We start from the raw sequence: 72,089 nt of genomic DNA, 5'->3' as shown, positions 1-72,089 counted from the left end.
CTCAGTTTAAAACCATTCCCCCTTGTCCTATCACTATCCACCCTCGTAAACAGCCATTCCCCCTCCTGTTTATACGCTCTCTTCAAGTAATGGAAGGCCATAGTGAGGTCTCCCTGGAGCCTTCTCTTCTCCAAGCTAAACAAGTCCAGTTCCTTCAATCTTTCTTCAAAAGAGAGGTGCTCCAGCCCTTTGACCATCTCAGTGACCCTCCTCTGGACCTGTTTCAAAAGCTCTGTGTCTTTCTCGTGCTGGGGGCTAATCCTCTGGGGCAGGTAATATAAGGGAGCAACACAGCTCCTGCCTCATTGGAGAGGCTTGTTTTTCTTCTTAACAACAACAACAAAAAAAACAACAAATAAACCAAGATCAATCTGATTTTAGTGTTTTAGGCAAGATAAAATAGTAGTCCCCTACATTTTTTAAGTCAGTCTTTGGAAACCTGTTGATCTTGACCATCCTATAGATTTTGTAGTATCTTGTGCTTGGCAAGTCAAGAACAGAAAGGGAGAGTTACTCTTCACACAATTCCTGTTAAATCAGAATGATAATATGTATTGAATGACATTGCTTAAATCAATGCAAATTGATTGAGGACCTCAGAGCATCTGGAAGATAACAGCAGAAGAGAGACAAATTTCCTAAAGGGATATTCATGGCCACTTTTATAGTTGCCACACGAATTCTTCCCCAGAGGAAAAACTCACAGGTCATTGGAGGAGGTGACATGCTTTGCCTTGAAATTGAGAACCTGTGTAAGATAAGTAATGGTGCTTCCTTAGTGCTGATATACCTCTTATTTCTTTTAACTTCTGTAACCGCTGATAAATTATGTTGGCCATTGGATTATGGTCAGCAGGGAGTCTTGAAGAAAAAGATTTGGGTTGCCTTATTGAGGAAGCAGGGAGAAGGAGGAAGAGGAAGACGGAGGGGGATTTCAATGGAGAAAACAAACATCACCAAGACATGAGTCTGTTGATTTTCAGCAGGATTGTATGCAAAACCAGGGAACCTGAAGAGCCAAGCTGCCTTCACTGAATTTCTGTCTATCTCCTCCATTCTGCTCATAGTCAGAGGCAGCTCACATAGCTGTCTTTGTGATAAAGCTTACAAGCAAATTGGACAGGGTGTCAGGCTGGCTATGAAATATGACAAATTAACAGCCAAGGCTGCTACTGCCCTTGTTACAGACACTTCATTTAGAAGTTATCATGTTTCTGGATGCTTTGTGTAATTTGTGATGATACTGATTGTGATAAATTGCAATATTCAGGTAAAAATTTCACTACTCATTCCTGAAGCAGAATATTAAGGGAGGAAACGGTTGTCAATACTGCACCACTTAACTTCAGGCCCCAAATGAGAAAAGATCTCACAATAACAATAAAATTCTCAGTCACTGAGCAATGTAATTAAATTAAGCTAATTACATTACAATTAGCAAATCTTTAATTTATTTTTAATGCGCTGATTAAACATTATGTGGTAACCATAAAGCTTTCTGAACAGTAATCCTGTTGGATAAGCATTGACACCAACCTGGGGTCATTGCTTGATGCTGGAGTATTTCCTGAAGTAATTAATAATTGCTCTTTATATCCAGCCTGAAAAGAGTTTCCATACAAATATTTCTGGCACAGACTTTATTCCCTTCTTTCCCTTTGCCTTGGTGGCTGATAATGAAAAAATGAGTGCTCAGTTTCTACCATGTATTGTTTGCATGTTTATTGGATTGTTTGTTTGTTTTAAAGCTGGCAATTATCTCGGAGGACCTATACAACCCCTTTTCAAGTGATTCCCTACTGGTTTATCAGAGGGTTCTTCTTTTTTTCTTTAGGAGTCCCTGTGAGAAGGGACTGGGGAACATGGCCTGTGGCAAGATCTGCATCCCAAATGAAGCTGCATCTCACACCAGATGAAAGAGAAAAAATCACACAAGTTAAATGTAACTGGAAGCAAATCATTTGCCTCAGTGTAAAGCTCCCGCCTGGTCTTACAGGCACTTAGACTATGCAGATCCTTCAGCCTTTGATATTAAAGCTTCCAAGGCATCTAACACTGTTTTGGAGTGTGTCTAACCAGTGCTCTTGCCTTGACCAAGCTATGCAAGGGCGTACTTATCTGACATGTAATCTGGATTAGAAACCATAGACTATGTGTTCATCTTATCTTCTTATCTACTTTCGGGGCTCAGCCACACAAGGACACTTCCAAATTACCTGCTGCTCTGCCAAATCCAACCCCACAAGAATGGCTGTGGTGACAATCGCCTTCTTATAAGGTTCTGCCCAAGAAACCAGCCCCTTGCTCTACTGCTTCATTCAAGTGGGGAGAGTTTGTTGTGCTTGCAGCCCATCGAGCTGGAAGAAGCAGCTCTCTGTCTTGGACTTGCCCTGGACCCTGGACTGGCTCAAGGGTCCCTGCTCCCACAGCCTCCTCTGTTTCCAAAGGCAAATGTACAAACCAGTGCCAGAGAAATCTATTGGGAGTCACCTCTTTGACCACCAGGCCTTAGAGTTAGGATTCTTCTTTTTCATTCAGTAAATATATAAATTTTTTTCCTGGAAAACAGGACTGTATTGTAAAGAGAAGTGAAGGACGATATTTCCAACTCATATGCCTTACAGAGAGAGTGACCAAGAGCCTTCTGCATGGAGTAGCAAATCTCCTCAGGCACAAATGGGGGGAGAGCACTTCGGGTGAGACTCCTCAGCTGTTATGAAAAATGAAGGATTTCAGAGATGTGTCTCCTTTTTCAAGGAACAAAACTGGGACCATGCTCAGTTCTGCCAGAAAGAAGCATGCAAAGTGAAAAAGCTCAGTGTAAAATATCTAAGCTCTGGAGAGAAGTGGAATTTTAAATGCACCCCTATGTTCCATCCTCAGGTTTTCCCCATATGCAGGCTCCAGATGGCCGTTTGCTCAGCACACTGGTTTTTGCAGCTCAGAGGTGTGTGGGGGTTAGGGATGAATGCCATGATCTTAAAAAGTATGGGCCCAGCTGTACATTTCCCTTGTCTGCTTGATGAGGTGAGGGAGAAGAACGCACAGTAATCAGAGCAGCCCCAAGCCCTACATGCCCTTCACAGATGATCCCTGCTGGTACCAGGCCCATGAGAAGACTGGGCTTTCGTCCCTGTGTCAGATTTGTTGATGTAAAGTGCCTACCCAGCTCCTGGGCCATGAGCTTTTATCTCCACAGGACTCTGCTTCTCCAAGTAGATGTATCTGCTTTCCTGCCGTTAGCTTGAGGCTCTCTCATATGGCAAGCTCCAAGGCACATACGTGCACCCGGCACAGCTTCTTTCTTGGATCTGGTCCTTACTGTTCAGGGACAACATGCCATTTGCTGATGCACCTCGAGCTCTGCAGGTGAATCAAGAGCATGGAGCTGGCCTCTGCTTTCGTTCAGCATCACAGAGAGACAGCCATTCCCTGCAGACATTGACGCTCTGCTGTGCTAAATGCACCAAAAAGAAATGGCTTGAGAGCAAAGAGAACTTAAAACTGTGCAGGTTTGGGGCTTTTTTCCCGTTTAAAATTTTGTAAAATTTCTCTGCCAGCACTGAATAATTATTTCAAAGGAAGAACTGAAAAATGTATTATTTTATATCTGGTAAGTAAGCAGAGAAATGGCTCCATGCTATGTATGGAGTGGCCTGAAGTCCTTGTTTTGCTTCTGTGGGACTTTGAGCAACTGCTGTGTTTATTTTTTCCTGATAATCTCTCTAATAGCATGGAAAAAGAAGGCACAGACTGTGCCTTTTTTCCTTTCTTTTTTGAGAATTGAAATAATTTGTGTTTCTCTTCTGTGGAATGAATTTCCAAACCGTAATACCGCACGTTGAGTGTATCTGGAAAGGATGCTGCCTTGTTCGATGAACTGAATTGTGCACACAGTTGGAGGCTTTGACAGTGCCAGCATCAGTGAATGCAAGTTGCATAAAAAAGAGGCAGCATCATTCATGACACTAATGAACAGTCCTTCCTCGTCTATCAGGGAAATCTTTCCCAGGGATAACGATTCTCCTAGCATTTTCTTAGCCATAAAAGAAGAGATTGTGTTGGGTCTTTGGCTCTGCCTGAGACTATCAGGAGGATTCTTAGGCTGAGAACAGAAATCAATGTTTCTGTGATACTGTATTGGCTAAATACTTAGACCAGAGAAAAAAGATTTTGTTCTGACTGCACACTGAACCTCTTGTTTTGCTTAGCTGTTACAAGATTGTGAAAATAGTGTGAAATTTAAGGGTGCATGTTTGATTCTGAGAAAGTCTGCCAGCGAGTCTTGGTCATTTATTGCAACATGATGTACCTGATTCACCCATATAATGCTACAGCTTTAAGTAACTGTAAGTTCATTGATTTCAGTGGAATCTTGAGAGTAGAAGGGAAAAAATGGTAATTCAACTTTAATGTATTTCCTCATTCTTCATCAGGTATTTATTAGCCTTTAAGATTCATCCACTTTAAATCTTTCTGAGTACTTGAAAAAAGTCTGCTGAGATATGATCAAAACCAATATGAATAGCAGAGGAGGCTCTGGGGATCTATTCTACAAAATGACAATTAGACAAGATCTAAACTAGGAGCTTGCTTCTAACATAGGCTGGGGATATGATTATTTCTTTGAAATAGTACTTTTACTGAAATAAAAGCCATATCATAGGTGCAGTTTTATCTAAAAGGTATATTTGGCCTTGTATAGTTTTTTAAGAACTATAGAGTAAATAGAGGCTGTACTGGCACATTAACTTATTTATCAACATATCACAGAACCATCATTAAGGTTGGAAAAGACATCTGAGAGCACAGAATTATAGAACCACCAATGTTGGAAAAGACCTCCAACATCATCCATTCCAACCGTCCACACATCACCAATATTTCCCACTACATCTTAAGTGTTTCTGAATACCTCCAGGGACAGTGACTCCACTATCTCCCTGGGCAGCCTGTTCCAGCACCTGACCACTCTTTCAGAGAAGTAGTATTTCCTAACATCCAACCTGAATCTCCCCTGGTGCAGCTTGAGGCTATTTCCTCTAGTCCTATCTCTAGTTGCATGGTAGAGGAGGCTGGTGCACACCTCACCACGGTCTCCCTTCAGGTAGTCGTAGAGAGCAATAAGGTTTCCCTTGAGCCTCCTCTTCTCCAGACTAAAAAATCCCAGCTCCCTCAGCTGCTCCCCATAAGACTTGTGCTCCAGACTCCTCACGGCTTTATTGCCCTTCTCTTAACGTGCTCCAGTGCTCTAGGAAATCCAGGAAAACTGTGACTCCACCACTGTAGACTAGACCTCAGTCTACAGTTCCAGATACTTTATTTCATCTTATATGCCCCTTAAATATCCTGCACATTGATTCCTGCCCTTTGTTTGCATTGCTGTCTAAATTCAAATGATACTTAATAGGCTTCTGCCTTATTCATTCTGTAATGCTCTAATTTCCAGGTATTTTGTGAATGGTTCCAGCGCTGTGAACTGAGATCCTGATCCATGCTCATTTGTAGGTGATCACTTGTGCAGTTTCAGTGGCTGATGTGTTTGACCTTAGTTTTAAATGCATATTAATAGCTTCTAGGGAAATAAACTCATGTAGATAGATTTGTCTGGAAAATTGTGTTCATGCTTGTGATAGTGACCAACATAATGGGATGAAGCAGAAAAAGAGAGCTTGAAGCTTGTTTTTAGGATAGAGAGGAAAAAACAACTTTTACCACTGATAGACCAGTGACAGAATATAGTTACCTATCATCTAGCTTTTTCCACTTCCTCAGGACAAGGCAGCATCTTCAACAGAGATAGATTTAAATTAAAAAAAAAAAATAAAAAGAGAAAGAGAGATCTTTGTGTTATGATAGAAGAATTTGATGTGTGTCATTTAAAGAATATTTTAGGACTGTATATGAGTAGGTTATAGGTCATTTTAAAGTAAATTTGTTACATACTGTGCATTAGTATCAGGTACAAAGCTTCTGTCACTGGAGGAAACCTCCTTAAATGACCAGAGCAAATCCCTCACACTAGCAAAGTATCTGTAATTCCTGATCTCCCACGCATGACTGATTTCCACAGGAATGAAGCTTTTGTGATCCATGCATTAGCAAAAATGTGCTACAGCTACAGTAATTAAACGGTTTAAACCTTCCATCCTATATAGATCCACTTTGATTTCTCTTTCTTACCCTTCTCATCAGTGGGCACCAGAAATTAACACTTTGGTAGGCCCAGGGAAAACAAGGTTGTGTTTTCCTAAACTTTCTGCTGTAAAATGAGCCCCGTTATTAAAAAACCCTGCTTACTGGCATTGAATTTCCATTAATACAGCAATGATATTTATTCTTTTAATAACTCTGAATTGCAAAGTGCAATGACAATTCATGCAGAGATATTATTTGGTGCTATTTTGATGGCAATTTTTTATTACAGAATTAGAGGGGTGCTGTGAGGAAAAACTATGCAGCATCTTCTGGTGGGTGGTGTACATTGCTAGACTAACAGGTCATTTCCAGTTTTGCCTTGAAGTGCTGAAGCAAAGACAGCTTCTACAACTGAAGAATATTGACTCATGACATGGGATATTTTTGTTGAAATCAGCCCTTGTGATTCTGTTTGCCTGATTTGTTGTGTCAAAAGCCAAAACAAAAATTAATGTTACCCCTCTACAGGTCTAACAGTTTTGCAGATCAGCTTCACGTCTAGAGGAGGAAATCAAGTGTGCAGCCTATAATGTGTTCATTTACAAAAGACAAAGAAGTTTCATCTTTCTCAGCCTCTCACAGGAATGTGAAAGCTTAAAAAAACACTTTTTCCCTTTGTTCCCAAACCCTGAGCTTTTCACCTGGGAAATCCTTCTAGGTCAAAGCTCCTCCTCTGAGACCATATGACCTTAAAAGGTGGGCTTGAACCTTTTTTTATGCAGCTGTTCTGCAATACAAATGAACCTCAAAGCCTCAGCAGCCAGACAAAGAAGAGGTCTTTAACCCACACAGGCTCTGTAAGGGAGGTCATTTATGCTTAAATGACCCCTAATGGGCAAGTGATGAGTACTGTTCAGCACCACAATATTAATGGGCAGGCAAGAACACAGAGCAAGGGGTAGGATGGATGTTTGCATGTTTCATACCTTACAAAGCAAAAAGGGGTGGGCAAGCTTACCTACTCCTTTCCCAAAGGACAGCCAATTGCCTCCACGTACTTCAAAATAAATGTTGCTTTTGTCAGTTTATTTCAATGAAACGAAAAGATCTGTAAAATCACATTTAATTAGATAAGTTCAGATTTATTAGGATTGTATAGACCAGCTGATATTAAGGTGAGGGGAAGTAGAAAATTTACTTTATTTCCAATGATCTGATGTCCATTTCCATGGAAACAGAAATGGAAGCAGGAACCAAACATAAGCAGTCACAGCCCTGGTTAATTGCCCATGGCTGCTTTCTGTTTCCACTTCTATAGTGCTGAACTCTACGTTTGCTACTGACCCCGTTGCTATCAAACAGTGCGTGCAAGAGGGGTCTGGTGAGGGGAGAGTGGGCATGAGATAGAGGGGGGAAGGATGTGAGATGCATTCGAAGGCTCTGAGGCTGACCAGTGAAGAAATCTCCTTGATGATTTGTTTCCCTTGACTGGAAAATCGAGGAGTAACATCAGCAAAACTAATTTTAATTAAGTTACTGCTATGAGCCTGGTGGTAAAACAACTCTTAATGATGATCAATGTAAATCTGGATTTGCTCCATGAAAGTCAGTGGCACTCTAGCAGGAATCAGGAGCAGACTTTGGCTGTTAATGAGAAGTACAAAAAATTATTAACATAATGTACATTTCTATAGTTGTTGGGGAGTAACAAAAGTAGTAAAGCAGACATATTTTAATGAATTAGAGAGCTTCAATAGGTCTACCTATCGGAACAGAGGTCTAGAGGTAGGCCACTGTGTTCAATAATAAAATAAAAATCAAATATGGAACACAAACCACAAACAAATGTATTTCCAGGCAGCGAAACTGTTGTATTTGTTCATTACAGTAATTGAGCACCTCTGTGTTCCCAGATTTGGCCTAAAACCAGCAGCAGAAAATGACATTAAAACAATAATTCCTATTTGGTTGCTTCTAAAACCAGATCCCCAGACAGGAAGCAATGATTCCCAAAGGTTCAACTTCATGGAAACCAAACCAGATCTCAGGCTTTTTGAGGTTTACCATCTCTTGCAATCATGCTGGCATCTGTCCCATAGCAGATTTCCTTCTGATATAGAATGGTTCGTTCTAACTTAACAAAAGCAGCAAAAGACTACTGTATGGAAGATCTTGAGAAGGCTTATATAAAGGAAGAGGTTTTGGTGTTGATTTTTTTTTTTCAGACGTTCCGTGGGCAAAATACTCAATCCAGAATTTTGTTTGAAAAAGAAAGAAAGAGAAAACAAAGGGGGAAAAAAAGATCAGTGCAATGGCATGGATGCTGCAGTGGATGGACCAAGGCAGGGTCAGAGTATAGGAGCTCCTTCCTTAGCCTTATGTCCCATCTCTATTCAGTGACAGTCTGTAAGCGCTCCATGCCCTCCGCATGAGCACTATTCATGCTGCTCTTCCTTCCTACTCTGCCTTTCAGAGATAATGCCATTTTCAACTTTGTGTTCATCTCTAACTTGTTTACTGGAGGGAGGCAATTCTTGGCTTACTCATCAAAATATCCTAACAGGAAACATAAAAAACAAAACAACTGACAAAGAAATGCATGTTTTTACAAACACTATTCCATCAGGATACACTACAATTTTGAAATGTATTTGCATTTTCTTCCCCCAGTCAATTTTCTCATATGATTTTCATACTGCCCAAGGTGCTGTGGAAAAGGAGAGGTGGTTTTCAAGTGGACAATTTGCTCATAGTTTTTGGAACAGCTTTGCAGATTATCTCATTTTATATTGCTTAGTAGATTGCATGAGAATTGTTTCTGGTACTCAGAGTCAAAGGATCAGGTATGAGTGGTGACGAAATCCTAACTGAAGCTGGAGGCTGGACAGGCCAAATGGCTGTCAAGGAAGGAGGTGGACACCAAGGGAACTTTAATGATGAGAAGCTCTGAAGCAGTCCTGTGATGCAGAAAATCTAACTTCTCTGAAGATATAGTGTCAGCCTCCATGCAGTTAGCACAAGACTTTCACATATGATTTAACTTTTTGGTGTGGTGAAGCCTTACAATCTGTGGCACATATGTGAAATTAAAGCTGGAGCAAAAAGGCCTGCTCCAAAACAGTGTAAATATTTTCAGATCACCCTGAGGAAAGTCTTACAGAAAGGAAGTTAAAAATACTGTTTTCACTATTATTCATCACTTCCAAAACATCCAATTTAAAATCATAGCTTAGTGAGCTTTGGCCAAAGCCTGTATTTATAGAAAAAAATATGTAGATCCTTTAGTGCATAACCCCCATTCTCCATTTTCTTGCATCTTCTATTACCATGCTGACTTTGTCATCCTGTTGCATAAATGTGAAATTCCGTCCGTGACATAGGATAAAGGAAAGTCAGGCTCAGTGTATAAATAACTTACTTCTACATGCTACCCTATGTAGCAGAGAGACATCAGTTGTATATGGTTCTCTGCAGATTTTCATTGCTTGCACACTATCAATGAACTTAAGCAGTGTGAGCAGAGATGGGCTCTGACATGTCACGGCAGTCACATTCCTACCTAGGCTGAGACAGAGATACAGGTTGTGATTTATGCAGCACATGCCCCCATGTCAGATGCATCCAACTCATTTTTGCCTATGGCTTTGCTCAACACACACTTTCACGGAGCAACAGTCCAAAGTAGAGGCATGTGATGCATTCAGTGTGGTCAGATATGCGTTGCACTTCAAGTGTCAAGCACCGTGGCTGCAGCCTTGGGGTTTCATTGTGCTGAGAAGAGATTTGGCTTCACTGCCTACGCAGTCCTTCCTCGTATGTTCAATGGACATTTTGTATGGTTATTGCAGGTAAGAGCCTGCTTAGTCACGCCCTCAGCTTCACTCTCACATGCTTGAACTTATGTCAACAAATACACAAAGTCCTCTGTTTTTCTACTTCAGCACAAATCCTGCAACCCAAGTAAGAAGTGGAGGAAAAAAGAAAAAAGTAGGACTACCAAACATTAGAGCATTCTGCAACGTTGTAGCTACGTTGCATGTGGTGCCTATCTGGAAAGCACAGTGTGGTACATAATCTGACTGGGTTTCTGCAAATAAGAATGGCACAAAAAAATACACACACAGAGGTTGTGCAGTCTAAACCCCGTAAGTGTTATGGGTGGGAATGTATAACCTAGAGCCTTACTTGACTTCATACATACGCACAAAATATTAAAGTCCTAAAATAGCTTGCCTCTTAGTAGCCAAGCAGTTGTTATTGAACTTTCGACAGTCATATTCAAAACGTATAGTAAGAGGCCATGTGGAATGAGCCTGTTTTTTCTTTCCTTCTTTCTTTCTTTTTTTTTTTTTTTCATAGTAGCTGCTTCTGCTTTATTCTATCATATTAAAGAACAGGAAGGCTTTCAGAGCAGGCAAGCTCCCAAAACAGGAGAGTGACTTGATTTCAAAGTGAAGAGCAGGTAACTGCCAGTACAGGAACCTGCAGGTTAATTGGGTATCCTGACCCAGACAAAACTCAAAAGAGAGAGCAGTTCAATTCTTTCATTTTGTACATGAAAAATCACTGTTTGTGTTGCATGGAGTTCACTTTAATCAGTCCTGTGAGCTCCTGTTGTATCATGAAGTGGATCACCCCTTCTCAGGAAGGAGGAGGAGAACTGTAGAGGAGACCCATGAGAATTAAAAGATGGTAACTTTTCAAAAAGTGAAGTTAGTGATTTTGAAAGGAACCAGATTAGCAGCACAGGAAATGGCCTCCTTTATTTAATCATACCTAAGTGCTTTGAGATAGATCCTTATTCCTTTTATCTTGATGAGCAGCACATTTATACAATGAGCATGGCACTTGCTGGGGGCAGCTGTGAAAGAGAGATAGGGGTCAAGCCTTCAGTACCACCAGTGAGACTCACCAGCAGCAGACAGCGGGTGAGTACTGTGGTGTTTCTTTGTCACAGTTTCCTCTAACTATCTGAAAATCAGCATAGGAAATAAAATGCAAAGGAAAAAAAAAATGATTTAAGTGGTGTATGGTAGCTGAGTTGTAGATGAAGACTTAAATGGGGACTTAGTGCTACCTACATGCTTTGAGGTGGGTGCTCACAGCCTTGCTTTGGACTAGACAGTATCAAAGGATTGTGAAAAAAAAATATGTATCCTACCCACCTGCTATCCCCATTGCCATCTTGTGCACAGTCTGCTAAGGCCAAGAGCCTACCTGATATTTGATTCTCAGCATCCTTTGGAGAGTATATTCCAGCCACATCCAGAGATGTGCCTGCAAATTTGTGGTCAGAGGAGGTGGTGGGGTCTCTAGCTGACACATTGGTAGGATCACCAGTAACAGCCTGTGGGAGCCCTTAATTTTGACAATATTTCTGGTAGTTAGATGGTACCGGGTCACTGAGTGAGGTTGTTAGAACCTGATCCTGTATCGAATTCCACTGTTAATTCACAGAGAACAGCTCAGAAGCAGTGCCAAAGTGACATCTGCCACTGTGCCACTGAGACTAAAGATGAAAGCCTGTAGGATGAGATGGAGAGAGAGAGAGACTTAGGCGGGTATAAGATGGCTGTGAATTACTTCCCTTCTTCATTCCCTTGAGCTGAATTCAGGGACAGTGTGCATTTCTTGCATTTCTTGGCTCCATTGAAGTGAAGAGGTTTTCCATTAATAGAATGCTTTGCTGTTATTTTTTTTCCCCACAAGTGACTTAGCATAAGAAAAGAGGGGGATAACACTGGAGGATAATAAGAGAGCTGGACTCCTAGGCATGCTTTACAGAGTAAGGTATGTAGGAATACATTTTTATGTAGAGGAAAAATATGATGTCAACCTTTTCTCTCCCAGGAGTGTTTAATGGTTCTTACCTGCACATTTTCTTCAAAGGATTTGCTTTTGGGAGAAGCTGCTCTGCATTAGGAAATACACGGGCTTGCTCCTTTCCACCTTTCCAATTTGCCCTGTTGGCATCCTTGTGAACTGCCTCCAGCTCCTGCTCCTGGGGCAGGTCAAAACATGCTGCCTCTCATTTATCCTCCCCTGGGAAGCTGGAGGAGCAGTTTTATGTGTGCTATTGCTCTTCAGGTCTGTATTAGAGTGGATCTCACTAAAGCTACATATATCCAAGTGGGATTTTTCCAAAAAAGCATCAGCTCTGTGCTGTTTGCTTCTCTTTCTAGCTATTCATGGTTAAAAATGTTAGGGATGTTTGTGGCTCTTTCTTGGTTTCTTCATCCTCAGTGGCTATTGGTGACAGGAAAACAGAACGTAGAGATTGTCTGTTCTACCGTTTGTACTGAACTTTTGTCAATTCTTGAGCAAGTGGCGAGAAAAAGAACGATGAGCAGAGTAGACTGAGGGCAGTTTGGATCAAACGGGATCAAGCAATTTCAAGCACAACATCCTGCCATTTGCCCCATGGTGAGCAAGAAGATCTTCATAAAAAGTCCAACAGTGGCTGTCAGCCATCTAAGAATGCATGGCATTCAGATCATATAAATATGCACATCTCATTACATGTCATTAGTTGTTGCTAATTCTTCCTCAGCCTATGGGGCTAATCACTAACTCCTGATCAGTAAAATCTTAGTTCCCAGTTGGCAAATTTCCTTTTATTACAAGTGCTCCTATTCCTGTGGGTATCAAAATGATTCCAACACCCCATAATTAGATCTCTTGTCAGCCTAATACATGTGAATTTGCCTTATGGATTTAGTCGGTAACCTCATTAGCTCTGAGTCAAGTTGGTCTCTTCTCAGATAAGACATTGGTAGACAGGCAAATCTTGGTGTTACATCTTGTTGCAGAACTGGCTTGGTGGCTTGAACACACTAATACATGAGAAAGCTTCCCAGATAAAGAATTTAATCGCAGCTGCCTCGCTAACACATTGGGAACTGATCTTTTTTACCACCTCTGTAGTCAAAGAATGTTGGCCCAGGAACTGTGTTACGAAATTACATACAGATGTCTTGGAGGTGGGAGATAAGGAAGTGGCCTGAGCAGCATTCTGGTCTGTACTTCAAACACCAAGAGGATGAATCTTCATGGGCACGGTGACGTATTTACACCAAGAAAGACTATCTCCATGAGAACTTTGCACTCCAATCCAGTTGACGTGTTCCTAAGGAATCCAAATGGTTGTCCATTTCCAAGAGCTTGGAGAAAATGCAACAGCTCCCCATTGAGGGAATCTATCAGTAGTAAATGCACACCTAGTGTATGGAGGCAACAGTGCAAAGATTCCAAAATAAATGTGCTCACCTCCAAGAATAAGAGTTCCTGCTCCAAGAAGGCACAGGTCCAGGACAGTAATTCTCCTGCTGAGCCCGATGTTATGCCTTTCCAGTAGCTCCTCTGATTCCCAGGATAATATGAAAGATCAAAAAGAGACAAAGGCATGATCATTCCCCAGCACTGTACTGGCCAAGATGGTTTTGGCTGACAGACTCAGTGCAGATGGTCATCAGACTCTGATCCAGCTCCTGGACTGTCTGGACCTGATCTCAGCCCTGCAGCCAGATACGCTGCTCAGACCCAGAGCCACTGCACCTGATGACACTGCTGTTGCTTGGCTGAGCAGCACCCAGAGACACAGTTCCCTACATCTGCATGCAGGGATCCTGACACATTGCAGAGAAACATAGGAGGAAATATATTTGTCAAAGTGGAGAAAGTTCTCTTTATAAGCAGTCCAATTTTTTCTTTTTTTTTTTTTTTTTTTTTTTTAAATCTGACCTTGCTATCAAAGGCATTTGTCTGTATTTAAAACAAGTTGCCTTTGTTCGTATTGGTTTGGACTGATTTGCACATGTTGCCTGCTTATTTAATTACTCTCGGTCTTTTCTAAGGCCCCTTGCCCAGCGGCCAGGGACAAAACTTTTGATTTGTATGTGGAATTAATGTTCCCAAGACTCCTAAAATATCTCTTGGAATACTTACTGGATATCTTGTATACTACTTCATTTTCAAGTCCATCTTTATAGCAGCTGTCACCTAAACCACTGGGGTGATCTCAACTCTCTCTTCTAAGCACTGTCATCTAAAACATTTCTGAAGCCAGGTTTGACACCACAAGAAAAGACCCTGCAAGATATGGTAGCAAGACGTGTACCTTTTCATATGGTTACAATTTAGTTGTTCTGGATTTCCACTTGTTTCAACTCCACAACCATGTCCCAAAATGCATGGTAAAAAAAAAACAAAAAAAAGGCAGCATCTCAGCAGTGTCAGCTGACTGGTGAAGTTCTTCCAAGACTTAATAACCTACTTTATTTAATTTAGGAATGAACTGAAATCCATGATTTGGTCAGAAACTACTGAGTGTTATTCCCAAAACTAGCTTTTCTGAGTTTAGTCTATATTCTTCACTGAAGCAGAATCGAGTTATTTTAGAGCTCTGCCCAACACCTAGGTGTCTCCTGGGTTATTCTAACACTTCAATGAAGGTGGCACACATTTATGAGCCTCTAAGACTTTGCCTGATTTCTGCAGTTTGTTTGCTAGAAACGCTCTCACAAATCTGAATTTAGCAGTTTGGATGTTTGGGTGGGGGATCAACTTTTTACTCGGGTAGATAGTGATAGGACAAGGGGGGATGGTTTTATGCTCAAGGGGGGAAGGTTTAGATTGGGTGTCAGGAGGAAATTCTTCACAGAGAGAGGGGTGAGGTGCTGGAACAGGCTGCCCAATGAGGTTGTGGATGCCCCAGCCCTGGAGGTGTTCAAGGCCAGGTTGGATGGGGCCCTGGGCAGCCTGGTCTTGTACCACACCTGGAGGTTGGTGGCCCTGCCTGCGGCAAGGGGGATGGAACTTGATGATCCTTGAGGTCCCTTCCAACCCGAGTCATTCTATGATTCTATGATATTGAAGAGAATGGTTGTGTTTTTCTGGCACTTATAGAAGATACGAAATAACTTCTGAAAACATAATTTTGTTATTTTTTAAATGAGCAATCTGCCCTCTTATAAAAAGGAGATGCAGACCTCAAGGTGTAAACTACACAGAAGTGTGAAATATGTAGAGGTTGTGAATCAGCTGTTTTGGCCCCAACTGCATCTTCAGAATGATACTCAGTTCTTACACTCGCATTTCACAGGAAAAACATCATTTCAATTCCTCCACTTTGGCTTATGCTTGTAGTTTTATTGCTCTTTAATCTGCAAAACTGGCTTGAGTGATGTCACCAAACAGGAGCCCAAGCTCCAGCTCATCCTTTTGTAAAAGCAGTTTCTGCTTCGGTTTAATTTATGGAATTATGCTGAATAGCTGGTTTGGTTTACCAGCTATGCTCTGTCAGCTATTAATAAAGGTGAATTTCATGAAAGGTATGTTTTTCTTTCTGGCAATGGGACTTACTTTGCTCCTTATAAATGAAATCCTCTTGTTCACTAGCAGGACTTCCATTCAATCATTTTCCCACTGAATGCTAAATATTGGAATAGATGAAATTCGGAAGATGAACTGGTGATTCCTTTTATGTATAATGAATGAGCCATTATTCAACCACCATAATTTGTCAACACTCCTGAACCGTGGGAGCAGTTACTTAAGCTGGGCTCACTGCAGTGTGTAAGATGGGAAGAAGTGCAAACCCGACTGTATGTGCTGGAGCTGCCTGCACCTCTGCTGTAAAACCCTCTCCAGAGCAAATATCCCATTCCAAATTGGAAACCTTACTGCATCCCACTGAGCTGAGATCTGCAGCCCCAGTTCTTGAGTAAAAATGGTAGAACTTCAATAAGAGGAAAACAAGGAAAACCAGGCAATGTTACTGAATGCTATGACATGCAAGTTCCAGAATTCCAGTTCCAGTTTGTTACAGCATAGAAAATCCTCTCTGTTAGCAACTCCATTTTCACTCCAGCATTATTCTGTTGCAGGGCCTATGGAGCAGATTGCTAACAAAAAGGTTGCTCAGAGGGTTTCTTTCAATAAACCCAAAGGTAACAAGTATCCACTGAGCAGATGTCATGAGACTGAGCTACTCTCTGGAAAACTGCCGAGATATTTAAAAATAATGCTTCTTATTAACCAAAGTACAATTCTAAAAGTCTTTTAAAATAAAACTTTCCAGATGCCACCTGCATCTGAGATGCTAATAGGATGAATGCCAGTAAGCCCACTAATGCTGGAAATGCTCTTAAGGAGCAGCTACCACTGATTGTACTGGCACAAACAAATCAAAAACTAGTTTATGTATTCCTGCAGCTGCACCTCCAGCCAAAGCAGAGGCAGGAGTTGGGACCAATGCACAGCTGGCTAACATTGCCTCACTCTTTTCAGATTTTTGGCACTTAAGTGTAATTAAGATTTACTGTTTGCTAACTTGCAGGCTAGAACAGGCACTGTGATATGGTAACTTTTTGTCTACTGGTGAAATGCTTGCTAGGAGGAATCATCAAACCATCCACGTAGAACATGACAGAAATTAAAAACAGTTTTTCTCATTTCAAGTGGCAGTTGGGGTCCCAGCAGGATCAGGAAGGACTGAGTACAACGGCATTAGGGAGTACACTGGTGAAACACACTGCATATGGCAGTATAGGGCAGAGATAGTTGAGTGCAAGGCAGCACAGGACATGGCAGGCATGCCAAATCTGGTTTGTATTGATCCATACTAGAACTTACCTATTACTGGCAGTGCAGCCCCCTTTATTTTTTGCCCTTGGATGCATCATAGAAGGATGCAGAAGTCAGTACAGAGCTCTCTTCTCTGCTAGTACGAGCGGGTAAAACAGGGGAAGTGACACACCGTGGCTTGCCATCCTAGAAAGGAGGTGAGAAAAGGATCAGTGACAACTGCAACGTGGATGCACAGATGGTAAGGTGAAGCAGAAGGACATAAGTTAGACCAACACTGGTCTAACTCATCCATGAGTAGAATCTTAGAATCATAGAGTATCTCAAGTTGGAAGGGACCCATAAGAATCATTGAGTCCAGCTCTTGGCTCCACATAGCGCTACTCAAACATCAGACCATCAGTCTGAGAACATTATCCAGACGCTTCTTGAGTAGGTTTAGTTAATTCAATTCCACTACATTGGCAAAACTACATACTAGCTGATGGCTGGACCTGAAATGTGTTGGGGCTAGAATCTGCACTGGGGATGGTGAATGTCTTCGGAATCTGTGTGGGGCTTTGATTAGTACAGGCAGCCAGACCTTGAAGCTTGATGTCTGGTTGCTGGGGAAGAGTCGTCTAATATGCAAAACCACATTCTCAGTCTTAGGACAATATTTTATGTTTCTATGTTCTTTAAGAATTTCCAAGCCATTTTTTAATATTAATAACACAACACAGCTGAAATTTAGCTTGACAGAAGGTTAAATGGAAGCATGGGAGATCCTGTATTAGATTCCTATTTTCTTTTTTCTTTTTCCTGTGTATCTTGAGCAGTTATTTTCATCTGTGCAAAGAAGAGACAATGTCAGCAGGTTGGGGTTTTGTACCACCTACAGGCTGGCCTGGAGAAGGAGATTTGGTGCAAGGAGTTGAAGCTGCTTTGTTGCAGGTATCACAGTGGCAATGCAGAAAAGCTGCAGGCAAAGCCTACCTTTCCTTGGCTCGTGCTGCCAAACCCTGTTACTGGGGCTAAGACTGCCTTGAACATTTTGTAGGCATTCACTTCCCTGCTTCTGCCAAGCCAGGAGGTTAGGTTTCTGCACCCCCTGTTTGTAACTAGGGATGTATTCCTTTAATCCTACTCATTCTTTCTTTCACCTCACATCTGTCTATAAACTGAGTCCAAAATGCTGAGAAGGGACACTGGACAGAAACAAAGAGAGCTGTGCAGATCCAGTCCATTTACCCAGTAGTTGCCAGAACTCCAAACAGAACTGGCTGTCACACATCCTGGCAATGAGGATGGAGCGAGGAACATGTCTACGTGTAACAACTTTCTGTAACTTCAGCAAATAAAGACGGGCTGACTAACACCAGGAGTCTCTCTTACAGCTCATTTGCTGTGAGTTAGTCCTGAGACACCCTCAGCAGATGAGAATGCACATCGAATGTTTTGATTTATGGAAGAACATTTTTCCTAATATTTTTTTAAGATTTTTTTTTTTCAACTATGTAATGTGACTCTGAGGATGACCATTCCTTATTTTTAAAGGAGACACTCTGTGTGTGTTTTTTAAGACCTTTTCTGAAGGAGGACAGAGGGTTGCATATTTTTTAACTCCAAAACCCAGATGTTCTTAAACAGAGAAAAATAGAATAACATACATTAATAGCTTGGAAAACAATGGCAATATTTAATTAACCTTTAGAAATGGCTAATCTGTGAATCTGCACGTGTCAGCTCATCTTTAGAACAGAGTGACTGTGTGTGCCTTTGCCAAAATCAACATGCTTGTTCGGTGGATTTCTTCCACTGGGGATTCACATGAAGAACAAAAAAAAAAAGGGGGGGGGGGGGAGAGAAAGAAAAACATAATAAATTTTTTTCAGTTGCTTGACTTGAAGCATTCATGTGATCCAGATGACCTCGTCAGAGTTGGTGCAGCCTGGTGTGCCACAGATCCAAGATCTCCATGTTGAAGGCTTGGCTCTTAGCCCTTGGTCATTGGACCAGGCAGTGTGCAGGTCTTGTGGGACCACTAAAAGCTTTGCTTAAGCACTGAGGCCGTTACCTCTTCATCACTGACTTTCTCTTTCTCTTCCCCTTTAGATCGGCTGCCATCAGAACTTACCTTCAGCAGATTCTTTACCTGCCAAATCCTCTCCTTTTTCAAACCTTTGGGTAGAAATACAGAACATGGGAGGGAAAAAAGGTCATTGAACGTCTTCCTCCTTCCAAAGCCCCCTGTTTCCTATTTGAAGAGTCCCCTGCTAAAATGGGGTGAGATTTATCCCTGCTCCAGCTGGCTGCAAGGCTGCAAGGTGCAAGCAGATCACAGAGTTTCTCAGCATGCAGAGAGGTATCTGCAGCATAAGGCTCATGGTGCATAAGGGAGGAGTGGCAAGTACACCAGAAGGTGAAGAGATGGCTGGAAGCAACACTAATGCCCCTCCATCTGGAAAGATGAGTGCTGTTTAGTACGTCTGGAAAGCATTATTTCTGCAAATAGCTCAACCTCTTTCAGCTCAGAGGCAGGGATCCCAGCCTGCTGCCAAGCTCAGATCTCCCTGATGGCAGTGTGGTAGGGGAGATGGTGAACAAGTGTACTAATGGCATAAAGCAGGAAAAAACAGCATCTAATACATCAGCTTAAGGTTCATCAGGCATCTGCCCTTCTCCCAGAAGGCTGCCTGTGACTTCAGATTGCATTAAGACACACTTGTGTTTTATATCACGGGATCAACCCATATGATAAAAGTTTAATTGGGTGGGTGTGAAGGGGAATTTAGAAGTCTCTCAACTGATTGTTCTCAGTGATTTAGCTGTGCAAGGGCGGTATGGGAAAGGATCAGCTGTAATCCAATAGTGCCCCTGAATTTCTGTTGAACGGCAGCTATGAAAGGATCCAGCTTTACGTGAAGCTCATCTGAAAGTGCTGGGAGGTGTGAGTTCATGTGGGTTCAGAATGGTGGCCTGACCCAAGTTTTTTAAAGCCTTGAGTCAAATTCAGAGACCAGAGAGGATCAGTCAGCAAGGCTCATCAGGCCTCTGCTGTAGCAAAAATAAAGTCAGTATATAGGGTTTTCTTCTAAGTGTTTTTGCATGGATAATGCAAGTTCCAATGAAATACTCTTCTGTGTTTTAAGCATATTAAGTAGCAGTCCAAAAATCTATCAAACTACACTCCTCACATGAATTTCAAGCAGGACAATTTCCAAACTCGTCATCAGCGTACAGCATGTTTTCTAATGATATGTATTCATGATCAATGTGGGATGCTGCATGTGGTAATGAACAAGTTGTAATGCAGCTGATGTGTAAGGGCCCTGTGTGCATTCTCATGGGTCACTGTTGACCAGCCATCTGATACATGCCAAGTTGGACTGAGGCACATGGTGCATAAAGCTCACCAACAATTTGTGGAAAAACACTGCTTCTGTTTATTTACAGCAGATTTGCACTCACAATTTGTATGTTTTTTTTCCCCTCCCCATGAAATTCAATATCTCATTTGAAACATAGTTTCTAAATGTGTTTTAAAACCATAACATAACTCTCCTGGACTGGACTCCAGACCTTGAAATACAGTTTTAGGAAAGAAGTCTATTCTGAGGCTTGAAAGTAAAGGCACAAACTCCACTTAGTAAACAGATCCAGGACATCTTTGCCTTGTTGTCATGGCTTTGTACACATTTTCACAGACCTGGGATATTTGCCTCAAAATTTTCTTTCAGGTGTTTCTTTCCATATTTGTCTTCCGTGCAGAAAGCAAGCTAAAACAGTTGTTGAAGTTGAAGGATTCCTCAGAACTCATCCATTTTAGCATGTGGAAAAGTTTGAAGGTCAGGGGCTGATTTTAAAAAAATTTTTAGAGGCTCCACAATGGATTTAAACATTGGTTGTGGTGATTGAAAACAACTATATACAAACTTGTGTATTCACTGATAGTACGCCACAGTTCTTAATGGAAAAACATCAAAATGCAAGGGAAGTATATAACAATACTGCCACCAAAAAAAAATCTCAGCAAGCCTATTTTTATTGCTTTAAAAAAGACATTTACTTATTTTCTGACATTCTTTAGGTCTTTTCCACAGTTTCCACCAACACTCTTTCAAAACTAGTTAAACTAGTTTTCTTTTTTTTTTTCTTCTTTTTTTCTTTTTTTTTTTTTCCCGTTAGGAAAAGGGTCAAGATATCCATAATGATTTTACTTCATTTTGATTTCTGTACAAAGTAAGAAGCCTGTGAGCATCCTGGTAAAATATGATAGAAAAATTTCAAACAATAAAGAAAAATGACTGACATATTTACTGACGAATTGTTTTGGGGTAAAAGGAGTTCTTTTCAAGTGAAAAGGCATGCCGTGCAAAAAATTCAATTAGTTCTAGTTTCAAGATCCCTATGGGCCTTATCCTGAATAGTTATTGAGACAAAGCTCCCATTGAAGTCACTGGGCATACTTCCTGATTAAAGCCTTCAGGACTAGGTCAACTGGGAGTTTTGCCTGAGTAAGCACTTCAGGATTCGAGTGTAAACACAGCCATTGGGGAATAAATGGGGTTAATACAGCAGCCGAATACATTCACTGCATTCGTAAGCTGTGCTTTAGAGAAGGGACGTGGATCCCTCTTCCCCCATGAGGACGGCAGACATTTTATTGTCCTTAAACCACTGCCCTTTCATTTGTGCCACCAAAGCTGTGGTGTCTGCTTGCCTCTCCCCTCGCCCCTATATCTTTCCCCTATGAGAATGAGCTCCCCCACCTCAGCAGAAAGGCCAAACCACTTTTTAAATCCAGTACCAAGGGAGGAATCCCCCTGCCCCCTCCCAGTCAACCCCATTCCCCATCCAGGCTGAGTTAGTCATGTCTGACTTCTTCTATTCACATTATGGCTACCCTTGTTGCTTTTTGGGTTTTGTTTTGCTTCCTTACTGTTGTTGTTTTTCAGCCAAAGCTGTCATTTATCATGAGAACAAGAGCAGCCATGTGTTGATTTTTCTGGATTCCTTTTGGACACTGTCCCAGTGCTAATGAAGGCCCTTCCAAAGTGCTAAAGAGCTGATGCCAAAATCAGTTACAGTGAAAACAATAGGGGGAGTGGGTGCACAGACAGCACATCTAGTGTGTGTGTGCGTGCATGCGTGTGTGAGAGGAGGGAGCACTTACAATTGTGATTTTGGTCCCCCTCCCTGAAGGATAATAAATTCTACTGAACGAAGGGGCTCAGATTCACATTTGCTCAGAGGCTGAGGCACATTAGAAATAAAAGCCAGCGGAAAAATAGATGGTAGATGTTCACACATTATGTCCTGTCTGCTCTGGATAATAACACAAAAATCAATGTTGTACGTAAGCTGTGACAATGATGATGGAGCTTCTCCAAGACTCACAGGACCTTGAAATTCAGGGCTTTCTCTCTGCTTAAGGCTCATTTAGCTGAAAACTTTTTGAAGTGCTCTTGAGTGTGCTTTTTTTTTTTTTTTTTTTTTTTTTTTGTTCTTAATAGACTTTTAGAAATGGAATTATTCTGCTTCTCAGGCTTTACAATCTGCTCTCCATACAATACACTAAGCCTGACAGTGCCAGGCAGCAGCCTTTGCACACTGCTCAGGTGCAGGACGGGGATGGAAGCGCACTTGTGGGAGCTCAAAGCTGAGTGAAACCCAGACAGAAACACGCAGAAGGTGCGCACATCTCCTCCTCCCACCCAAATCCGGGGAGTCCATAAACACCCACAGCGCAACCAGACGAGCGCTGGGACGCTCAGAATTTTCACCTCGGAGGAAGCGCGCAGTCGCTGCGCTTTTCTGTTGTTACTCATCCCGGAGGATTGATGCATTTTATGAATCAAAACACGGCTGTTCCGCGGCCCAGCTCTGGCCTTGTGCTCCACCTACCGGCTGCAGACCCCAGGCTGCCTCCGCGGGGCTCCTGCCGGGCCGTGCCGTGCCGGGCTGGGGTGGCAGCGGCAATGCGTGGCCGACGGAGCCGGGTGCACCGCTTGCACAACCCCTTCCTCCGTCTCCCCCCCGGTTGCCAGCAAGGCAGAGGGCCTATGGGGCAGATGCAAGTGATATGAGAAGGTCTTTCTTTGGTAATAGCCACTATCATAGAAATATACAGGGTTTCAATAGAATAACCTCTGTCATCTAGGCACATACGGCAAGTGATTTAAGCTACAAATCATTTACATGCACGATATAAATGCTTCAGTAAATAAAAATAATAACCTCTGACTAATTTACCATGTTTAAATTTAGATCTCCATTTAAAATGCATTGTACCTATGTACTTTGTTTCCATATTTCTTGTCTGCATAGATGTTACATTCTCCAAGACCTAGCAGACTCATGGATTCTCAGACCAGCGGGGCCCATTTTGCTCCTCTGCTCTGACCTTCTGCGCAGCACAGGGCATACAATTTCACACTGTGATTTCTTCATCTACGCAGGCAATTTGCAGCTGAGCTAAATCATAGCTTACAGAAAGAGTAGAAAAGCACACAGCCCTGTGTAGCACTCCAAAATGCCTATCCAGATTTGAAATTTTCTTCAAAAGCTGGCACCCAGTTAGAAGCCTCCCCTTCCTCCCCTCCGCAGTATCAGAGAGTTCCTTATTTCCCCTTGAATCCACTGTTTTATGTAATATCTATGTATGTGGATGCTTGCAGAGAGTTCTGGTTTATCAGCCTTCTCCTCTTAGTACACTCTCTTATTCAGGCATTTCAGCAGAGCAACAGATGGTCCTTGCAGGCCATTTGCTTTGATTGGAATTGTAGTGTCCTTCTTTGGGACACTTTCTTATAGCTAAAAATGAGCTTGACTTTCTTCACCCAGTAAGAACTTCAAAAGAGGGTCCATTTTCCTTGCTACAAAAGAAAACATATGTTTGTCAACAGTCGAAGGGTGAAATCTGTAAACTTTAAAAATTATCTTTTTGTTCTCCATATGGATTAGCATACACCTACAATCATAGAGAATGGAGCTTTTGAAGATCCAGTGCAATGAATTCCTTTCCTTTCCTTTCCTTTCCTTTCCTTTCCTTTCCTTTCCTTTCCTTTCCTTTCCTTTCCTTTCCTTTCCTTTCCTTTCCTTTCCTTTCCTTTCCTTTCCTTTCCTTTCCTTTCCTTTCCTTTCCTTTCCTTTCCTTTCCTTTCCTTTCCTTTCCTTTCCTTTCCTTTCCTTTCCTTTCCTTTCCTTTCCTTTCCTTTCCTTTCCTTTCCTTTCCTTTCCTTTCCTTTCCTTTCCTTTCCTTTCCTTTCCTTTCCTTTCCTTTCCTTTCCTTTCCTTTCCTTTCCTTTCCTTTCCTTTCCTTTCCTTTCCTTTTTTTTTTTTTTTTTGTCTCTGTACCTATGGATTCTGAAGTTAGAATGACAGAAGTAATAATTCATTTAAAGCTATTGTCTCTGCTAATTATTTATTGATGTCATTGGCACATGTGCTTAAGCCTTTCTAGAGTCCAGATTCAGTTGTATATTGTAGAGATGCACCTTAGGAGCGCAGGTATTACATGAGCCAAAAGTTTTGTATCTTGGCACAAAAAAAGGGTTGGAATAAAAAATGCCCTGTAGGAGACTTTGCTTTAATTATCTCTTGAGTTTTACAAACAGTTCCACGTTGTGGGTGAATACAAAATATTTTTGAGGGTTTAAATACAGCTTGTAATCATATATGAATTTTTTTGGACTAGCTCTTGTAGATGGAATAGTGCTCTATTTGTCTATAGAACACTGTTACTGCTCTGTAGTCCTAAAGACATGCAATATATTTTGCTTATCATCTTCCTCCAGTGACCTCAGTGCACAAAGGTGTTTTATAGTTTGTTTTCAAATTCACATTCTGGACACTCACAAACCTTTGGGAAATGTCTGTCAGGCACACTGATCCTTCATGATACTTGTGCATTTTTTCCCAGGTGAACCAACTAAAGTGAACTCTGTAGTATGGACATCACCCTGGGGCACCTTAAGTCATGATGTTCATGACTTGGATGCACATCAGTGCTTTAATCTTGATGTATGGGTGACATTCAGCACTTCAGGGCATTTTCTATGGGTATAGAAGATGTAAGTTTGAACCCTATGTGGATGTACAGGACTCTGAATCTCATCTTCTGGGTGAAGGCTGTAGCAAATAAAGCTCTCTTGTATGTGACTCCAGTGGCTGTTTCTACAGAGAAAACATTTTGTGTGGATTTCAGTGCTGCTTGTATCTGGGGCTCATTGCATGCTAGTCCCTCGGGGATTTTGAGAAAAGTACAGTGAACCTCCAGACTTCATCTGGGTAGAGGTATGGTGGGCCCCGCATGCTGAGGCAGTTCTGGCCATTTGTAGGGTCCCAGGCACCTCTGAGGTCAGGGACTTGGCTTTGATGATTGTCTGGTATCCACCGAAGCCAAAGCAGGGGCAAATAAGGACATGCATTCCCACTCAAGATGCTGACCTGAGGAGACTTCAAATGAGGACACTTATACCCAACCATGCTATCTACTGCTCTTTGGAGAAAAATGATTGACAGGCACATAGCTTCACTGGGAGTAAGCAGGTCCAGGTGACCAGCCACAGTTGAAGGCATGGAAGAGGAAATAGGGCAGGAAGGACACTGTCCTAAGTCAGACACCAGAAGTGATGGATGGCTTCAGACCCAAAGAACTATGCTAAGTCTCTCCATTCTCAGCTGAGACTGAGCAGAGATTTTACTCACTTTTTAAAGTGTCTCTGGTTTTTTCTTATGACTGGCTTTATGGTCTACAGCCTTGAATTGATCCAGTCTCTTGTCTGTAGTTTGTCTTTGTGTCACAGCTTGGTCATGTTTGTCTTGTGTGAGACACACCACTGTACAGAGCAAAGAGCCAGTGGTCTGAACATTTAGACCAGGACTGAAGGGTCATCATGTATGGTGTTGGGCACTGAGGAGACAAGAAATTTTTCTCTCCATTGACAAGAGAATGAGGTTTCTGCTTTCTCCTATAGGTTAATACCACTTCTTTTATTCCTCAGCAGATTATGTGCAGAACACAGCATATCCATTTCCATTGGTACAGTAAAATACACTGGGAGGTTTCAGAAGAAAAAGCCATAGCGGCAAGAGGGGAGGTTACAGGAAACTACGTTGATTTAGCCGGAGAAGAAAAGCAGATGCATTAGTTGACGTAGCTTGGATTGTGTAAGTAAACCCTGTAATTGTGAACTACAGTTACAAGTTTAACTTATAAAGTGAACCTTCACATTTTTATGTCCTATGAGGAATCCATAGCCCAAATTAGAGTACAGGTTCCTGTATCTAATGCAGAAAAATTAGATGCCTGACAATAGGAAATATAGCAAGCAGCATCCACAGCAGGAAGCTGTAGGGGTGAATTTATGTGAAATGCCAGAACATTACCTGGAAGTTTTCTGATTTCCCCGTGTGCTCAGAAGTGGTTTTTCTCTGGAGTTGATCACTTTTCTATAGAACAAAGTATAAGCTCCAGCCTGGTCCGGATTTAGAGCAGACAGGTCCGTGAACTTCATTTAGGAATCCTTGGGGAATCCTGAACAGCTAGGCATGCCTATGACTGAGTATCTTTGATGATGCTTGCTGACCTTGCAGTGATGCAGTTTGGTGTTACTCTGCATGGGGAGCAGCTCTGCTAAGAAAGACCTGCGGACTATGGCATACAGCAAGCTGAACAAGAGCCTGCCATATGCTTCAGCAAGAAAGAAAGAAAACAGTGTCCTGGGCTTTGTTAACAGCAACGTGGCTAGTATGTGGAAGGGAGTGGTTATAAGCCTTGCTCACTAATATTTGGGTGGCAACTAGAATACCATGTTCAGTTTCAGGAACCCACGTGGAAGATATTAAAATGGAATGAGTTGAAGCCCACCAAGATGGTTGGAGTTTCTACCTTGTGGGGTAAGACTGGGAGATGTGGGGTTTCTTCAAGGGAACATGTCTACTGCATCCCAGGTTTGGATACAGGAAGCAAAACAGTCTTTCCTAGCAGCCTGTCAGTACCTATCAGGATGTTACTAAGAAGACAAAGGCAGTCTCTTTAAAGAGGTCCTTTAAGAAGGTGAAAAGTGCAGGGCATTTTTTAAAGTAAGAGAGGCTCAGATGATAGTAAGGAAAACCTTTTCCCCTACAAGGACAGTCTAGCAGAGGAACAGGCCATCCAGTGGCTACATAGTCATATTTCCATCTTTATATATACATATTAGGCTACGTATACAATTTCCATCTTTGGAGATTTTCAAAACCAGACTGGACAAAGCCTTGACCAACCTATTCTTATTTGTAGTTGAGGTAAGTTTGAACTAGAGACTTCCTGAGTTCCCTTCCAATTAGAGTTATCCTCTGACTCTGTGAATGCACACCTCGAAGTTTTGTTTCTAGAAAAATAACACCTGTTTGGATACAAGGAGAAAACCCTGTTATTTCTATGCCTGAGACAGACTCTCTGTCTTGTGAAGGCCTATTGATTAGAGTTTTTCCTTGGGATGCGTTTGTATCTTCTCAGACTGTCAAGGGCATAAGCTCAAGTCTGTTACTCCTGAGTGCTGTAAATACTCATATGTATGCTCTGCTGTAATATAGTTACATATAATAAAGTTGTAAAATTGTAATATAGACCCATCCTCATGCATCCTTATAGTAGATCCTAGATTGCTGCTGACTGTGCTTGTGTACGTAGTGGTCACCTCTTGCTACCCCAAATTCATAACTGCATGTCATTTCCAGGATTAGCTCTTGTCCTTTTCTTTCAGGAACTGAACTGCAGCTCACTTACCTCTCATACTGGGGAGTGAAACAGTAAATCCAACCTAAGCATATATCAGAAGGACTGTATAGCAGCAAGCCAGGATAAGAACATGGCTCCTCTCTGAAAGTAAGTGAAATGCAAAGAGTATTGTCTTCAACAGAACTAGCTGCAATGGCAAAGAATCACAACTAAGGGTTTTGTCTGGGGAAATGGGAGATGAGAATTTAATTCTTCAAAACAGGCTGCAAAATGTTTATACTTTCCCGCATGACAATTAGAATACTCAATGTGAAGCCTATAGGTGTCAGGGAACCGTACCATTTTCTCCCATGAGCATGCTCTGGGACGTGCTGACTTTCTTGGTGAACGAGGACAAGGGGCTGCTACTGTGACTGTGCAGGTCTCTTGAAAGAAATGGCTGCACTTTAGATGAATTATCTGCAGGCGATGTAGGGTGGAAATTTTTAAGTGTGAAAGCTATATAGGCAGTGAATCACTGTGCGAGTTCATAGAATTATAAAGTAGCATAGGTTAGAAGGGATATTAAAAATCATCTAGTTCCAATCCACCTACCATTTCCACCCACTTAGATCAGGCTGCCCAGAGCCCATCCAACCTGGCATTGAACACCTCCAGGGATAGGGCATCCACAGCTTCTATGGGCAGTACGTGCCATTGTATAACCACTCTCTGAATAAAGTATTTCTTTCTAACATATAACATAAATTCCCCCTTCTTTTAGTTTAAAGCCACCTCCCCAGTTGTCCTGTCACTATCAGACCATGTAAAAAATTGGTCTCTCTCCTCTTTATAAACTCCCTTCAAGTACTGGAAGGCTTCGATGAGGTCTCCCCAGAGACCTCTTCTCCAAGCTAACCGAGCCCAGCTCTTTCAATTATTCCTCATAGGAAAGGTGCTCCAGCCCTTTGATCATCTCGTCCTCCTCTGGACGCTCTCCAACAGCTCCACATCTTTCTTGTGCCAAGGCCCCAGGCCTGGATGCAGTACTCCAGGTAGACTCTCATGAGGGCAGAGCAGGGAGGAACACTTCCCTCCCTCTCCCTGCTGACCATCTCTCTCTTGATGCAGCCCAGGATACAGTTGGTCTTCCAGACTGCAAGAACACACTGCTGGCTCATGTTCAGCTTTTCATCCACCAGAACCCCTAAGTCCTTCTCTGCAGAGCTGCTCTCTGTGAACTCTTCACTCAGACTGTATAAACACCTGGAATTACCCTTACCCAAGTGCAATACCTTGCACTTAGCCTTGTTGAACCTCATTAGATTACTGTGAGCCCGCTTTTTGAGTGTGTCTGAATCCCTCTGAATGGCATTCCTCCTTCTTTTATATCAGCTGTACCACTCAGCTTAGTGTCATCATCAAACTTGCTGAGGATACACTCAATCCCACTCTGTTATTTAAAAAGATATTGAAGAGCTTTCGTCCCAAAATAGATCCCTGGGGGACACCACTCTTCACTGGCTTCCACCTGGACATAGAACCACTGACCATAACCCTCTGGTTATGACCTTCCAACCAACTTTTTATAGTCCAGTCTTCAAATCCATACTTCTCAAATTTTGAGATAAGGATGTGGTGTGGTACCATGTCAAAGCCCCAGGTAGACAGTCCAGGTAGATGGCATCAATTGCCTTTCCTTTGTCCACTGAAGCCATCACTTAGCAGACTACATTGGTGCCAGGCACGGTTTGTTTACACACAGCTGTGCTGGCTGTTTTGGATCACCTCCTCATCTGGCATGTGCCTTAAAATATCTTACAGGAAGATTTGCCCTGTGGTCTTCCTAAACACAGAGGTGAGGCTCAAAGGCTTGTGGTCCCTTGGCTCTTCCTTTCTCCCTTTCTTATAAACGGGAGTGATGTTTCCCTTTCTCCACTCACAGAGGACTTCATCTGACAGCAATGACTTTTCAAATATGATGGAGAATGGCCCAGCAACCATGTCGGTCGAACCCTGGTATGCATGCCATCTGGTCCTACAGACTTGTACACATTTAGTCTCATGAGGCACTTCCTGACTTGCTCTGCTTTTATAGTTGCAGGGATTTTCTTCCCCCAGTCCTTGCCTAGAGATTCAGGGACATGATAGGCATAGGAATCCTGATTGCCAGTGAAGATCAAGGCAAAGAATCCACTGAGTAACTCAGCCTTTTCCATGTCTGTTGAGCCCACTTCTCTCTTCTCATTTATCAGAGGGGGTATGCTTTTCTTTGCCCATCTCTTCTGCCCAATGTACCTGTGGAACCCCTTCTTGTTAATTTTCACACCCCTCACTAAGTTCAGTTGCATACACGCCTTGGCTTTTCCGATCCTATCTCTTCATGATAGATCTGGATGGCATCCCTGTATTTTTACCAGACCACATGTCCCTGCTTCCACAGTTAGGTCATCGCGTCCTTTGAGTGAATCTGGGCTCATGATCTTTTTTTATTCAAAATGATTTGCCACTAGATGCAAATTGCTTCAAGTCAATACACTACATGGATGTAGCTACCTCATTTCCCTCCTTTCAATGTGCTTATACGTGCTGCTTGAATGATATGGGAGGAATTAAACATTTTTCCAGGCAAGAGGTAGAACAAAGAAGGTTGATGGGGAGGAAAGGATAGCAATATAATTTATAAAAAGCTCTTAGAAGCAACAGCTTTAGCTTTCTACTATCGTGGACTATGGCTGAAAATAGCAGGTAATGGGACCAGTGTCCCTTTAAGAATTCTTGAGGTTACTAATGGATATAGGTCATGGTGACAGCCTTAAATAAACCTTCAGTAATAAACAAATCATTCTGAGTTTTCATAAGATTACCATCACTCCAGGGCTGCTCTAGTAGGGCTAAGAATGCGTGAAGGAAATGAGCATGATAGATCATATACATCATACTGTCATACCCCAAGAAAAGGACAAAAAAAATCTTTCAAGGAGGCTCACACTGTATTCCTGATAAAAGCTGCTAAGAATGTGCATTAATATTAATCCTCCATTTTACAATAAGCTATTCATTGCCTCTACATAAAATGCAACACTGCATCAGAGGAGAATGAAAACAAAACTTTGAAAAAATAGCAGGCATCAGTAGCCTGTTCCCAGGACTTGGAAATAGAAAGAAAGATCTCCAAAATCATGTATCCAAAATCACTGTAAGAATAATATGGAGGTATATATTTAATAGATTTTTTTTTTCTACAGTTCACTCCTTACATATTATAATTTTACTTTGTTTTAGCTATTTACCTTTAATTTAAACAGAATTCATAAGTTGAATATTGGACTTCAGCTGAAACAAGATGTGATTAAAACAAAATTTTATTCTTTTCTAATAAAACCTGTTGTAGATTGAGTGTCACTTCATTACATTCTGGAATACAAGAGCCTCATGGAGTGTTTTTAAACTTCTGATGTCTGCTTATAAATACCTCTGCCCCAAAAAGGAGCATGAGAGTGTTCATTGCTGAAGGAAAAAATGAGTTGAGATATCTTTATGGATAATGACCTGCCAATGATTGTAAATACAAGGTGACATCTTTAAAGATAAGGACATTCACAGATCGATTAGACAAATCAGTTAAGCAAGGCCACACAGACCTATAGGTGTATTGGGATTAAAATATTCTACTGTATATAGCACATGATTGCAGATATTGTTATGTCTTCTTCTTCATGTGAATAAATAATAATAATCGTAATAAACATGCTCCTGCCAACAGCCTAAGCATCCCAGTAATGTGAATTGATTGTTAGCATTTTGCTTTAAAGATGGATTAATTAAGGCTGAATCATATGGCAATCCTTACAAAAGTACTGCACATATGACATTTAAATTAATACCAAATGAATTCATCACAAGTAGGGTAATTACCACGAATATGTGATGAATTAATAATGATAGATCATTTATGATTCATGCATATATATGTACTTATATATATGTACATACATGCACAGACATTCACACACACAGTGGATAGCAAATTTTCTGCTGCCACATAGAAGAGTGAGATCTGTGTTTTTTAGCTGTCTGGGACAGACTTTCTACTGCTGTTCAGTTTGCTTAGTGCTGTATTACACCTACCACTGGGCAAAATGGAGGCAGAGAAACAAGTTGAAATAACATCCAGGTGGGGGTGGTGAGCCACTGTTGTAAAGTTATGATCTTTCCTTGTTGTGTGAGGGAGGATACTGGTGCAGAAGCAGGGCCACAGCTTTCATGTAGTTTCAGAGTTGCCCTGGATGGACTCTACATGTTTTTTTGAAGGTGCAGATGAGATGTTGCTGGGCACACATGCTCAAGCAGCACGAGTCTGGTGTGACTGGTTGGTTGTTCCAGGAGGAGCCTTCTGTCAGTACTAAAATGCAGCAGTAGCCCCATGTTTTCCTCTTATCTATCCAACAGCCTTCACTACCTAGTGCGAGTGGGTTTTTGGTTTGAGAAATGCTAATAGGTAGCATGCATAGCCACAAAGACCTGAAGGTGTGAGTCTCTTCCCTGTCCTCCAAGTCACCAATACTTTACTTTCCCAACATTTGCATTTCTTTTCCCACCCTCTTCTGACCCACACCTCATCTACTCACTCTCCTTAGCCTTTTAAAATCTACTCTAGACTTTTCCTTTCTCAGCAGCTTCTGTCTACCTTTCACTTCAAACTGTAGAAGTGCCTCCTACTGCCGCTACTTGACTTCCATTGCATCTCCCATATATTACTCTGTCATAGGGTTGAAATAGGCACCTTTACCCACTAACAAGGTGTTTGTCAAGGCCATCATGACCTTTTCTTGGCTGCTGCCCAAAGCACCTTTCTATTTTCATCTTCTCCAGGCTGTCTGTGACTACTGAGTTACCAATGATAACTCAAATAATCAATTACTCATTGATTATTCTCTCCTCGAGTGCTTTCCCAATTCTCAGCCTTCCTTTTATGACCAGTCCTTCAGTATCCCCTGTTATTTTGGCTCTATGTTTAGCATGTTCTCTTTTCATTATATGGGACTTTGACAGTCCACTTCCCTGTCGATGTACATGGCTCACATGACCATCTCCTTGTCTGTACCTGCTGCCTAGTAGTTATGCCTCTTGTCTTCTTCCATTAACCTGACATTATGTTTTCATCGATTCAAACTCAGTTTTGTGTCATCTGGATCATATTTTTAACTTTTATTTTACTTTGTTCTCCATTACCGTGGCTCCTTGGAAAAGAACTTGTAAAATGCGCAATGGAACTCTTAGTAGATGGTCCTAATTGTGTCCATACTCTGGAGCCTAAATGTCCTTGTCTTACTGGGACTGAGAAGAAGCTAGAAAATGTCTGTGGCCGTCAGCATCTAACCCACATTTGAGGAGCAAGCCTGACACCAGAGTGAGCAATAAGGATTCCTCAGTCTAATAGCCTAACTCTAGAACTTGTTCCTTCTCTGCACAAGACTACTCTGCAGTTGTTATGTATCCTCTTATCCCTCTAAAGGAATATCTACCTTCATCTGGTTTGCACATTTCTTCAAGGGCACATGATAGATGCATGTTAAAAAAAAAACATATGTGCACACACTTAAGAGTCTAAAACTTGATCGATCTTGTCTAAATAATACAAAAGGTATGTGAGTCTAGGTAAAGCTAATGAAGCCATAGAGCCTTCAAGCATTTTGTCCATGCCCTACCTTGATTTTCTCCTCATTCTGGATACAGTCTTTGAGCTGTAGTCAGAGCTATTTAAGAAGTTTAAAAATATTTTTCTTTCAACACCAAATTATCTTCTAAAGAGAAAGTTTCATCCAGTTCAGTTTAGTATGGTTGGTCCTGTCAGAAAAGAGGGTCTTTCTATTACAAAAGAATTTATTTTTGTTCCCTTCTTTTACTTTAAAGCTTCTCTCTCTGCCATCTCAGTGAGTATCTTCAGTGTATGTATTCCAATACCTGATTCTTTTGTTTTGCTGCTAGCTCTTCTTTCCTTCCCACTTCACCTGTAGATTAGTTGGAGGAAAGTGCTTCTCCTTGCTTCTACTGACCCCACTGGCATTGTCTGTTTAGAGCACAGACATGAAGATCTCTATTATATCCAGTCTGGGAAAGACATACTTATGGCCTTGTGAGTGAATACACGGTGTGATTCAATGATACAATAGTTTTCATAGGAACAATTTCATCATATCGAACACAACTGTGAATTTACACTGGCAATCTTTGACCCACTTTTAATCTCCTCTTTCTGTGTTTCCCTTCTATCAATATACTCAGCTGATGCTCAGCAGAAAAGACAGTGCAGTAACCTCATTCTTTCTCCTCCTTTTTCTCTTCCATGTGCACTCCCAGTTGCTGTGATACCTTCGCACTGCACCGCCTAGGATCCTGCCATACCTTGAATCTGTGCTTGTCAATCGACTTCAATCCAAGCAAAAATGTTTGCCATCTGGCAAATTATCTTCCTCACTTACCACACCCATAGAAAACAAGAATGGGGCTCAAAAGGTCATTGGACCTATCACTTGCCCGAGGGCAGGATCAGCTGCATCTACAGCATTCCCAACAGATGTTTATCTTACTTGTTCTTAAAGCCTTCAAATGTGGAGGTTTTCCAAGCTCCTCATGCAGTGTTCAGTTCTCCTTGCAAATTCTTAATGATCCTAGGTATCCTGAGCTCTTCAATTACAACCTCTCACATTCCCCTATTAAATTCAACCTGCTTATCTGCTCCTTCAAAGGCTGTACACAGCTCTGGCTCCATCTGTCTCCAGTTCTTTATGAGAGTATCTTCACAGGATGTCTGGGTGCCTTTGCCCAGCTGTGTATCTCTCCTCACTAACATTCCACACCCACCCATCTCCCTGTCTCCATCTGTCTGGCATCCCTTTGCCCCCAAAATTATTTCATCGAGCTTTCATTTCCACTCCCAAGAATTTTCCCCTTAAATTCTTTTCTTTGTGAATAAGAGACTCCAGTTCATTCAGAATGTGCTTTTTTAAAGGACACCTTCCCCAACACACACACTCCTCCCAAGCCCAGAAGTTACCATTCAATCTGTCATCCTGCTCACCCGGCAAACTTTATGGTTTCATTTGCCTTCATCAGCCTGTAAACTCATTTTGGGTGGGGCTCTTTTCTGCCCTTTGTTCTCCTCTGTGTTGAATGTGCTGACAGAGCTGAACTCTCAATAATTAATAGCACAAACAAAGCTTAAGAAGGGACAGATCAAAGGATGAAGAAAGGGAAAGCAGAGGGAATGTAAGGTTTTGTTTAAAGCAGCAAGGAAGCTTCAGAATAAATGTAGCCCTCTGGGATATGTTGAACACCTGTCAAAGAGTGGTTTAGTATTAGGTTGTTGAATAATCTGAATGAAGACAGTCTCTGCTTCTCTAAAGTGTTCAGAAAAATTAACATTTTCACTGTTACAGGCAGACACTTCATGAAATTGATTTGAGGTGAGGAAGACAACCAACAAGTGAATGAAATTTGGAAAGTTGGCAAGAGGCAAAACAGCGCAATGAGTCCATCCCATGGATCCAGGAAGTTCAGGACCTCCAAAGAACTATGCTGGGAGTTTGCTTCACTTCCTCAGAGGTAGGAGACTTCAACCCCAGTGCCTCCAGGAAGTCTAGAGGCAGATTTCCATCCTGCTTTGTCAGCAGTTTGCTCCACAGTTCTGCCAATCTGTTGCTGACTGTTCTGTTGTTGGCAGAACAGATGTGTGCACTGTGGTGACAGAAGAACATGAGGACTATTCTTGCTGCCTTTCCCACCAAAATCATGGTTAATCCTAAGGAAATAAAGCACCTAAGTTCTGCCAGGAACTTCAGTGGCAGAAATATGCTAGTTGTCTGCCTCTGTGTAAATGGAAACCTGATAAAATAATGCTTGGTCATTATCCATTCTTTGTACACTCATCAGCATCAATGTAGGAAGTGCTGATGAGTTACAAACAGGGTGGTAAAGACTTCTGGTTTTAGCCTGTCTGATCATGAAGAACTGCATTATCTTGCAGTAACAATAATATCAATGGAATGTCTGTATTCTTCAAGAGGTCAAGGTAACTGTATTTTGTGCTGGCTCCAGAAAGTGGGCCTTAATGAAGGAGTACCTGGGACAAAATAGCTGCACTCATACAGTGGTTGGTGAGCATCAACTTGTTAAGGTGGTGAGATGTGCTGGTTGCAGACCCAGCTTCCTGGTCTGGAACCTGGACCTGTGATGTCTATAGTGTCGTTTAGACTATGACACACAGACCAAGAAGGGAAGGGGGCCTCCACTGGGAACAGGACAATTTAAATGTTTCTGGCTCCCAAGCTGGATGGAGGCAATTAGAGAGTGCACCTGTGACACAGGAACTGTGTCAAGGAAGCAAAGGGGGTTCCTTTGAAAGGTAAAAAGCAATTCGGGGAAGTGCCATGGTACACTTATCAATCTGTCTATTTGCTATTATGATGATGATGAGAATTTATTACAGGTTTTATTTAAACTTCCTGCCTCTTTATTTTTATAAAGAATCACATAATCAATATATTGTGTGACCAAGTGGGTTGTACAAACACAGACATCCCTGCCATTGCAATACAAAGATCACACATTAAGAAACACGAAAGGTTCAGTGGGCAAGGACAAACAACAGCAAACGCCAAAGAGACCACCAGGGTGCTGAGCTCTACCAGATTCAGCAAGGAGGATGTGAGCAAGGGCTCTCTTGTCATGTCTGCCTCCATCCCAGGAGGTCACTGACCAACATAGTTACTTGGCTGCAAAACGTGAAAGAAGCAATCCAGAGCAAAGGGACAGTTTTGCCCATGACTTTAGGGGAGATGATTTGGAAGACATTTTTTCAATAGGGTCTGCCTGTTTAGTTGAACTAAAATTACATTTTAGATATTGAATTTGCATTACACAAAACATTTTGACCTCAGTATTTTCTAGGAAGTGTCACCTATCTTCCCCCTAGTTTTCTTTGGTTGAAAGAGAGATTTCTTTGAGATTAAAATCAATTTGATAGTTAAAATGCATTAAGGGATGAGTTTTAGCTTAGATGATACACACGACTCAAACTTCTAAAAAGTTTTGTTTTGCTAGAAAATTGTCAACCTGGCTCAAACATATTTAAAACAATAACAGGTAACCCTCCAGCCAGAATGGAAAGACTTCATTTACATCTGCACTGCCAAGTGGATACATTAATACTAAATTTAATGTAAATCCTAGGTTTAATTTATATCACCATTTGAATAATCTAACCCATATCCAGGGCATCTAAGAACATCTAAGAAAAAGACTTTTGTGCCTGGGTAAAAGGAATTTAAAGAAATTCTGGCCTATGGACTAACTGCAGTGATGTTCCCACAAGGGTAGGGAGAAATGCACAGTAGAGAGGAATTGGAAAAGGCAGAGAGAGAGAGAGGGAGGGGGGAAGAGAAAGAGATGTGTGCATTAGGGAAATTGCCAATAGGGTGGTTGGAAAAAGATTAATTACAGCAGTAGCAGCATACTGAAGACAAAAGAACTGCCTGATGGCCATTTAAGATGGATTCATGAAAAAGAATGAGAACAAATATCAAATTCTGCTCTTCAACATGGCACTGGGAGTGTGTGTTACCCAGCTGGCATTAGTAGTGTTACTCCATGTTTGCACCACTTTTAGTGAGAGAAATTTACCTCCAGGTCTCTGACTTGTACCTAATATGTCACTTGCTTTCTGTCAGATAGCCAGGTGGGTCTGAAGGTCTCTCTGGAAAATGGAATGGCAGGAATTCTGCCAGACAATACCAGCTGAGGATCAACTTCCGAAAAGGAAGGGATTGTTTTAGTGACATTTGGCTCTGTACTTAACTTCAGCCTTTTAAAAGATGGGTGCCTCCCTGGTTCTGCTGGCTTTGTCCACATACACTCAACTGTATTTTCCCAGGCATGTGGAAATGTTTACTGTCTGGTGTAAATCTCAACACAACAAGTACCTGATCAGTGAGCCACATATCAAGTGAGTTTCATGAAGTTAAATGACAAGGAGCTCAGCATTCAAAGGATGGCTGCTCTTCTAATTAACGGTATCTGTGAAGTTGCAGTGCACCTTCAAATTACGTGTATGCCCATAGTTCACCAGAGCATCCATCCTTCCTTCACATGGCTGATTAATGATTCTTTTGCACATGCATTTGAAGCTTGAAGAGTTTCATTTCCTGATGATAATTTCCTTTATCTCTGTTGTCAGCGGGGGAGTGCCTCTTTGTCCAGGGCAGAACCTGGCAAGAGAGGAGGCAGGGCTGCGGGCCACTGCTTACACCTCCCACGTGTCTTTGGAAGTCCCAAGGGACACCCTACCTGGTACTGCAGCAGCCTGTGAAATTGGCTTTCAGCGAGGCGTGGTGCTCCTGCTGGGGACGTATGGGGGTGGAGATAGAGAAGGAAGGGGCAACAAAGACTGTCTCCACATTTTCATACACAGAGGGAGTTTTAGGATTATAACACCAACTTTTGGGGTCAAATGCTGTGTTTAAAATACTCTTGGCAAGCACTCACTACTCTGAATTTATAGCTCGAACCTTCCCATAGGGAATAGGGTATTTAAGCAGAAGGAAATTCCCCTGAATTCTGTCCCACTCTCAGAAACAATGTCTTTAGTTTACAGCTTGTAAAAACTGTGTTCAGTGTTCTTGGACCACTCAGCTCTCCCCGAGATTTACAATTCCTATTGGTAGCATACCTTTGTGCAAATAAGCACAAAACTTTTCTTGAAGTCCACCAGAAGACAAACCCCGTGCTCATGCAGTCCCTGGCACATCCACGAGCATCTGCAAGATTTCAGAGTGAATATCTAGTTCTGCCCAAAGGGGCTGATGGAAAGTCAGAGACTGAAAGATGAGATCTTTTCTCTTTTCTTCCTTAGGACACAAAGAGTTATTTATTTAAAAGACTGGCTTAGCATTATTGTAATTTTTGACACAATGGGTGCCTAGATGTTCCAGCCGGGACCAGGGACCTCTTGTTCTAGGCACTAATCTTGACACTGAGATCATTACTTAATACCTGGGGGGTATCTGTCTAATGTTTGTTTGTTGGTGTTTATTTTTTTTTCCCCTTTATTTTTTTCTCATAATATAAATTTACATTTCAGAGTCCATTCACATGTGCTAACCTAGTTATGAGCCGGTTTCAGTCTTCATGAACTTCCTGCCTACAGGCATTTTTTGTAAATTGCTGTAATATGATAACTGGAAATCCTTTTTACTATCTCGAAACAGGAAATAAACATCCTGTTGTGAGAAGAGAATTAGAATGATGCGTGATGCCTCTTCTGTAATTTACTCAACTTGGTAGAATATATTATGTAGGAAAGACTTTTAGGGCATTAAAGCAAAGATAACCAGCCATAAATCAACCTCTATGAGAGCATGCTCAATCCCTGTTGAATAGCACTTAGATCATTCTTGTTCAGCTTGAGCATTAGTAATCTTTTGCCTTTAAGACGGAAGAAAAATTATCGAGTTTAGAAATTATTTAGGAGTTCAGCAGATCTCCTGGGTTTGCATTTTGTTGATCTTCATGTGAATATTTGAATAATTCATATTTTTTGTCATGTTTAGGAGGTGTTTCCTTAAATGTCAGAAGTGTCTGCAGAATGTACGTGGGGCAGGCTTTTGTAAAGTGGAGATTGCCTTTCTATCGGCATGCAGAAAAGTCTTTGATATCTTGGTTCTTGAGGTATGTATTCTTCTTCTCTTCCTTGTTCTCCTTGACTGATGTAAATTGAGCTCCTCCCCTCAGTCTTTCTAAATCTGCATTTGTTTTTCTTTGTTGGAATTACTGATATGTAATATCTCTTTCTCAAGAGAACCTTTTCCTTCTTTTACTTTTCCTCTTGCTTTTCTTCTTGCATTCCTTTTCTTTCCTTTCATTTTCCCCTTTCCTTTTCCCCTGCTTTTTCCATTTTCATCTCCCATTAATTTGTTTTTAGTTGCATACGTTAATATAAGATATTGCTGGAAGTCTTATGAAGATTTTATTGTAGTTGTCAATAAGAATTTTAAAGAATTACTCCTCATTTTACACATCTCACTCATCAAGTTCATGATGAATTTCAATTGAAAAGAATAAAAAGCCAAGCATATAACAATAATTCCTAAAAAGTATCTTGATGATGATTTGTGACAGGAACATTTTGATATTTCTAAGTTACAAAGCACCAGAGAAATTACACTAATGGTAATGTTTGCATTTCTGCTGTCATTACTGAGATATCTTTGTATATCTCCTCCAAAACATTATGGTGAATAATCTTTGTATGATACTCGTTTTGGAGTGATGCTACATGATTATTTATGAATTTGGAGTTCTTTGCAATACTAATCATAATATTATGGGAGAAACTATTCCAGCTTTGGCATTCACTTATAAACATTGTTGAAATGTTTAAGTGCTTGCAACAGCTGTAGGATGGATTTTTTGGGCCCTTTCTTTCTATGCGCTTATCGTGTTTTTATGTTTGGGGTAGTTCAGTAGAAATGGCTCTAAGAACAGTAAAATAAGCACATGACAGTACACTTAAACAAGGTAATATTTGAACCTGAAAAGAGAATTATTAGTCTGACTTTATTCAGATGCTGCTGGTCAAATCAGATGAGAGATGCTGTAATTTGGGTTTTTTGCTCCTTGGTAGGGTGTTTCAGCTAAACAAGGAGGTTTCTATTAAAATAGACTCTTCTCCTTTTTTGTATTCCCTGTCCAAAGAACATGTAAGTGTTTTGCTCAGGCTCGTTTTCTGAGAAGCAGTTAGTGGTTAAAGCATAAATCTGTGAGTCAGATATATGGTGCTCTGATCTGATGTCTTCTTTTGAGTCATTCAATTTTGTTTACCCATTAGGGGTGGGCAAGCACTTCTGCTCCACCTACATGCCAAGCTGGCCACAAGGGGACCAGTACTGGGCAGCTGCATGAACGTGTGGCTAAACACATATAACTATATCCTATATTTTAGCATGGCTAATTACATTCTCATAACCAAAGCTCTAATTGCATAAGCCACGCATTTAAAGCCTAATCTCTCCAGAACTTGCAAGATACATGCTTCAGGGATCGGGAGCTCTGAGAGCTCTTCATAGCAGGGAGATAGTGATGACTTATATCCCCACTCTGTTACTAAAGAGAATGGGTCTGGACAGTCATCTGGTACCCAAGACCACTGACTTTATTGCCCTTTGATGGTTTGCTTATTGCCACAGCTGGGAACTCAGGTTACTTAGCAGACCCCATGGCAGTAGGGTCTTGCTGCTGATTATGAATGCAAAACACACTTGGGCTAATCTAGAACCACAGCTGACCCACTTTGGCTTTATTACATTGGACTTGTGCCTACAGAGCTCCTGGGCTGGCATTGGTTCCTGTCTATCCAGATCAGAAGAGAAGCAAAGCAGATTTAAAATTGTGAGCAGCTGTAGGTCCCTCAGCTCTGAAATCAGGCAAGCTACCAACATCTTCCTTCCAGGGCTCGCTTGCAAAAGAGGTTTTTTACACATTGGGAAGATGTGATTCCTGGTCTTTATTTGAGCCATCTTCTCTTTACTATATTTCTTCAGAAACAACTGCAGCTGCCACATGCTGGCTGGCATATTTAAAAGTGGCTAAGAAGGAAACGTTTCTGCCTTGAGAGTTTTCTGATAAGGCCCCAGTTCTGCATCTTCATGCACGTAGGCATGTCCTGACATCTCTTGGGAATGTCAGACTTGTTCTTTCTGGTGTATGTTTGTCATTTTAAATAACAGAATATTGTCAGCAGTTTGTTTTGCTCTTTGTGTAAGTAACTAACTAACACTCCCTTTGAGTTCAGTGGAGCTGCAGTTTCATTTGTATAGTCGAGAACCTCCAAAGAGTTTTGTATCTTAACCAGTTTGTGCAGTGTCGCTCTAGAGGTGTAAATGGGTTTCAGTGTTTTATTGACTTATTAAACGGTGCTGCCTAGCTTCAGATTTATTAGTTGCAGCTATTTACACAGTGACTATTTCTGTCTCCACAATCAGCTTGCTCTGGGACTGGCCTGTGCAATGTGGAGGTTGCTGAGATGAGTCACTGTGTAGCTTCTTGTAGCTTCTGCATACATCCGGATAGGCAAAGAGTGGAACTTTCTCTCTTACTCTGATTTAATTTTATTTAATTTTCTCTTTTGCATCCTTACTGCAGTTTTTGGAATCTTGCTGCCTCCATCTCTCACATCTGTTACTAACAGGATATATACTCATATAATATCTCTCATCTTTTCTAGCTTTAATGCTGAGAAAATAATTACAATCTCCACCATCACTGTAGGTATTAGCAGGAGAAAGTGCTAGTTTCTTTCCACAGAAGTATAGAGCAACCCCAGTCATTCAGCAAGGTGATTATACAAAGAATCAGTTTTATTTCTTGAGGAGAGTTACTGCAATACTTCAGTCATATAAATGAGTGTGATGATGTTGACTCAAAGGGAGAAATGCAGTTTGATTGCATCTTCAGTCTGGTCCGCGTGCACTGAACACAAAAGTTTTTGAAACAGAGAGTAACAACATTAAGGGGTCTGCACAAAGTTTAACACAGAATTTGTTGGCTTCTAGAAAGTCCCTTTTTTCTCCCAGCACGAGTGATTTCGATGGGCATTTTGTCTCAAATGCTGGATTGAGAACACAAGTGATTTTTTTTTTTTTATTTTAAACTTTCTTCTGAAGGATGTAAAAAGGCTTGTCTACATGAGTTCTGCTGCTCACTTTTGCATGAGAGCAAAGCTGCTCATCTGCATGGTACATGTCCTGCATTGTAGGAAGCTGCTGGAGTTTTGTTTGCTCACTTACTTAGAAAAGCCCTGAGATTTTGCAAGAGGAAGGTGTGAGTCTCCTTGGTGGAATCAGACAGGGGATCTGCTATTGCTGGTTTCAAGTGGATGTTACATGCATCAGCAGTACATCTGAATTTTTAGGAAGAATACAACTTCATTTCTTCCTGCAATGATAGAAAATTCCTCAATAGTGTTCATAATCTGCATTTTCTTTGGATCACAGGCTGATTGATTCACTTAACAAAATGAACCCTGATTCCAAGAATAGAGAGAAATTCAGGTTTGGATACAAAAGACAGTTGGAACAGGCTAAGTTTCAAAGGGCTTTAGTTGAGGAAGGGCATAGGCAAATCTATAACTGTGTTCTCTGTAAAATGGACTCAAACACATATATATTGGCTTCTAAAGGGTCAGTTTCCTAATGAAGAGAAGTGCTACGAGTCTGTAAGCCAGGGGAATAAATAAATAGTAAAGTGAGAAAGAGTGCAGATGGCTAGCAACATAAGTTCAAGACAGAAGTGGTAGAAAATTGATTAGGGAAGAAAAATGATAGAAGTAGAAATGCGTAAGCAGAAAAAAAGGGAATTTTTACAGGAATTCAGGTTTAAAGCTTATCCTAGACATGGCATTAAACCATTTATTAGCTGGTAGAGTTATCAAGAATAATGCAGAAAAGGCAGAACTGTTCAATCAATATTTCTGTTCAGTATTTGGGGAAAAGCCAGATGACTCCGGACACGATGATGATGAAATGCTTTCCATTCTAGCAATAGCTAGGGGAATGTGTTAAACAGCAGATACTAAAGTTAGATACATTAAAATTAGTGGGTCTGGATAATTTGCATCCAAGATTTTGAGATCGATAGTCAAGGAGCACTACAGACCATTAATTTTGATTTTTAACAAGCCATGGAGCACTGGGGATGTTCCAGAGGACTACAAGAAAGCTAATGTTGTGCCAATATTTAAAAAAGGTAAATGCAGTGACCCGAGTAATTATAGGCCTGTCAGCCTGCCTTCGATCCCAGGCAAAATAATGGAATGGCTGATATGGTGCTTGAGTAATAAGGAATTAAAAGAAGGCAATAGAATTAATGACAGTCAGGATGGTTCTTGTCAAACTAACTTGATATCATTTTAAATCAGATTTCAGGTGGGGTGATTTAATTTGAAACTTTGATGCAATAGATTTTGCTTTCTGTAAGATGTTTGGGAGGCTTGACATTTTGATTATTCAGATAGAGGCCAGCTCCACAAATAGTGATTAAAGAGAAGTTAGAAGGAGCATAAACATCTGAACCTAAAACTGCAATCCTAAGAGCTCAGCTCAGGGGCTGCCCAGAATTGCTTGATCTCCTTGGTTTTCAGCTGGAGAAGTTTCCTAGGCAACTGAGGTTCTGCTTTTGTGCACTCCCAGAAGACACCTCAATCCTGACAGGGTTGAGTGGTTCAGTATCAGTGTCATAACTATACATTTGTCTGCCTGCTTCCCATATAGAGCTTGGACCAAAGAGTGTGCTCAGGGCACATTTAAAGGATCAGCCTGAGCACAAAATGCAAAAGCAGATGCAGTCTTGTTTTAGCACATGAGCATAAGAAAAGGTCTTACATTTGATTACTCAGTGGTTAGAGCACTCTCTTGGCCAGGCTAGAAAAGCTCAAGATTGAATTCTTTATTCTACTGAAGTGATTTCAAATCCACTTATCTGACTGGATACTGGTCGTTGGCATGTGCTTATGACACAGCACAGGGGGACTGAATATGTATTAACAGGGGAACAGCCCCAGCCAACGTTGAGTTACAGTCGCAATTGTTCACATTGTGAAGTGCAGTGGATGCTGGATTCTGCAGAGAAGCTGTGTTAAGCATGAAGGTGAACACTGTGTGATTACTCCAGAATTATTCTAGAGATGCAAATGAAGATAATAACTTTATCCAGCATCTATTTATAGTCAATATTGGCACCATGAAGACCATTTTATCCTATTCCAGGACATATATCCAAGATGTTTGGGATGAATTCCTATAATCAAGTTACATTTCCCCTTCCATTATAGATGGGTAGGTTAGATTACATTCATAATTAAAGTTATGAAAAAGAATTCCCACCTTAAAAACACATAGATCAGAGATTGCTCTTGAGTTCAGCAAGGATAATAGCCAGTGGTGGAGGCATCATTGTACTAATAGGAAAAAAAATCTAGAAAATATCAAACAAGGAATATAGAATTGTCTTTTAACAGAGAAGGACACAGATCAATTATTTACCAAAAGCCACACTGGATTTGTGGATTTTTAAAATGTGCATTCTCTTTATACACATATTTCTCCTAAAATCTCTTCTTTTGTCTATTGCAGTTGCTGAAACAGGAATTAATTCAGGGAGCTCCCAGGACTTGTCTTATATAAGGGGTCGTGACCAGAAGATCATTGTGGTTCCCTCTGGTCTTTAAAGATCCAGCAAAAAGCACTGAGGACAAACAAACTGAAAACCCAAGCCCAACCAGTAAGAAGCTTTCTGTGTCCAGGAAAGCAGATAATCTAAATAGACAAGACAGGCTGGGGTGAGAAAAAGGATGTGTTATCTCTCTTTCACAGATGGGAAACAGAGGCACAAAGAGATTAAGTGATTTACACAAGGTTTGTGTCAGAGCCAGGAATGGGAGCCAGTTCTCCTGAATTTTGAGTCATTACCTTAACAACAAGACCATCTTTTTTTCTTTTTTTTTTTTTTTTAGCCATAGCCTTGAGAGTGAAAGGCCTGTACATAAAATTGTACCATTGCTTACAGAGTAATCTGATAAATGATGGAAATCCTGTATGTGCAGAGTACTAACATGTTCTGATTTCTTCTTTCAGACTGACTCCTCTTTCGTTCCTTCAGCTTTCCTTTAATCCTTCTTTTGCTTTGTTTTCGCTCTCTGTTGCATAGGACACTTGCATCAATTATATGAGAAAAAAGTACCCCTGTCTCAGCACCAGGCACAGAAACAGCATATTCAGACCACCTATCCTTCCACAGTACAAGAAAAAATGTACTAGACATACCTGTACATGTATCTTCTAAGTCTGGGTTTGTAAGGATAAGCAGAAGACAAATAGAAAAGGGCATTTGGGATTTGCCTGTCTTATTACAACTAAATCTGAGTACATTTTCTAGGGAATCAGAAATTACCTCAATGGCGTCTGCTTAGCTGAGTTGGCTAGGTTCAGTGGCATCTAAATCCTTAAACCTTTCCTTTCTATATCTTCTCATTTCACACATGTTACTGGCCTCCTTTTCTAAACCCCTTTGGGTAAAAGCATTCCCTTTTTGATACCACTAGTAGGATCGGATGGAACCTTGGGCAAAACCTGTAAATATCCAGACTTCTCCTCTGGCAATTCTGAGAGTGTCAGTTTTTCTTCTGTTCCAATGGTACAATACCATTGGAATAAGACCTCTTTCCAACACTGCAAGATCTTGCAAGTTTTTAGGAGGCAGAGAGAAAAACATATATTAATGCTGTCCATGCACAGAATGGTAGAATATCCAAGAGGGTGTCAAAATACTTGCATTGTGGTTAGCCATGGCCAAACAGGGACAGACAGTTTGCCCAGGGCCCTGTGTGTGGAGAGATTAGAGAGGGCCCCAGCTAATTGCCTAATGATACATGGAAGGTCATAACCTGTACCTTTGCCTCTGACCCTGGGAGCCACCACTGTTGCTTGTCACTGCTACACAGTCTCTGTGGCATTGCAGACAGCCCTCAGCTGTGCTCAGTGCTTCATTTTGGGCAGGCACGCAAGGGCCATGGAGCAGGCATATTGAGTGGGACACAGAGAGTATTGGAGAGCCTTATGGGTGTGTAAGGCAAAGGTGACCCTACTGGTGAATGTAACTTTGGGCTCTGCTGTTTCATGAAAAAGTTCTGGACAAAACTCAGAACCTAGACCTCTTTCCAGCTAAATGTGTGCTGGGAATAGGTTCCCAGAATCAGGTTATCCTGCTGGCCTCCCTATTAAGGGAGACATAAAGGATAATGCTGGGAGAATTACAATGCCGTTTTATGGAAAGATCAATGGCATGTCTGCAGCTAGAATGCTGTTTTTAGGTAAGGGTAGTTTCACCTCATAAAAGATTATATAGCTGACATATTTTTAAGTTCAAAGAAGAGTAACAAAACGTGTGATGAAGAGGTATGGAAGCACTTTGAGATGAAGATGTGGACGATTGAGTAGTAGAAGGTGGCAAACAAGAGATGTCAGTGCAGTATATAAAATAATAGATGGCACAGAGGGGTCATGTGGTCACTCCTGTGTACCCTCTTTTGCAATAAATATCAGACAGACACTTGGAAATAAAAGCAACAGGTTTAAATCTAAAACAGCAAATGCTTTTTTAACACAGTGTCTCTGCTGTGGCCTTGAGAAAATACAGAGCTAAAAGAGTGGAGCAGAATTAACAAATGTCAGACATCGCAATCAATACCAGCTACATCTGCAGTCAAACTATCCAGGGTAAAAGTTAATCTATTAACTCATATTTTAATGTGGTATTGTGTTAATAACTCAAATCTATGCTCCAGGGCTTGTGACAATGAGTGCTTACTGCTCACAGGGAAATCTGGCTGCCAGGCACATTTTTGGATGGGCATTTGTACTTTGTGGGGGGGTGGGGGGTCCTCTGCATTTGTTCCTGGTGAGCGGCAGAGGCAGGCTTTCAGGCTAGCTGGACCTCTGATCTGATCCGCTCTGGCATCTGATGCTGGCTTGGGCGAGCTCCTAGGGCACTGCCCAGGGCTGGCCCCGCTGCTATTTCTGCTGCCAAACTGGAACTTGCAAAACCTGCGCTAGGCTTGGCGTCAGCAAGCGTGGCGTGTTTGGGCAGCTTTGAGGTTTCACCCAAATTGCCCGCCCTGCCCTGAGAGACACCACCTGTGCTAAGCTAGCCCTAGGCAGGAAATGGAAGAACAAATCAGGGCTAATTCAATTAAAAAAAAAAAAAAAAAAAAAAAAGTCTTAAAACAAACTGTACATAGTCTTCTCTGCACGCCATCTGCATAGGAGCAGGGGGGATGTGCTGGATGCATACTGTGATTCAAATGGAAGTGAGAGTAAATTGAAGGCTGATATATATCAGTGCTGAGGGCAGGATTTAGACAAGTGAACAGTTGTTCCTACAACAAAAACAGATAATGTTGTCAAGTTTGTTCTCTAACCAAGGATTCAATCAAATGCTCACCAGACTCTAGCTAAATCTCCGCAACCTTTATTGCTTCCTGCACACTCACTTAAATCTTGCCTAACCCCTTCCTGTCCCAGCACTGGTTTCCTTCTTCCTCCCTGGGGTGGTATTAGTGTCTGCCCACTAAACCATGTCGGCAGGTGAAATTTATAGATGGGCTACGGGCAGCTATTTATCATCATTTTTGTAATTTCCGTCCCCACTCCACATTAAATGCAATAACATTTTGAGCACTTTCAATATGAAATCCATTGCCGTATCCAAAGGTTGTTTCTCCATCTAGCACACAAACGTGGCAGCTCACTGCCCCTCAGCACTGCTGCAGGTACTTTTTATATTCTACATGTACTTGGAAACCTTTTTCAAGAAGGAGAGAGAAAAAGCACAACAAATGTGACATTGAACTCTTCTAGACAAATAGGTCAGGTTATTGAGCAAAGTGGCATGCCCATTGCAGTGCTCCCACATACTTGGTGTCCCCATCCTCATGCCCTCCATGCCCATTTTATTTCTATCTTCTTTCAAGAAAGAAACAGATATTTTAGAAAATATTTCTTAGCAAAGCAAGTAAACATGCACTCAGAAGGGAGTTCCTTCATGCTTATGCACATTAGCAAACAAAATAACTGTACGGAAGGTGTATTTTCCCTGCTCCTAAGTTTGCTAGGCCCTGCACCAGAAAGGAAGCAAGAACATCACTGCTGGTGGGCAGCTCCTCCTGGGCCTCAGGGCAGTCACCCTTGTGGGACTGACAGCTTAGAAAGTCCTCTCCTTCTAGATAACTCCATTTCCTACTCTGATTCTGCTGCTGTCTTCTAGAGTGGATAACACAAGCTGACACCCAGGGTGTGACAGGAAGGCTGGTGTGTTTTTATGTACAAATCATTTTGAAGAAAAAAAAGAAGAAACAACTCTGGGAATAATAGAAGGAATTTACTGGGGAATTATGTGGGAGGTGCACTTAGGTCATCAGATGGCAATGTTAATTTTTTCTATATATTTTGTTTTTTAATGTTAGTTTTTAACTGTCAGAAAGGATGAAAGAAGCAGGAACTATCCCAGGTGTTGCACGCAGCAAAAGGGCAGTTACAGTTCTGCTCTTGTTTCATTGGCAAGATAGACTGGAGGAAAAGTCTTCAGGCATTGTGCAAGAGATAAATATGCTGGGTTAGTTTTATTTCAGAGATACTTCCAGCCAAATGCTACTTCAGCTGAGGAGTGTAAGAGTGAAAAGAATATATGTGTTGATATAAATATAAGAGGGTGTGCCCTTAAACATGAAGCAATGCTGGTGTGTAGGTTTGCTAAGCAGGCATCAGAAATATTGAGCAATCTGCTTTTTCAGCATAGATGTGTTCTTATCTTGGGACACTCTTCTCATTTCCTTTGGCAGTTTCAGTGCAAACGTATGTCCCCTGCCTCAGCCCATGCCCATGTCGCTGGAGCCAGCACTGCCTTGGTGTAAGCCAGAAGGCTTGGCTCTGCCTGTTGGCTCTGCCGGCATATGGTGGCTAGAGACCACGTGGGATTTCATGCCGGCTGGTGGCTATCTTCACAGGGCACACTTGGAAACTGGGCAAACTCATCCAAGCAGCCAGCTCTCCCCTCCTCTAAACATGGAATTTAAAAGATTTCTGCAAATTACACAGGTTTTTCGATTGGAGTCAACTTTTAATTCATTTCCTCCTTTGCCCCTTCCAAACCCTCTCTTCTCTGGCCTTGAAGTCAAATGGGGCTGCAGTGCACAAGAACTGTAAAATTTATCCCCCCAGCAACTGCTTAAATCTCATTTCTAATCCTCTAAACTCCTTGGTTCAAGGTAGTTTAAATTGTTATAAATATCTTTGTGGTGGATTATACTGCTTAATTGCTACTAAGGGAATAATAATATTATGTGTATGTGCATACATAATATAATGTACATACAGAGACGCAGGCATAGACAGAAAATCATCCTGACAAAGAAGATATTAAATAATAGTTTAAACTACTCAGCATTTGGGAAAGCCTGTTAAAGGGATTAGAAACTCAATCCAAAACTGGACAAGGGGTAAAGGGAATAATTTCCACTGATAGCAGTGGTGGGAACACTATTTCCTTGCCTATCTGTATTTTCCTTAACCTATACAACTTATGGGAGAACATAATCTTTTCTATGAAGTTAACCTGATAAATGTAAAGAATATTTGGATTTGAGGAAGATAGATTCTACTCTCCCAAGAAGATGAGAGGTACAATATATATCATTAGTATACCTTTCTTTAGGAGGAAATAGTTTCCTGTCATCCAAACATCAAAGTTGTAAGTCCAGATGTCCTAAAATGACTGAGACCTGAAAAAAATATATAGCTACATATAATCTCTTATATGTGAGTAATCCCTGTGAGTTGCTTGTGACCATTGCACTTGTGCAGATGCCTGGGCAGCTGGGGCCAAAGGCTTTGTCCTGGCAATGTACTATCACACATAAAGCTTCTAAAGAAAGAAGCTGTGATAGTAGCCTTTTCTGAGAATGGAAGAGGAGTTTATTGAGATCTTGAGAAATATTATGATAGGTGTAACTATAAACTTGATTGTCCTTTGTATGTGTGTTATTGCAAAAGTCTGCACTTCATTTTTGCTCTTCTTCTGCTCTATCCTGCTAGTGAAATGCTGTAAGTGTATTTTTCTTGAAGCAGCCTTGGTAGCTTGTGTTGACCCCAGACATGGTGTTGTACCTATCAGCGTTCAAGGAATCAGTTAATAAAAGATAATCCAAAGTAACTGACTTTAAAATAACTTAACTGAAAATGTTTATTACTAAATACAATGGCTGAAGCCAAACACATATGAATGAAAGAAGCAAACACTATTGTCTTACAAACTTAACAGAAAGAAAGTAATTCCAATATTGAGCATTTCAAAATGGTAAGAAAATGTGATATCGCTCAGACTGAGAGGGCTAGTTCTGGCCTGAACTTCATTCATTATGTAGAAGCAAACATCTCAATCCATCTGTAAGTTTGAACTCAAGGATGAGCACGTATACAGTTCCAGAAGAACCGTGCCCTAGGCCACTATCTGACTTTTATCATCTCAAATAGACTGCATTCTTACAAATGCTATAATTGGGTGTACCTGGTCTGTTACCCTCTTTCTAGGCACATGAGTTCTGCTTTTGAGTCCAATATTTACACTCTGTGATTAAACCAGTTTTATCTTGTTTTGTGGTAAGAGCAAGGATGTCCTGTCTGAAAGGTGAAACACACATTCCTTACAACACCTCTACCTCTTGTTTTGGTTCATCTTTACTTGATACCTCTTTTATTCAAGTCTGAAGAAGCCTTAAATTACTTAAAAAAACACTTTATGAAGAAGTGTTTGATAAGACCTTAATGAAGAAATACAAGGAATATATTATTGAAGCCCCTTTGACTTTCTTGGTATACATTTCCTAGATATTCTTTAGACTTGAAGTGCTCTTTCTATCCTGGAGAATGGCTTTGATCCATGATTTGTACTCCTTGGATCTGGCCAAAGATCCACAACTGTTTTTAGAAAGCCTGCACAACGCACGTTGAACTGCATCTGCTTGTGAGTACACTGAGGCCAAGGTCTGGTTGATCTGTAAGTGTAATAGGTTGCCCTGTGGTCCAGTATCTCTTCACACAGAGGGCTGAGGCTGAGATGAATGTGTTTGACTCCTGTAAACAGGATCAGTTTTTAAGAGTTTTCAATAGAAACACGTACCTTTGCAAAGCTAAAAGTTGACATGGAACAACAAAATCTCTTGAGAGTGCTAAATACGTTTAGGATTATGTTCTTTTCTGTATAGTTAGTTTTTAATATCCCATACCATAATTAAAACAAAACAAAACAAAACAAAAACAAACAAACAAACAAAAAACAACAAAAAACCAACCAAACAAAAAAAGCAAACAAACAAACAAAAAAACAACAACTGGGAAGTACTTAAGTAGCTTGCTGAAGAGGAATCTGCATGTACTTTAGAGTAAGTCTGTGAAAGGACAGCATGATATGCAAATCAGGGAAAGTAGTTGCCCATCACCCCAGATGAAGTCCAGTCCAGGCCCTTGGGCTCAGTGTCTATGCTGTTTCCACCATGAACAAAGAGACTCACAAACTTAGCATGACACCCTAACCACATACAGTTCAGCAGAGCCTGAAGGACAGCCTCCATATAATATAAAGTTTTAGATAACTACCAAGCTGTGGGAAAAACATTTTGACTGAGTTATTAGGTACTCATTAGGAAAGGGAGGAGGCAAGACTTACAGTACAGGAAATGGACCTGTTTCCCTATTACTTAATTGAATACTTCTTATTGATAAAATGCAAATGGTTTGAATGCTTTGTACTTTTTATGGGGAGGAGATTTTTCTCCTTGGTTTCTGCCAACCTCCAGCCTTGGCTGAACATGAGACGTTTGAATGAAGAGACATTTAGTTTGGCTCTTTCATGATTACAGTCTGTTCTATTGATCCCTTCCCACTGCTGAGTTTGCTAATTCCCTGACATACACAAAGTGTGTGTTCCTTTTTTTTTTTTTTAAGGAAAGTTAACAGTTCTTCCCTCTCTTTGAACAGGAAAATTGAGGCACAGAATTGAGAATTGGGCAGACCCAGTAACTTCAGAGAGGCTGCTTGTAGAACCCATCCTGTTTTGGATGAGATCTGGCTATGTAGAAAACAAGTGCAAAGCAATCTACATCCAAACAGAGAGTAAGGTAAGAGTAAGGTAGAGAGTAGGTAAAAGTCTGTCTATGCTCCAGCTTGGATTTTGGTGTGAAAAAAGGGTGAAAAAAAAGGACAACAATGACATTTGCACAAGAAAACATAGAAATGGAAGAAATAAAATCCCCGGAGGAAGAAATCAAGTGGAAAAATTCATGACTAGAAAGTAACCTGTATTGGAGGCCAGATGTAATAGTTGTGGTGAGACCCGCAGAGGCAAAGCAGAAAAACTGGAGTGCGAAGACTCAGAGCAAACATCGCCCACTGTTGCTTCTGCAGCAAAGATGGTGAAAGGTTATCAAGACGTTTTCAGAGAACTGGGATATCTTCCAGGCATATTTCACCTTGAAATACAGATAGTGATTCTGCCAAGATGGCACCTGCCTTACTGCGTAACCACTGCACCAAGAGTGAAAGAGAAGAAACAGCCAACAAAAGTGAATGGGAAGATGTGGTACCAGAGCTATGGTCGCAGCATCCCTGGGCAATTATCTGAGCTGAGAGCTTGCCTCAACATGGGCAAATGCTTTATTCACATAAGCCTTATCAAAGTACAACAAAGTACTCTTTACCAGGTGCCTGCAGTGAAAGACGTTACCTGACTTGGCAGAAGTAAAAATAGCTGCAGCACTTGGTGCCAAAGATAAATATTGGCAAATGGTATTGGATAAAGAAAGCACCCACCTCACTACATCTTGTACACCAGCAGGTAGCTACAGATGGTTGGATATGCTGTTTTGGATCAAACCTGCAGTGGAAGAACACTTCTGCTGCCAACAAGATGTGCTAATGGGACTCAGAGATCAGAGGTGTGGATGATGGCATTCTGCAGTATAGATGCAGAGACATCAAAATGGAAACAGTCATAAATGCAGTCTCATTTGTTTGCTGTGAAGAATCAAGAAAATAAATTCATAGTTAAATATTAATAACAGTCCTATCCACAATAAAAACAATATTGCAGCTGACTGCAGCATCCAACCTGGGAGGTTCAGAGCATGGTGACATTAGTGTGAATGTAGGAGCTGTGACATGTAGCCTCATGTCTGCAGATGCACACTGTGAAGGTGTTAGCAGAGATACTATGAGGTGGTAAGAATGCATTGCTTTTACGTGGTCTGGAGCAAAATCAGAAGGGATTTCTACTGCAGCCCCACTAGCATTTCTGGTACTGCTTGTATGGACAGCCTGCTGAGCTATTGGGAGCTACCAGAATTAAACAACTGTTCATCTCAGCAGCTGTGTAGTTTCAAGTCCAAAACCCTGTTTACTTTCAGGGAGTTTTTTTCATTCTACCTGAGGAAGGGGGGTAGCTCAGTCATACAAGCCTTTGGCCACATTGGATCTTCCCTAGTCACAAACCAGCAGCTGGGAAAGCCATTAAAATTCTCAACTGTGGCTTGAGGGAGATTCAAGAAGCAAACAAAATATACAGCAAGTGAGCCTTGAACTCTGAAAGAACTCTTTTACTCTATCACTAAGCTCTGTAAGACTCAACACCAAGATGCATCTTTATACCATTGTCTGTGCCTAGCAGCAGTGGACAGAGGAAAGGAGAGGAAAAAAAATGATGTGCACTGTGGGAATACAAGAAAAACTTTTCAGAGCAGAAGCTGTGGAGCAACATAGACAGCACGAGAACCAAGGACCTCTAGAAGAAGAAAGAACATCTCACGGCTCTGATTGGATAAGCGCCTGTGTGAACGGCTGAAGAGTGTTTTGTAGAATGCTCTGTTGGCATGGAAAGGTGGATGGGAAAGTTGTAGGGGTGGATGGGAAAGCTAGAAAAAGAAAACTTGTGAAGGTATATAAGTGATGTGAGAACTTGTAATAAATGATTTGGATCATTCACATCTGAGTCCTTGCATCAGACGCTGAAGTGCACAAAGGATGTGGTCCACCACAACTGACAAATGAGAGACCTTCCATGGCAGTATTCAGAGATGCAGATACAGGTACAGCTGTTCCCTGTGAGGCATGTGAAGGCAAGTTGTACAAGTCAGACTGCTTTGGGGAAGATGATGAGGAATGGGCCTCTCCATGACACCAAAATTCTGTGGAATTTTATAGACAGGCTGGATACAATCAATCTGTTGAAATTTGATCAGCCAAATGCTAAAATATACAGGCTTTTGAGTGATCAACAGTAGTACCAAAGCACAAACTGTTCCCTGGCTCTTTTTCCCCAGCCAAGTGACGAATCATTTTATGCGTGGGTTTTTTTTGTTACAGTTCTCATGCACGGACTTCAGAAGGATATACTGGTGAGCTAAATCTGTAAGCAAAGACAAACAGTGATGTTTAGTTTTCACTGGAACTTGGGAGATCAGTGGCTCACTAGGTGGCCAAGAGAAAGGCTTTTTACCCCTCCAAGCCTTCATTTACCCATCTGGGGAAGAACTGCTGCAATATTTGCTGATATAAAATGTGCTACTTGCAACTGGGCATTATCATCATCTCAAATTAATGTGACAAATGGAATGTTGGGCTAAACAGCTTCCTCGTCCCTGAGTAGGGAGCACAACGGTGTAATTGTGTGGGAACTGTGAGAACGCAGCACATGACCAGAATCATGTATAGGCAACAGCAGTATATGCAGAGGGAAGAAGAAAGCCTGAATGTCACCCTGTCTTGGAGTTCTCTCTGCTTATGCATGAGCACTGAATAATAAGGTCAGCTGTGATTTTAACCAACCCAAGGAGCAATTCCTAATCTCTTTCCATCTGGACTTCCTTTTCCTGGGAATCTCCATAGTGCTATGGGCATTTTCAGGATCAAAAGCCATGTCAAGACAAGTCTGACTCCATTCCTATCATGCAGAAATTGCTTTTATCTGGGATAGGGCTCAGGTATCTGCACTAAATTACTTTCATTTTTTGTTAATCATCAATGTTCTGCAGCAGGAAATGTGCCAGCTGCTGATGTGACCAGGCGAGCTCTGGGAGCCATGCAGCACGGCGTTGTGCCAGCTGTCTCAGTGGCTGGTTTCCACAGCGTGATGAATGAGTCACTGCTGCAGTCACCGCTGCTCCACCCCAATATTGGTTTCTAATATTCCATGCTGAATGGAGGCCAAGAATCCAGCAGGACTCAGATTTGGGTCCAGGCTTCTCTTCTGTTTCCTTCCGTTTATGACAGCTGTGTATTTCCTGCGCTATCCTCCCTTTCCTCCCTGGTCATTTATGGAGACAGACATTATGTTGCTCTGACAGACTGGACCACAACATACTGCTCAGAATCACCACCATTCTGCCATTTCTGTGTTTGTAGAATGAGACTTGTTGACACAATGTGATGCAAGTTCTTTAGCAGAGGCACTTTTGCAGTGCCACAGGTGGTGTGCAGTCACCACAAAGGCAGACTCTGGGGTCTCGTTAAGCAGGCTGGTAGCTACTGGTGCATGTCAGTGCCATCCCTCTCCTTCCAGGCCACATGTGTGCTTGGTCTGTAATGGAAATGGCTGTTCACGTAGATCCTTTGGCCAAGAAGGCAAATGGCATCCTGGCTTGTGTCAGAAATAGTGCAGCCAGAAGGACTGGGTAAGTGACGATTCCTCTGTACTCAGCTGTGGTGAGGCTGAACCTCAAGTACCGTGTTCAGTTTTGCCCCCTCACTACAAGAAAGACACCGAGGCCTTGGAGTGTGTCCAGAGAAGAGCAGTGAAGCTGTGAAGGGGTCTGGAACACAAGTCTTATGGGGAGCAGCTGAGGGAACTCAGATGGGTCATTCTGAAGAAGAGGAGGCTCAGGGGAGGAGACCTTAATCACTCTCTACAACTACTTGAAAAGAGGCTGTAGCAAGGTGGAGGCTGGCCTCTTCTCCCAGGTAACAATAGGATGAGAGATAATGGCTTTAAGTTGCACCAGGGGAAGTTCAGATTGGATATTAGGAACAATTTCTGCTCAGAAAGAGTAGTGAAGCATCGGAACAGGCTGCCCAGGGAGGTGGTGGAGTCACTGACCTGGAGGAGTTCAAGAAGCGGGTAGATGTTGCACTGAGTGACCTGGTCTGGGTCACAGATGTGGGACCTGTTGGACTGAATGATCTTAGAGGTCTTTTGTAACTTTAATGATTCTATGATTCATGCCATACTAGACATGACTCAAGTTCCCACCAGCCATTTCCTCTCTGCCTTCTTCCTTCCCAAACTCCTCCTGCACTCTGCTGGTTCCTCTCACTATGGGACAGCAAGCAGCTGTGATCTCCACTGACCCCAAGCCTAGCCATGTCACACGATGATGGCTCATCTGCATATACTGTAATAGATATCCCACATCTGCTGCTGTACAGAAAACACAGGACACAGTCCATGGAAGCATATGATCATAGATCTTCAGCCTCTCATCTAAGAGGTACCTCAGCAACCTTTTCTTCCTCAGACAGATGGAACCCAACCCACTGCTCCTGCTTCTCGCCACTTCTACAGGCCTGGGCTGTGAGATCTCCTAGGCCTAGAAGTCTAACAGATCTTTTTATTTTTTATTTTTTTATTTTATACTTTGCAATGTGTTGCACAAATCCTTTAAGAGTGCTAAATTTGTAGCAAGGTTTTCAGTATATCATACAAGCATCACACACTGGGGATTGCAAGCTGATTCCCTGAAAGGCTGTCATTGCATATAACAACTATTTTTTTTTTTAACAGCAAATTTACATGAAAGTGTATTTTTATTTTCAAGAAATTGTATTTCTATTTACAGTCTAGGAAACAGATGTCTTTAAAAAATCTAACAGCATTATTTGCAACAGCTGGTTTAGCTTATGAAGCTGCTAGGAGCAGAAAGAATGCTTTCTGAGACAGTGATTTTATACTTCAGAGCACTAGTAATCTGTTTGTCCTTGCTTAACTTCTTCTGTGGTGTGCCCTGGTTCACATTTGGAGCTATATTTTATCTCCAAGTTCCTATTATTTCTTATAGGTTAGCACAACATACGACCTATGACATTGCAGCAGTAAAGAAAGTAGGCACATGTGATTTTTCTCTTTAGTTTTCATATCTCAGTGCTCTGGCCATTCAATTTAGTTTTCCAGGTGCTGACAGCTGGTAATGCTCTTAACTGCTCTCCCCTGTTGGTAAGTTATGGATATTTCCGAACTGACGTTTAATTGTATAACTTTACTTCACTTGAAATGCCAAAGGTCTCAGGAACCTATTCCTCCTCCAGGCTGATTATGGCACTGAAGATAATACTGTTTGTGGATGGTGAACCTACACCACTGCTGAGTGTCTTCTGAGACAAACTGACATTTATTGCATTCCTCATTACAAGACGACTGTCCAGAGCTGGCCTGGAGGACATGAAACCCATATATATATATAAAAGCAAGTGTAAAAAAGAAGACATTTGAGTTTATCACTGATGCTCAAAGAGATGGTAGGAATAAAACATTCAGTCAAAGAGCTGTACCTGAGCAGGAGCAAGGGGCTGAATGTAACAAGAGATCATCAGAGGGTGTTGCACCATGCCTCTGTGGTTAAGCAGGACGGAGTCTGACATATCAGATTCATGACTCTCTTATCTTATGTCTGTCTCACGCTGTCCATGCACCCCAGCTGTCCTGCTCCCTGCGTGCGCAGAATGGTACCTGTGACACCACGTTCCCTCAGGCTCCCAGTCACTGGAGGACACCTGTCCAGCAGACCCAGAACTCTCTACGAAAAATTACCAAGCCCATGCACCCCGCCTTCAGGAACTCAGCTAGGCTATGCACCAGTGCTACACAGAAGCAACTTGTCAGCTCAGAGCACACAAGCCTTTGGAAGCTGTCATGAAGCCTGTCCATGATTTCGCTCAGTGGTTGGTATATGTCTTCTCTTCCTCCCTATGGTAAACTGTGGGTAAACCGTAAGGATAATAAACCAAGGGTAATGAATGCTAGAATAATGGTGAAATGTTTCAGTGCTCTTGCAACAGAGGCTGAGGTTGGGATGACAGATCTGATTGATGTCCTCCTTGCTGAAGGGTGAACTGACTAATTCTGTGACTATTGAATACTTCCATACTCACAGCAAACAGAGTAAGACAGAGGGATAAAATCCAACAACAAAAAAAAAACCCTCAACACATGAATACAGCATCCCTTTCAATGTGACTCCACCCTTTGTACTCACAACTTTTGTCTACCTGGGAACATCTAACCTGTGCCTGGCAGTGCCAGCTTGGTTAGATGAAGCTGCCTTTCCCTGGTAGAGTCTGGAGGGAAGTTTGTTATGGGAACCACTCTAAACAGAGTCCACCAGTTTCACTGTGAAATAAAAGAATGTTTGTCAAAACTTGACCTCATTTTATAAATCCTCATCAAGTTGGCCAGGATTCATCTTCTTTATTGTTGTTACTTTTCAGCCTTCACAAGGCTCCTCAGTCCCCTGCAGCTGCCAACTGACTGCTGCCTATTCATCAGTCGATGGGAAAGGAGTCGGGTCATTTCAGCACAGGGAGAGAAGGTGTTACAAACCTCCCTGAGCAGCTGGCACAGCTTTGCTGCTTTCTAGAGAAAACCAGAGGGGAAAGGGCCATGGGACGAACCTCCCCTATGGCCTTACATGAAGTACCCTGTGATTCACAGGAAGGACATCAGTGTGAGAGCCATGTTGCATTTGAGGGGTTGCAGGTGTGCTGGGGTGGAAGGGAGGACCCCATGTATTGGGAGCCTGAATCTTTTACATGCGCTGAATCCCGTCTTCTTACAGTCAGCCTCTGAGACAGACAAATACTATGAACCAATGTGATGCAGAGCCAGTCATAAGGCTCTAGGAAGAAGCAGGCAAGATTTTGATCCAGTTGGATAGCATAGACAGATGGCTGCTGGTTTCCATTAGCATTTCTGTAGGAAAAAGAAGAATAGTTTGAAGAGGTTGTTGTCCATTTCAGGGCATTCCCTCTCTCCCTTCTCTGCTGCAGTTGGCTGTCCTCACACTCAGTGATTTTAAGGCAGCTGTTCCTGGTGTCTAAAACAGATCCGTGAGGTTTTTCTCTTGTTGCAAATACTGACCATTCCACTAATTTAATTTAAAGTGTATCAGCATACTTAGGAGTGATAAGTGGGAGGGAGGAGAGAATGTAACAGGTGTGGGTGAGAAGAGGCAGGGTCCTTTTGCACTAGATAATTGTGGAACAGCACCTTCAGATGTCTACTAAGAAATGCATCCGCATTTAGGACCCGACTCCAAATATCAGTTAGGAATGTGCATCGCTGCTGATCTGTTGCCTAATTCTCAATAGTCAAGTAAGCACACGTTCCTGGTTCTGTAGTTGTGAGAAACCTATAAAAAATGGACAATGTGGAAGTTATTACAGAACAAAGACATACACCCATACGTATCTCTTCTGCAGGTATTGCAAGGGAGCAGCATTTTGATGATTTTCCTTTTTTTTTTCTTTTCTTTTTTTTTGCTATAGTATCTTTAGTATCTTAGGTACAACACACAAATTTAGGCTTTTTTCTTTTGATTAGATGCCAAACTCTCGCTATTGCAAGAGCTCCATGGATCTGTTTCTGATTTATTCCAGTGAGTGGTTTCATTTTCTTTAGTGAGACTTCTCTTGATTTCTGCCAGTGAAGTGGAACTGACCTATAGGTCTGGGTGTGCAGGAAAGGTATACTGGGAATTGCTTCAGAGACTACATGATGTTAATGTACTTTTGCTGATCACTCTGATTGCTTAAAAATTACCTGATTAAACTTATGATTTAAATGCTGTGTGTTGTGATAGATGAGGTCATATTTGTGTAGCCTGAAGTGCCACCTAGAGTCTTCTTTCATGTATCTTTCATAACATTGCTTCTAGGACTGTTTGAAGGTCATGAGCTCGGGAGCAGAGGTAATGGGAGCAAGCAGCTATGAGAAGTCTAAGAATGGCAGTGATGGAAATCATAGAATCACTTAGGTTGGAAAAGACCTTAAAGATCATCAAGTCCAACCACAACCTAACCATACTACCCTAACTCTAACAGCCCTCTACTAAATCATGCCCTGAGCACCACATCCAAATGGTTTTTAAACACATCCAGGGATGGTGACTCAAGCACTTCCGTGGGGAGCCTATTTCAGTGCTTAACAACCCTTTCTGGAAAGAAGTTTTTCCTGATATCCAACCTAAACTTACCCTCACTCTGGTAACTGGGGTAACTGGGATGAGCAGACCACCTTCACTGGAACCCAAGCTGCGCTTTCTTCTCCTTCTCCTTTGCCTCAGTCTTTCTCTCTCATACAGTTGTGGTCAGTCAGTAGGGTCAAATGGACATGACTGTGGGTCATAACAGCTGTGGGAGCTCCCTTGGGTGTTCAAGACAGCAAATAGGCTCCTCCAGATGCCATCTCCACCTCCCTCTGGAAGGTTCGTGATCTGGGGGAAAATAAGCCAGTTAGGAAAGATGAACGGACGTTTAAATCCTCTCTCTGGGGACACAATGTGCTGCACAAGGTTTTCTACACAGGACACCTCCTCTCTGCCAGAAATAGAGCTTCTTATCCTGATTTTTTTTTCCCTCCTTGTGTAGGCACCTACCCCATGTATGCTCCTGGAGGGCAGGTATTTCACAGGATCACAGGCTGGAAGGACCCCTGGATCCATCTGGTTCAACCTCTCCTCCAGCAGGGATACCCAAAGCAGGGTGCTCAGGCACACATCTAGGTGGCTTCTGAGGATCTTCTTTTCCTTTCTCCTGTTTATATCATATTTATATGTTAAATTGGAAAGACCTTTATGAGAATGACCTATCCGGCTACTGAAAATGAACTCTTGTGGTTCTTAAAAGAGAAACTGCTCTCTCTTTTAGGGTTTTCTAAGATGTGATGTTCTTGATAGATCTGTGTAGGAATACCTGAATTCATAGGAAGAATGAATGTCTTCAGAGCTGTGTGAAATAAGATACATATCCCCAAATTTCCCTTATACATCATGGGAATCTGATTTGGTTTGTAGCTCTATTGAGAATAAAAGCTTTCCTTTAACCTAACAGAATCAATTGGCCCACAGTGGGTCTTTATTTTCATTTAAATTAAGGGCTATTCCATACCGAAAATGCACTAATGTAACTAAATTGATTTCTAACTTGATTTTAGTTAAATGGGTGTAGTTCCCTGTGGGGATACACTTAAATCAGTCGAAGAGTGGGTAAATTATGCATCTTTGTATATTTCTTTGTGATTTATCTTAATTACTTTCTAAAGGGGTCTTGCTGTATCTGAGGCTCCAACCACACGTGAAAAATAAACACGAACCTTGCATCTCATCATTGAGATCTGGCAAGCAGTAGTGTATAGGTCTGATTCTCTGGGGTGCTTAGCAACTCTCATGAAGGGCTGGATGCTCTTAAATCTCGTCATTGAGTGCTGAAGGTGTTCGGTGCCTCACAAGTGTTCAGCACTTCTCAAGATCAGGCCCTGCATTGTGCGTGGCCCCCCCATATTTCCTTGCCTATAATTACCTCCCCCCACCAGGCACAGCCCTGGCTCTGAAGTACCCTTGTTGCTCTGAGAGCTGAGGCTAAGTGCAGCCCTCTGCACAATGAGGATCCCAGCTGATTTTAAGGGAGGCTTTTCTCTTATTGGACTCCTCCAATATCACATGGGAGCTTGTCTTCCCTAGAGGGAGAAAAGAGTGGAAAAATGAAAGAGAAGAAAAAAAAAAATCTTAGCAAAGAAAAAGAATCCATGCCAAGCCTAGAAACTGAATGATTTACAACCTAAAGCACAGACGGCACTGGGAGATGCCTCCCAGCTCAGCCTGGCTTTGGCTGGGCTTTGCTGCCTCTCTGAGCATCCTGGGCACAGCGGTTGGCTCTGCAGTTTTTCTTTGCTCCCAAGCAGAAATCCATTGTCTGTTCCCATCCTGGTGTCTTCTGCTGAAGGGGAAAAGAAAGTGGGGAAAACCTTTGACCTGGAGGTTCTGGCCTCTAGTGCTGGGTATTATACATCTTGATATAGGGAAAGCTGCTCTTCAGTCCACTCACAGCACTCCTGCATACTGTCATGTTTAAAAATAAATCAGTGTTATATTATTTTAATTGTTTTTAAAATGGATAGATTATAAAGCCTCACAGGCCAAACTGCATGTAACCCCTTGAAAAGAAGCAGAAAGGTGGAAATGACATTCGCCATCACTCAAGGATATGGATTCTGAAATTTCTTTGTCTAATTTATGGGAGGATATATGACAATATTTAAGTTTGGTATACTTCTGACCTTTTGCCATTGACAAAAGCTGCAGACAGTTCTGACATACAGTGGGTAATGAAAATATAAGCAATGAGTTTTAGGGTAGAGGCCAGAAAGCTTTTTGGCTGTGGTCATTCTTCCAGGAACGACATGCAGGCTTGATTGGCCAGAAACCTCTCTCAGAAAGTGAGAGACCCAAAGAGGTCAATTCCCTCTCTTCAATAGCTCTGGCTATTTTCTCTAAATTAAAAAGAAAAATGGGACACTCTAGTCCTTTGTGTAATTTTATAGCCTAAGGAATATTTCCTAGGCTCACTCTGCTGTGTGTGCTATAAAGCAGGATGGGGTATTTAGCCCCTGAATTTTCACTCCAGTGTATCTTTTTTTCTCCTGCTAAATTTTATTTACTCTATCATATCAACTTCTATCTGTTCTGTGTGGGTTAGGATTTTTATAAATTGAGGATTTTATACTAATAAACTATGGAACCTTAATGTCAGTGCTTGGTAGCACCATAGGCACATGTACTATTAATGCTGATGCATTTTCTTCCTTCCTTTCCTCCCTCTTTTCTTCTGTTCTTTCCTCTTTGCTTCCAATGATCACTTATGATTTTTGCATATATTTTTTCATGCTTTCTTAAATCTTTGATCACAGGGAGGTTCCAAGTCGTCTCCAGGTAATGCCAGAGTAACTACATCCAGTGAAAGATACTGCAGAACCAAATAAACCAGAAGGGTCTGCTTAACTTTGGATGAAGAGGCCATAATTGTATTGTCTCTTTTTGTGTCTCCTCTCCTCTCCTCTCCTCTCCTCTCCTCTCCTCTCCTCTCCTCTCCTCTCCTCTCCTCTCCTCTCCTCTCCTCTCCTCTCCTCTCCTCTCCTCTCCTCTCCTCTCCTCTCCTCTCCTCTCCTCTCCTCTCCTCTCCTCTCCTCTCCTCATTTATTGACAAGGTGCAACTGACTGAATTGACTGAAACTAAACTACTGATGTTTTCATGGGCAAAAATACTGCATGTGGTGAAAACAGGACTTTGCTTTCTTCAGTTTCTTTGTTTTTGTTTCTGTCTCTACACCACAGATCTTTCATGCCATGACCTTTCTCCACTGGTCTCTCCTGGATTAGTAATGCTCTTTCTAGTAGGAAAGATCATGAACTGGAGTTGGCAGGAGTTCTGCAGGCCCAACTCCTTAAGATCATCTTTTCACCAAAGCCTCTATTATGAAACTACGCCCTAAGGAGAAGAACTTTACTGCAATGTTGTCATAGCTGTCACAGCATTCCCAATCCCTTGAATTCTGCTTTTGAGAGTTTGCAGAATGGACCTACACCTCATTGTCCTCCAAAAGGCTGCCTGTCACTGGGAAACCACATTTTCATCTTTAAAGGCACCATTTGGTAAAAAAGACATCTCTGAATCCCATTTGGTATTTTTTTTTAATAGTAGTGAAAATGTACCTCATTATAATCTGTCTATAATTTTTTGTCTATAAAAAAACTATAATTTTTTGTCATTCAGCAGAAATATAGGGTAAATGAGATTCATAGGATTAATACACAAAGGAAATGTCAGCGTTAATCTATAGACAGTCCCTTTAGTCCTGCTTGTCATAAATCCAGAGCAAGAGAGTTTGCAAACTAGCTTGGAAAAGGTAAAATTGAAGGGTTAAACAAACCATAACTCAATCTTTCTGCGCCTTGAATTCTTACTTTTGGGGTATTTTCCTCTGCACTTTTTATTAAAAGAACATATATCTTCAGCAAGAGTGAGAAATTACAGGCATTAGACCATAAACGTTGTAGCCGTGCTCCCACACGTGGGCTCTAACTCAAATCAGCTGTGCTGGTTATAAGCCGTGCTAGTATCCTTTATTGCTAACACTGAGCTACTTGGGTTACTCACTGTTGTGTCTTCTGTGGGAACATAGGAAGAGACAGGCTGGCTTTGTCTCCCTCCTGACAGGGAGGCTCTGTATCTACATGTCCTCAGCAGTCAGATTATAAAATTAGAGCTTCATGATTGTTGGTGATGGTTGTTTTTTTTTCCAGATGAATGTTAAACTTGTTTTGCTTCCCAGTATTCTAGCTCAGCCTTAAAGAAGAGTATGAATCTCTGGGTAATGTGATGGACAGCTGAGGTCTGATCTGCTCTGGCTGAAGAGCTTGTTCTTGCAGTAGAACTCACAAGGGCAGCACTTTCTTCTCGTTTATTTAAATTGCATTCTGCATGGTGCCAGGTCCCGCCCAACTTCTTAGGGTAGGATCAGAACCTCAGCACGTGAAATGTGCATCCAATTGCACGTCTAATTTGTTCACAAATTTTCCACGAGTGCTGAACCAGATCACACTGCAAACACTATGCCTAGTTATGTGCCCAACTCAGCATTTGCACACAGAATTGCCTAATGAGCATGTGCAATTACAGCAATTAGACATGTGAATTAAGCATGCAAATACCCTAGTTGCAGAATCATAGCCTATATTGGAAAAATCATCATCTATTTTAGATATGATGAAAAAGAACATACACCTTTCCTCTTTATTCTTCTCCTGCTTTCCAGTGTGACCACAATCATGAAAAGAGAGCATTTGTATGACCTTTGGTTTGGGGAGGAAAGATTGAACGCTCTGAGCAGAGACCACTAGGAATCTGCAAATGAAATAAGGCTTTAGGTGCTTCTGCTTCTCTGTCCCAGGTGTCTTTTGCTTGTAATGAAATACCAGCACACTTTCACTGAGCATAACTTATCTTAATGGGGTTAGTTATTCTGCATGCAAGGCAGCCCACATCCCCAATCAGCAGGGATTGCCATAACAAGGTAGAAAACTTTCCTTCTATTATAGTCCTTCCTTCTATATTCACCAATAAAGTGAAATGCACAACTACTGTTATTTGAAGGCTCCATAAGCAGATGGATTTTTCTGGCTTTTAGCAGAATTCCACTTTGAGGCATTCATATCATAGAACCATAGAATCATCTGAATTTGGAAGGGACCTTTAAAGGCCACCTGGTCCAACTCACCTGCAATGAACAGAGACACCTGCAGCTACATCAGGTTACTCAGAGCCCCGTCCAGCCTGACCTTGAGTGTCTCCAAGGACGGGGCATCCACCATATCTCAGCAACCTGTTCTAATGCCTCACTACTCTTATTGCAAAAAACTTTTTCCTATATCCAATCAAAATCTCCCCTCTTCTAGTTTGAAACCCTTTCCCCTAGTCCTTCTGAGAGAAGGCACTGCTGTCCGGGGCACAAATCACGGTGTATAATCTGAATTTGGATGGCAAATCCTAAGACTGAGAGTTTTGCATCAATTACTGCTGCTTTAGCGAAACCAGGTTAGCAAGCACGGAGGTGAGCAGGTGGTCAGAGATAAACAGGTGACTTTCTGTAATAAAGGAAAGTGATGATAGGAAATCCGCTCCCCCTCAAATTTCTGCTTCATTAAGGTGATTTCAAACTCGCTGTGAAATCAAGGACTCGGTCGCTGATCAGCGCAAACAAAAATAATCCAGGTGGCAAGTCTGATGAGATATGACCTTGTTCAAAATCAATAGACTGTTCCCCTTCCACCGAGCACAACCGACTCTCGAATGAGTTTACTTCAACGGAGGCATTTCCCTCACAACATTAACATTTTAATTGCTTGTGCAGGATTTTCTGGAAAATTAACCCAGCGATGGTTGCGTGCAGGCAGAGGATGCTCCCCAGCAGGTCTTGGTGCTGTGGGGAGCTGCAAACTCATACTGCCACCTAAAGGAAAGAGACCCGCACAGAGGAGGAGAGTTGCTCCCTCTGCCTCCGTTACAGCTTGTTGTAACAAAGAGTCTTCATTTTCTCTTCGCATCCCAGCTCCCTGGTGCTTTTGAGGTGACTGTCACACTGGCAAAGTGGGATGGCTTCCATCAAGACCGTGTAACTCTGCTGTGCAAAACTGGAAGTGGGGTGGCAAAGGGTCAGAGTGCTGTTGCTTTTTAACTTCTGGTGGCTTCCCAACTTCTCTGCGGGTGTGCAGGCTCCTGCAACAGGGTCACACATTGGATGGTGTGTCCAAGGAGAGCTGCGGAGCGCAGGGAGAGCTCTGCTGGTAAGCACAGAGAGCCCAGGCTGTAGTGGTCTTCAGATTGTGCCTGATTTTCCTTCATTATCTCATGTAGATTGCATAAATGCCAAGGGGATGGAGAAATTCACTTCGGCCTGGCTGAATATTTTAACTGCTGGTGCTAAAGAGACAGACCTCTTTTGAATAGACTTTTTCTGGCTGCATAAATCCCACATTCCTGGCTGCACAGCCGAGGCAGGCAGAAGAAGAAACTGTTTACAGAGCGCATATTCCCACTGAGCATTTCCAACCGGTTCATGAGCAAGGCCTGTGAAAATAAAGGGATGGGGGGGAGGGGAGAGAAACCTTCCCTCTGCCTTCAGCAAGGGCTTGGAACATTAAGGGAGGAACCTCTTCAAAGCAAATGTACAGGCGCTGATGAGCCACAGATCCTTGTCTTCCAGCTCTAGCAGCCATTGTGCCAAATCACCAGCAATAAAAACGGGCAAGTTTGAGAACTTTCTGTGTTTGGGAGTGCAGGCTGATTTCGAGATAGCGAGAGGCTGCCAACGCTGCCAGTACCATGGTGTTATTGAAGTGCTGGAGAGGCACAGAGACAAGCACTGCAGCACCCTGAAAGCAGCAATGTAGGAGAGGGCTGAGGTCAGCGGAGCCTGTGTGCACAACAACCCTTTCGGTGGTTTAAAAGCAAGGCCTTGGTGTTTTGGGCACTTCTGAAGAGCAGGAATGTTTCCTTATGTGCATACCCATAGGCAGGCTTATGTACATGTAGTGCCTTCTGTCCAAACACTGGCACCAGCCCATCATCTGAATTCTGAGTGCAAATCATTACTTGTACCCAAACGTTTGGCATCACACATTTCTGTTCCAGACAGTGTCCCAGGCAGCAGGAGGTTGTTCACAGAAAACATCACCAGCTGAGTGGCTGTAACCAGTGCATTCCCAGCATTCCTGCAGGGCTCTCCCAGATCTGCTACTCAGAGCTTAACCAGCAAGAGGACCCTTTTTTTTTTTTGTGGTGGGACACTAGGTCACTGTTCTCTGAGTTCAGACTCATACAAGCACCAGGAAAGCTCTCCAATAAAGCTACAAGGTCACAGACAGGCAGAACAGACACTGGTTTCTCTTATGCTAGCTGTTTTCTTTCTATAACTGATCGTGATCACAGCAGCCCTCTTCAGTGTGCACAGGAAGTGTATTTAGGAAGTGCCTTTCATTGCCCAAGCTGCTACACAGCTTACTAACTGTTGCAGCATGGAAAGTGCTCACTGAGAAGCAACTTCCTTAGAATGAAACATTAATTATCATGGCTTTTCTTCATACAGAGCTTTACTTTTATTTAAGATACACTTTTCCAAATTACATATTTGTGCTTGGGGGATTTTTAAGCACTGTCTTGCTTGGAATGTTATTTCTCAAATTTATTCTTTCCTTTTCATATATGGACGTATTCAATTTTGTGAGCCATTGAATTTCTGTGTGGGAGTAGGGATTTCAATCCCAAGAAGCATCTGCTTGATATGACTTTTCCTGATGCCACTGGTCACACCAGTATGAGTTTCCTGAAATTGGGGAAGGATTTGTGAGCTGAGGAGCAGCTCTTCTCTTAGCAGGTGAAACCTGTAGGTGAAGAGCTGCTATGTCTGCAGGTGCTGAACAGCGTTGTATGGGTGCTATGGCCTCATGGGAGTCAGAATAGGGCTACATGTCCCATGCAAGCTAGTGATGCTTGTACCATCGGGTGACTTAAATGGATTGTCTTCAATGGGCCCTGACAGAGGGGTGAGAGAGGCACAATATGGGCTTTCCTTCTCTTTCCCTACTAGTTCATAGCTATGACCAAGTGGCCATGACAAGATGGCCAAGAGTTGCAACACTGTGTGAGAGCGGTGAAAGTACCTATGAGGAAAAACTGCCTGAAGAATAGAAAAGGTGGGCTCTAGGGAATATGTATCTGTGATTAATCTGTTCAGCCACTGGGTGCCAATGTTGGCTCATATTTGATAATTGGAGAATTTTTTCTATGGGAATAGGAACTTTTGAAATCTAAAAGAAGGTAATACAGTTTTGGAAGGCTGCTGAGTCTGAAAAACATCCCCTAGTGTGTGTGACTTCATTCAAACAAAGCAAGAAATGGAGCACCAGAAAGGGACCCGTGAGGGTGGGAAGGTAGGGGAGCCCTGGGTTAACAAAAGAAAGAGTGGAACCCTTAATGAAATGGGCTTGCTGAGAATTGTGAATCTGTGAGCCTATGTCTTGTAGTGATTAATGATGAACCACTGTTTTAACTTTGTATAAAATAATGGGTTGCCTCTGAAAAGCTTCATTAATCACTGTTAGAAATAGGCCTGCCAATTCATTACTTCAGGGTAGACATCAGCTGAACAGTTCAGCAAATTCAGGATTGAGTGAACCCTATGCAGAGTCTAGTTAAAAAGAAAGCAGGAGTCTAATCTGTGTTTCAATGTGCTCGGATTTATGAGCTAGGCATATCCTCCCATTGGTAGTTTTCCCTTCTTTCTCCTCCTCCTCCTCAAAATCTTTTTGCTAATTGTAATCTGGGCACAATGGGCAGAAAAAACATGCATTCAGGCTTGTGCTTGGCCGGATTCTTCTTCCAGGTACACAGATGTAGCTCCAATCCAAATCAGCAGAAGTCACAATATGTGTCTGAGGGCGGTCTGGATGCTTGGAGCAGCTGTTTCTCACTTTGCAGGTCTCATCTGAGATCAGCACTTGGCCTTTGTGGATTCAAGCGCCAGAGAGCATTGGCAAGCAATACATTTTGCCTCCTTTCCAAGAAATTGCTATTGATAGCAAGAAACTTCCATGCTTTGTAACCCAAGATTACATTTTCAATCCAATAGGGATACGCATTAATTGCTCTTCCAGGAAGTCAAGGACTGGGATACCCAAGAAAGTACAGCTGATGCTCCCTGCTGGGGAAAAGGAAAACTTTACTCCTGCCAAAAAAAAAAGAAGTGGAAGGTCAGTTCTTGTACCCCCACTTCTACCAACCAAATCTGAAATGCTTTGGTTTTTGTTCCTGTCACTCCATCATTTGATTTACAAATTTTTATTTCAACACTTATTTTCTAACAGATTTTACAAGATTAAACTTATCCATACTTTTCAGTTTGTGTCTCATGAAACATTCACCCAAATTGATCATTTATGCTGTTTTGGTTTTCTGGAAAATGTGTTCAAGATTTACTGAACTTCCTTGAAACAAACAAAAAAGTCATTTATTCGCACAGCTGGAGATAGAGAGGGAAAAACATCTGGATGTGAGAAGGGGGAGAAAATGTGCATGGGAAGGGAAAAACAGAAAAAGGACAAAAGGTTATAAGTAGAAAAAGGATTGATATGGGGGTTGGAGAGTGTGTCCAGGGATTAAGCAAGGAGGGCTATAGAAAGGGGCTTGAAAGAGAAATGTAAATATGGTGATGGAAAGGAGGAGGGGAAGACTGAGATGAAACAAGAGAAAAGCCAGTGGAAAAATGAAAACTCAATAAAATATAATAAATAAATAGAAAGTAAAAATGTATATAAAAAAGCAAACACCTGATATTAGAATGAAACAAAAAAGAGGGAATAAATAAAACAAAGAAAAAATGCATGCTTTAAGAAGAACAAAGCTAAGAAAATTGGCAAAAGTAGGGCTGAAAAAAACTAGAAATTCAATACATTTCAGAAAAGAAAATCAAGAACAATTTTTAGCAGTACTGTTGAAAACTCATGAAAACCAAGCAAAAAAAAAAGTCTTGCTAAGGCATAAAAATGGTCACATGTCCTTTTTTTTGTCACAATATTTTCAATTTTGACCACTTCTAACCCAGCTCCAGCAAAAGTGTCAGCACAGCAGCAGCTCTCAGCCCTGAGACAGTAGTGTCCTTACTGCCAAAACCCACGTGGGGGAAAGGAAAAGGCTGACAGGGAGCTGGAAGTAACATGTCAGCACCTGGGTGCCGTGTTAATTTGGTGCATCAGCACCTTGGCCTCTACTCACTCATTACTTCCAGATGGCGCCTGAGAACTGAACTGGTAGTTGAGGCATTTAAGGTAGCTTTCAGTGAGTTTCCTTGGGGACAGGAATGCAGAGTGCAGTGACAAATTCTGTGGTGTTGAGGTACTGACAACCACTGCATGAAATTCAGAGGGCTTTTGAGAAAAATGATATTTATTTACTCACCAGTATCTTGCCTTATTTGGTGAGGGGAAGAGGGGATGCTGTTTGTGCTGGGTTCCCCTGTGCTTGCAGAATGGGTACACCCATCCTTTGATTTCTATCCACTTGTGGTCATGAGCTGAGATTTCTTTTTTCTGAGGATGGTCCCAGCTCAGACAAGCAGAGATGAAACTCAGGAATAAGCCAGTATTCTCTCCTTATTCACTTTGGGATGTAGTCAGAGGCCAAGCCGGCTGTCTGTATGACCCTAGAATTTCAGGCCTTGTGTTTGAGTTCTGAGCTCAAGGGGCAGCCTGAACACTTTCAGGAGATTTGACTTTAGAGCATAACTATATGTCTCTAAGAGCCAAAAAAAAAAAAAAAAAAAGCACAAATAGTTCAGCATTTTGAATGAAAGTTCCTCCTTCCCTCCAAAGTCATGATCATACCTCATGGTCACCCATGGTCCAGGGCACATCCCATAGGGCACAGACACAGGTGGCCTTGGACTGGCCCCAGGCTTAAGCCTGCAGCTGTGCAGGCAGCAGCCCCCCCAGCCAACTGGCCTCTGCTTCTTGCAGCACATGCCTTTTGCAGTGAAGATGCACATCAGACAGATAAATTAAACCAGTCCAGTAAATTATAATACACTTTTCAACCTTTCAAGATGGGAAGCACTAGGGGAAAACAAAACAACAACAAAAAGATTGAATTGTTTTAATAGATTAGAGGAAAAAAAAAAACAAACACAACAGAATAAAAGCAATAGATAAAAAAAGAAGAATACCATGTTAATGTAGAAATAGTTTAAAAGGTGCATGCTAGATTAAATTAATTACCTTAAACTTGATTGGTTCTCTAGAAAAGTGTCTCAGCTTTTGTGAGCAGAGTGTGATTTAGCAGTGATGCATTATCACAGAAAAGGCAAACACACTGCAAACAGAATAGAAGTCTGTAAGATGTAGGAACTATGAATTCTTTCTGTAATATACCTTCATTTATAGCTCTGTATCCAGTTTTCAGGTGTGGCACTTCAAGAGAAATCTGGACTAATGGGAGAAAGCTGAGAGAAGAGCAACGAAAGTGCAGAAGTCTGTGAAAAATTAAGTTTAAAAAAGAGAAGACAACGTGGTGTACGAAAGAAAAGAGCACATTAGAACAGCTTTGAAAATGCAAAATGTTCATCCAAACAAAACAAAATAGAAAAAAAAAAGGAAAATCTGTTCTTCATCTCTGAGGTGGGTAGGGAGAAAAAGTAGTATGCCAGAATACAGCAAGGAAGCTTTAGAGATTTTAGGAAAACCTTTATATTGTTTAAGCCCTAGAGTAGATTTAATAGTTACAGAGTATGCTTGAAGGAAAGTGTTTTCAAATGGATTAGATGGACATCTGTCACGAATGACTGAGTGCTTGATCCAGTCTTAAGGCAGAATGATAGCTTCTCCTTCAATTGCTGGGTTTGATTTTATAGCACTTCTTTGTTCCTTGTACAACAG

This window comes from Lagopus muta, chromosome 3 (genome assembly GCF_023343835.1).
Source record: "Lagopus muta isolate bLagMut1 chromosome 3, bLagMut1 primary, whole genome shotgun sequence".
Lineage (NCBI taxonomy): Eukaryota > Metazoa > Chordata > Aves > Galliformes > Phasianidae > Lagopus > Lagopus muta.
Note: the sequence above shows the minus strand (reverse complement) of the source record.